Source organism: Rhinolophus sinicus, chromosome 17, assembly GCF_057876585.1.
Source record: "Rhinolophus sinicus isolate RSI-liver-muscle chromosome 17, RSI-T2T, whole genome shotgun sequence".
Taxonomy (NCBI): domain Eukaryota; kingdom Metazoa; phylum Chordata; class Mammalia; order Chiroptera; family Rhinolophidae; genus Rhinolophus; species Rhinolophus sinicus.
In genome coordinates this window covers 180,518,256-180,590,344 of record NC_142517.1, presented here as the reverse complement: position 1 = coordinate 180,590,344, position 72,089 = coordinate 180,518,256, and the positions used below count along the sequence as shown (strand labels likewise).

At 35.5% G+C, this 72,089-nt stretch overlaps 1 protein-coding gene and 1 pseudogene across 1 annotated transcript; both read left to right on the top strand.

Annotated features, from left to right (window-relative positions):
- Positions 1–2,080: 2,080 nt before the first annotated feature.
- LOC109457672 (nucleosome assembly protein 1-like 1 pseudogene) lies at positions 2,081–3,814 on the top strand (annotated as a pseudogene).
- Positions 3,815–18,851: 15,037 nt separating this feature from the next.
- On the top strand, positions 18,852–48,286 carry BOLL (boule RNA binding protein). The gene is made up of 10 exons (XM_019750735.3): positions 18,852–18,872; positions 22,813–22,956; positions 26,266–26,357; positions 28,251–28,305; positions 29,803–29,878; positions 33,234–33,361; positions 37,359–37,430; positions 42,607–42,654; positions 43,417–43,545; positions 47,132–48,286. Exons 1-10 carry the CDS (start codon positions 18,852–18,854, stop codon positions 47,246–47,248), a joined length of 882 nt encoding a protein of 293 aa, XP_019606294.2. The 3' UTR covers positions 47,249–48,286.
- The last annotated feature ends 23,803 nt before the right edge of the window (positions 48,287–72,089 follow it).

The window sequence follows — 72,089 nt, the reverse complement described above, 5'->3', positions numbered from 1 at the left end:
ACAATCTGACCCTTTCCATCTACCTTAACTTTTCCTGGCTTCAAAATATGGATTAAAAGGATTTTAGTTTGTTTGTTTTCTGAAAATGTCAAGGATGGTCTGTGATCTGTGATTAAAACTAAATTAAAGTAAAAAAATATATCTCTCTTACCTGTACACCCAGTGGATAAGAAAAATAGCGTTTATTTACTCATAATTATAAAAAAGTATTTTCTCTTATTTCTCATCTAATGCTCCTCACTCACCAAGCATTAATAACATTCACTAATACGATCACATGGAAATACTTCATTAACACTCTTTGACCTAAAACAGATCTTCATATTCAGGAAGATGTTTACTGATTCTCACTGTGGGAGGTTTATACATCCTCATCCCACTGACAGCAGGCTCAGCCATGTGACGTGGGTTGGCCAGTGAAAGATGAGTGAAAGAGCCCCTTCTGAACAGAAGCTTTAAGAGCCATCACATGCTTAACCATGATCTCATTTTCCTCTGCCATAAGATTAATTAGTCACCAGATAGAAGCTGGATCCTGAGTGAAAACAGCATGGAGCACAGCGCAAACCAATCTATAGTGGACATGTAACATGAGCAATAAAGCTACCTTTGTAGTGAGCGCCTCAGATTTGGGGGTCATTTTTTACTGTAGTATATATAACCTAGCCTCTCCAGACTGATACAGGTACATAAGTTTATGTACCCTATGCTTTTCACAACCATGCAATTGGTTCATGTGGCCAGATACTGTTTGATTTATATAGCAAATAAATATTCCTGGCATCTACTAAACTAGTGAAAACTAAAAAATTTTCTACATCCAATAAAATTGTATACAGTTATTTCCATTTCTATGACATTTTCCCCCATTTCTTTCTTTCCTGCAAGCTGGATAAGCCCCTGATTCTGCCTTTTTTATTAGCTTTAGAAATTATAGCATAAATATAATTATATGCATGCTTTTTTGGTACAATTTTTTTCTTATATTCTTTTACATGTCTTGCACATTTATCTCCTTCTCCACCCACATCAACCCTACGACTCCTTGCAAAATAATTCAAGTTAACAATCTAGTATGCAGCTTTTCAACTTTGGTTTTATATATATATGTGTGTATATATATATGTATATGTATATGTATATGTACATGTACATGTATATGTACATGTATATGTATATGTATATCTATATGGAGAGAGAGAGAGTTTTGTCATTGTTTGATTTACAAAAAAAAGTGGCAGGAGTAGAAATATTTTCATACATAATCTTCCTACTCTCACTCATCTACCATCTCATCTACAATATCTACTAAGGCATTCTTTTAAATAAATGCATAATATTCCATGCTATGGATATTACATAATTTATTCAGGTATTGCCCTATTTGGGAGATTCAATTTATTTCTGTAGTTTTTCACCACGACAAATACTGTCATAATAATCATTTATGTACACATGTCTTTATGAACAAGTTGTTTAATTTCTATCAAATGGATTCCCAGGAGTAGAATTTTGGGGTCTAAGGGTATATGCGTTTTTAATTTTAATAGATAATGCTAGATAGATTTCCTAAAGAATCACATTTCACATTCCACCTTAACAGTTATTGTAACTCTCATTAATTTCTGCCTATCTAATATGTATAAAATTATATTCCATTGTTGTTTTAATTTTCGCTATCCAGAGTGCTAAGCATTGTTTTAAATGTTTCTTGACCATTTGGATTTAGTCCTCAATAAACTGTCTATACATGTGTTTTTCCTAAGATTCCATTGGATTGAATGCCTTTTATTTCTCAGTTTGAAAAGAGTTCTGTGGTAAACACAAAAACGCCACACTCCTACTTCGATAAAGGGCTCACTATCCAGCTATTGAGGCATCGGTTCACTGGCAGCCTTTATCTGTTTGATTACTCAAGGTCTACTTCAGCTTTTGAACCAAGGTCATGTTCTTCTTGGGGCAGCCCCAATGAACGAGGGAGGCATTGATAGCTAAGGGCAAGCCCCACCCCTCCCCTCCCCTCCCCTTCTCATCTCTTCGCTGGGCACTCTCCAGCCGTTGGGCCTTAGTCATTTCCACAATGGCAGGATGCTTACAACAGGTAATCATTGCTCCAAAGCTTCCCATTGGGCTGGTTGAGACTTTGTCAGGTCTATGTCTGGGCTCCTCCTGCCAAATTCTACTTTCCAATGAATCGTTTGCACTTCTAACTCCTCATGCTTCTCAGAGAACCCAACTGGCACATTATATTAATAGATGTTATCCTCATGATACCATTTGCTTCGATATTTTCCCCATTTTTAGCGCCATCTGCTGGCAGCACCGCCTCCTGCTCCTCCCGCTGCTGCCTGGAGTCACTCACTGCCTGTGCAGCTTGGGCCGCCTGGCTCTGTCGGTGCTAGCACCCATATTTGGAGTTCTTACAACACGGCAAATATTGACAACAAAGAATAGTCTGAATTTAATCAAGATTTGGACGATGTTGAAGAACTAGAAGAAGAAACTGGTGAAGAAACAAAAATCAAAGCGTGTCAGCTGACTGTTCAGATTATGTAAAATCCTCAGATTCTTGCAGCCCTCCAAGAAAGACTTGATGGTCTGGTAGAAACACCAACAAGGTAATACACTGAAAGCTTGCCTAGGGTAGTTAAGAGACAAGTGAATGCTCTCAAAAACCTCCAAGTTAAACGTGCACAAATAGAAGCCAAGTTCAATGAGGAAGTTCACCATCTTGAAAGAAAGCCTTCGTTTAATAAGTAATTTGAGATCATTGATGCAATTTATGAACCTACAGAAGAAAAATGTCAATGGAAACCAGACGAGGAAAATGAAATTTCAGAGGAGCTGAAAGAAAAGGCCAAGATTGAAGATGAGAAAAAGGATGAAGCAAAAGAAGACCCCAAGGGAATTCCTGAATTTTGGTTGACTGTTTATATTTTTTTTATGTTTTTAAACTTTTATTTATTTTAAGTGTGTTTTTCCAGGATCCATTAGCTCCAAGTCAAGCAATTGCTTCAAACTAGTTGTGGAGGGTGCAGCTCACAGTGGCCCATGTGGGGATTGAACCAGCAACCTTGGTGTTAACAGCACCGTGCTCTGACCAACTGAGCTAACCGGCCACCCCTGGTTGACTGTTTTTAAGAATGTTCACTTGCTCAGTGATATGGTTCAGGAACATAACGAACCTATTCTGAAGCACTTAAAAGGTATTAAAGTGAAGTTCTCAGATGCTGGCCAGCCTATGAGTTTTGTCTCAGAATTTCACTTTGAAGCCAGAGAATATTTCACAAATGAAATGTTGAAAAAGACATACAGGATGAGGTCAGAACCAGACGATTCTGATCCCTTTTGTTTTGATGGACCCGAAATTATGGGTTGGACAGGGTGCCAGATAGATTGGACAAACGGGAAGAATGTTACTTTGAAAACCATTAAAAAGAAGCAGAAACACAAGGGAGGAGAGACAGTTTGAACTGTGACCAAAACAGTTTCCAGTGCCTCTTTCTTTAACTTTTTTGCCCCTCCTGAAGTTCCTGAGTGGAGAACTGCACGACACTGCGGAAGCTATCCTTGCTGCAGACTTTGAAATTGGTCACTTTTTACATGAGCGTGTAATCCCAAGATCTATGTTATACTTCGCTGGAGAAGCTATTGAAGACAATGATGATGATTATAATGAAGAAGGTGAAGAAACAGATGAGGACGGGGAAGAAGATGAGGAAAATGATCCAGACGATGACTCAAAGAAGGATCGAAACCCAGCAGAGTGCAAGCAGCACTGAAGGAGGATGTATGTGGCCTTGAGGATAACCTGCACTGTTAATACGAGTTTAAAGACAACTATTATTTACTTAAAGCCTTACTTACGTTTTGTATTTTCTTGGTAGACTCAGCAATTTTTTAAAAGGAAAGGAATTGATATTTTAAACACCAATTTGTTCTACCTAGCATTTCAGCTTTAGTTTTTCTGCCAGATATGTTAAATACAGAAATTCTCTCACACGTTTTCATTCATTGCTACATACTTTGGTTCTTCTGGAGTATTTTTATCATGTAACTATTAGATTACAGCTATAAAAATAAACAGAACTGTTAAATGGAACAGATTCTTTGTTTTGCTAACTTTTTTCCTGAAGAACCAAAGAGTATTTTTTCAGCTGGTAGTTAAATGGGTTTAAGTTTGCTTGCACTAGCTTTGCCTTTCATTACTTTGTTTTAGAAACGCAGTGCTTATACTAAGAAAATTAATCATTTTGAAAAACAAAAATACAACTTGTCAAGACAGATATATGATTAAGAATTTCCAGTAAGACCATACCCATTAACTTAGATTGTTAATGGATTTTTTTTATATTTTAGATGACATAGTTAACTATAAAGAACCCTACCTCAATAGTATGGTTATTGGTTACACAGTCAGGTGAATAAAACCTAGTATTTTCAAAAGCTTCATTGTTTTCACTGTACTTTTAAATTTAACCTCTATTGACTAAGCGTGTTGTTTTTTTTTGGTAGAGTCTACCTTCTGCATTCCTGGCAAGGATGAATTGAATTTTATCACTTGACAAGTCTATTTCAAGTTTGTGTTGTTGTTTGTTTGCTTGCTCGTTTTTGTTTTTGCAGCCTAAAATAAAAATGTCAAATATAATATTAGACATTATTGTCTAATGTAAGAACAAGATAATGTCTTAATTTTGTACTAATTCAGGTAGAAGCAGAGTGTTAGCTTAAATTAAGCATTGTACCCAGTTTACAATATTGAAAAAAAAGAGTATCAGCTTTGGAAAAGGTGTACTTCTCCTAATAAGAAAGTTAAAAAAGACAAAAAATACACATAATAGTATTTTCCCCAGAATTCTTGTTTATTGACTTTGTGTATGGTGTCTTTTGCTTATACATTACATTAATTTTCAGATACAGTAATCAAGTATCTTTTTCTTTTCAGTATTGGTTAAGAAGCACTTTCCAACCCCTAGACCGTATATGTAACCTTTTCTTGCAAGATTTTTATTGCTCTTTTTTTAACGTTTATTTGTTCTTTCTATAATTTACTTTTAAATTTTGTTTACATGTGTATATGTGTTTATATACACTATGTAAGTATATAGAGATGTTAAATAAATTTTTAAAAATAAGATGGTGGTCTACCTTTATTTTCTTCATTAATCTATTCTTTTCTCATCGAATTGAATTATCTTCTTGTCAGATATTAAATTCTCATATGTATTTCAATCTATTTCTGTTATAATTCCCATCCAATACCATATTAATTTGATTATAGTGACCTTGTGGTACTTTCTAATATCCATACTCCTTCCACGTTGTAGCTAGTGGGATTTACCTAAATTACAAATCTGATTCCCCACTATGAAGATTTGTTGGCTTCCCAGTGCCAGCTGAATACAGTGCAGGCTCTTTGGCACATGTGGCCATGGTTCCTATCTACACCCCTGGCTTCACTTCTCCTCCTTCATACTCTGGGGCTATTAGGCAACTGGAAGGCCAGTGAACACCACATGTTTTATGCTGTCACATTTTAATTAAATAAAATATCTTTTCAAAAGTTAAGATTCATTATTTTAACTGTACTTTTAGTCCTCTCTTCACTGGACTAACCATTATTCTTTCTTCAAAATTCAGTTCAGACATCATATTTTCCAGGAAGCCTTTCCAAACCCACAAGTTAAAAGTCACCTCCATTAATATATTTTGTGCCTACTAGACTATCTTGATACATCTCTTTAAGTGTGTCTGCCTTCTACTTTATAGACTGTAAAATTCAGGTATTACTCATTTTTGCACACTGAGAACTTAAGCCTATGATGATACAAAACAGGCATTAAATAAATTTTTCTTAAATTGTTGAACTAGAGCAGTGGTCCTCTGATGGTATGGAAAGAAAATATTAGGACTTATACTTATATTTATCTAAATTTAATAAGAAGTAAATCAAGCTTTGCCCATGTTTAATATGCGGATTCCACTGGCACTATCACTTGGACCTTATGTGGGTGAGAGGTACTTTCAGGAAAGATTGGGAGTTCCAGAACATAAAGAAGTTGACAGTGCTCATTGCCTGGTACATGAATCCAGTTAAATAAATTTTAAAATTAGATTGTGTAGTTTAAATTAAATTAACCCCAAATGGATGGATGACATAAAATATTCCTAGAAAACAACATGAATTGAAAATAATTCTAGTGAACATTTCAAAAAAAAGCAGGGCTGACCTTTCTCCTGTTCCTACACAAGGACATCTCCGGCCATATTATGAGATAAAAATAGTGACAACTGCGGATAAAACAGGGGTCACATACTAAACTTGATAAGCTCAGGGGAGGCCTGTATGGCAGGCCTTACAAACCCAGAGACCAAAGTAACCACACCAGGTGGTCTGAACATAAAAATCCCTACCTAAAGGGGATTGCTGAGTAGTCACATCCTAGGCCTGTAGCTTCCTTGACAAAGACCAGTCTTTAACTTTGAAATTGTCTATTGTCTTTGTGCATCTAAGATAACATACCTTTGAAACGTCAGAGTGGTCTTCTTTTCCTAACACTGCAGGCACCAGAGCACGAGACCACATTTTTATCTTTCTGCCCACATACCATCTCTATGTGCTGTAAATGTTAACGATTTTGTACCCACCAATTAAAAGAAGTATGTATCTCTCCGATTTTACTTTTTATCCAATCTCAGAGATTTCCCCACTTTTCTTTCTCCTTTCTAATCAACCACCAATGAATTTCACGTAACCCTTCTTAAGTCTCCTCCTTTGATCCTAATGTATGAAATAAGCTGCAAAACTGCTATTCTCCTGAGCATTTTCTCTATCTATTGAGATTTTGCTTCTCAGCAATTGTCATCAGTCTGGCTCAAATAAACTCTTACAAGATTTTTTATTAGGCTGGATGTTCTTTTGTTGATATATCTGACAAGAAGTCAGCCAAAAAAAATGACTTTTTGATATGTGGATGTGTACTCACTTCTGAAAAACAACATAAGGCCCTAACTAGACATAGTGTCCTATGATAGTAGCTAATTATAGTATGAAGTCATGACCAAGAGTAAGACATTTTAAAGCAATGTTTGCTTCATCTTTTTAAATGTTTTGTATATGTTGTATGATATGCATAAATACTAATAGAGAGAAACATATATAATCGATAAATAATAAATAAAAGCGATGGGCATCCTCAAAAACCATTAAGAGTGTGAAGACCCCTGCAGAAGAATGAGGTCCTCACAGTGTCCTCATATTTTATTAAGTCAAGAAAGTAGAGGAAGAATTCATCAAACATATTGAGGATAAAATAATTTCTTTATGATGAATTAAACTTAAGGTTGGAAAGAAGAATCATGGCAAAGGAAGCATAAAGAAGAATCTGGAGAGTAAACAGGAACAAGACAAAAACCTCATGAAGAAGAATTGGTCCACACCTCTAGGAATCAGTATCTCAGTCAAGGCATTCAAGCCATTGGAACAATTCAAATTTGTCAAGGTATTTCCCCAGGCATTCCCCTATACCGGACAGCCATTGCTCAGATCCATATCTCCAAGGGAAAGAGGACCAAGTTAAAGGGAAGCTTGCATTTTGAGTTCATAATCAAATAAGCTATACCCAAATCAAGTTAAATCCTGGGGGTCAAAGTAACTAGTACCATTAAAAAGCCTAAATTAAACTGAGGTTTTGGTGTAACTATATTTGTGTTATAAATAATTATCAACTTTTTACTATTCTTATGGGGAAATAGATCTCAGGAAAAAAAATCAATGAGTACCTACAGAATGTGGGTTTTGTGCTAGGACTTTCACATGCATTATCTCAATTAATCCTCACAATAGCCTTTAGTAGTAGATGCTATCCATTCTTATTTGAGGGATGGAGAACAGAGGTTATATAACTCCCTCCCGGGCACACAGCAGAGTCAGAATCTGAAGCCCCACTCTCAGCACCATTGGGTCACTATATGATAATACCACCTTTCAAAACTTGACATCACCCAAGCTTATCCACAGGTGATAGTCAATGAAGCTACTCCAGATGTTTAAATGATGTTTGGATTTTGGTTGCTTCTAAAATTTTTCAGTGCTTCAAGGAGACCCAGCCTTAAACATATCCAGATATATAATGTAAGGGCAAATACAAATTAAAAATAAGGGAATTATCCCTATTGAAAATAAGGGAAGAGACTTCTCCCCTATTCCTTTTCCTTTCAGAATCATTTTTCCCTTTTTCAAATGCATGCAAATCTTTACAATGGCAAATAAGCCTCTTGTCAGACACAACTCAGAAATGTTCCCTCAAGAACCATCTTTTTGAATGTATCTATCTGAAATGTAAACATCAAGGGAGATAGTTCCCCTATCTCCTAGTTTCAGTAAGAAGGTAAGAGCCTAACTTTGGTGGTTGTCTTGCTCCAATTTGCAAAACTACATGTTATAAAGATGAGAAGTTTGTTTTTCCTCTGGATAAAGCCAGTAAGATACCCTAATTACCAGGGAAAGTTGGGATGAACTATGTGTGATGTAATGGGTTGTATCTGCTTGGCTGTATAAGGGGATGAGATTCCTTTCTGCCTTTGCAATCTCTTAGTGAATGGCCTGTGATTCAATAATAAAACTGCTTTCTGCCTTTTTATCTTTGTGGAGAAGTTTTTCTGGGTTGGGAGATTTGAGAGCCAACAGAGGATGAACTCATGGAATTCTCAAGCCTGCGGTCATTAAATACAATGTACAATCTAGACTTTAAGTGTCACAATCTTAGGCTACTGACTCCATCCACGCTCCTGGTATTCATCCCACTGCAATCCCTGAGGTGCTCTAAGGAAAAACAATGTCAGGATTTATAAAGGGCAAAACCAGGAGAGCTGTTCTTATTAAGGTCCTCCAGGTAAGTGAAGGATGTAGCTAGTTCAGTTGAGATTGGTTAGGTACGTTATGCAAACAGAGAATGCTGGTTGATGAAATGGATTAGTTCTTTTCAAGGTGAAGAATGCAGATGGTCTGGTCACCATGATGAGAAAGAAGTAAATTCCATATATATTTTCATGTAGCAATCATTGATTCAGGATGTTTGTTTTTCAGCCTTGAGCTGAGTTTAGCAACAGGTCAGCAACTTAACAATAGTTCCAAAAACAGGGACATAAAACAGTATTGGCCCCACTTCCTCAATGGCCTCTAGTCTCCATTTTAAGTGACCCACTTAGCAATGCTTATCCCATTTTCTCCATTATTGGTACAAATCTCAGTCTGTTTCCTGAGAATCCAACTTGCAACACACTAAGACAAAAATGTTTCCAAACGTGAGTTACTGATGTCTGAGATGTGGTAGTAAAACATAATGAACATAAATGAGTGTTTCCTGATATTATCTTATAGTGCAGGAGCTATATTTAGGCATGGTTGCCACTGAACCATTCATCACCTTTTTATGAATTAGAAAAAAGCATTCCTATTGAATGGATGGAGCTCTGTGGCTACATGGTTATGTGAGTGGAGCAGCAAGGGCTGGATTTTAGCCTACTCTTTCCTTTGGCCAGATACCTTATGCATTGAGTAATCTACACAACAGTACATGGTGGCCTGTCCTAAGGTATAAAAGATCAGAGTGCGCCAAGGCAAGAACTGCCCATTACTCAAAAATAATGTAGTTGCTGGAGGAGAATGGACAAGTGACAATTCAACCAGTTTACACACAGATGTTTGAAATATCATGGATAGAAGGACGCTAGGGACATGAAGTAGTGACAAGATTCCTAAGGGTATAGGAAATATGAATTAAGAGGTGTCATGATAGTGGCTGTGAAAAATACCTCATGCATCTGAAGGAAGTCAGAATATGCCACTACAATAATATGCCTCTTTGATATACTACTTTTAGTTGAAGGCCATTAAGAAGCAGGGAATGCAGAGGAAGCTCCCCCTTTTCTTCCTAGAGGCAGGATATAAATTCTCTTTTTACTGAAGATAGACTCTTATCAGTCCAAAGATGGGCATGAGAGGAATCTGCCAAGAAACCTTATTAAACTTACCCTCATCTTCCTAGTTACTTCTTCACCATTTACTGTCTCTAGCCCAAACCCCTTTGTCATGTCAGTTTCTCATGAACTTATCGTTTCTTTGTCTAAAAGGTAAAAAACTTTCTGCTCTGGTCACTTCTTTGGGTCTTCATTCTCTGATAAAGGCTAAAATGTATAATAAAAGTGTAAGAAAATTTGCATGCTCTTTTCCTTTAACCTGTCTTTGTCAGTTTAATTTTCAGACCCAGCCAGAGATCCTAAAAGGAGCAAGGAAAACTTTTTCCTCCCCTACAGACCAAATTTAAGGATAAGAACGGAAAGAAGTTAAAAACCAGTAATGTTAGTGATCAGGTAAGAGCAGATAAGGATAAATTAAGGGTCGAACCAAGACAAATACTGTAGGATACGAGTGGATAATATGTTCTGAGTAATCATTCTTGCACTAAAGTCTTACTGTATAGGTCTTATTTTTGTATATAATAGTATTATTTGCTCTTAAGGAAGTATATGAGAATGTTCAAAGGATTCTGCAGGCGAGATGTTCCAAACATAAGGTGTTCCCCTAAAAAGCAACTGAAAACATATGTATAATTATCAAAACATACTTGCGAGAATTAATCAAGAAAAAGTAGTCTGGCGATGATTGATTTGTCTTTACTCACAGTCCAGAAGGAAGATTAAAATGGTGAGCGGTGGGGATTAAGTCAAGATTGGGGTAAGGACTGTCTGTTCATTTAGTCTTTTACATTACAAATATTTGAGTTTCTACCTTATGTTGCACAGTAGGTTCTATATTGTATATTCTTGTGTCTAAGTGATTCCTCAAAGTAAACAACATAATCAAATAAACCAATTAATTTTTACAAGGAATTTTCCAAATAAATCAGATATTGCTCCGGCCTAGACCACTTTTGTAACATCCTCTCTAAGTGTGAGCATTGTATTTCCTGTAGAGGAAAAGGAGATTTTAACTCTTTGCTTCCTTAAGGCAGATTTACAAAAAAAAATCCTGTCCCTCACCTCTCCTATTTCAAATATACAACCATCATAGAGAAAAAGAAAGCGCCTATTACTCTTCCAAAATACAACAATAGGTCAATAGACCTGGAAACAAGAGACAAATAAAATGGAAGCAGAGGCATCTTCTAAACATATCTTCTCATGTTATTTTACCTACCACGTTAAGTCACTCCCTGGTCTGGACTATCTCTGCACCTGGCAACTCTTCTACAGGTACACTTAGCACATTGAGTGTATAAACTTTTATTTACTTATATCCTTCTTTCACTAGACCAGAGGCTGCTAGAGAACAAGAGTCAGGTTTTAATCATTGCCATATCCCCTGCAGGAGAGTAAGGTTGGTCCACAGGAGGTATGTTAATTGTTACCTAGTTCTATAAGCTAGAGAACCCATCTACAGGGTTATCAAGAAAAGGGTTGTCTGAAATAGATATTAAGAGTTGAAATTTGTAGCGAGAAAACTAAAGAGGCAGGAATGGGAGAACTGCCAGTAAAGGAAGGCAAGCAAGAAGGCAGGCCGGCTTGGCTAAATCCCTAAAACAATAACTACACCCTGAACAGACCGTGTGAAGAAAACAGATGAGAGACATTGGAATGCTAGCACAAACCATAAGAAAACGGGATATTTAGGTTTGCAGTTTATGTGTTGTACTTTTATATGTCCAGTATCTGAAACTTGAGACTTTTGAATGCTCCTCACGGATCCCTCTCCATCATTTAGCCATGCCCAACCGTTTCAGTTCCTCTCTAGTTTTCCTGAACCCTTTTCCAGTATTTTATTTTTACTGCTGCCACTTTTGTTTAGGTTCCCATTACTTTTCACAATAGTAGTAACCTCCTAATTCGATTCTCTGTTTCCAGTCCCTTAAAAACTGTTCTCTGGTCTGAGAATATCTTCCTAAACTTTGGCTTTGATTATACAACTTCCCAATTCAATAATCTTCAATGGACTTCTTTTTTCAATTCCAACTCCTTATAACAATAGTATAAATAACATGGCAGAATGCATTCTGCATGGGCAAAAGAGTCAAATAGAACTGAGTTTTGAAAATTGCATCTACCACTTACTAGCAATGTGACAACATGAGTTACTTTTACCTCTCTAAGGCTTAGATTTCCACACAGAGAGAGAATGATAACTAAGAAGATTTTAAAAGAATGTGCCTAGGCCAGTGCTAGGTACCTGACAGGGGCTCAATACCTTTACTCCTACCTTCCCACCCAGACTCGCATTCCAGCCTTGATGGCGTCCTTCCCTGAACACAATGCTCCACCGCACTGTCCTCTGTGCTCCCACAGACCTTCGATCATAATTCATACATCACTTATCCTATTCTGCTTGTATCTTATTTATTATAAGCATGTTTAGATAGAATTATTATTATTATGAGTAGTCTTTTCTTCTCTTCTAGGTTGAAAACACCTCAAAGGAAGCGGTGTAATCTTGTTCATCCTCTTATTTCCCTTAGCATATAGCATTATGTATTGCACATAATAGAACTACATAATTGTATACTAAGTTGAATTGTATAGTTTTACATGATTTAGCTAAGTTTTAAAATCAAAAACTTCTTTTTGTTTAAGAATTAAGAGTCAGAAAACTGGTCAAGATGCTGCAGTAGGTAAATACTGTGCTTCCCTTCTCTCACAACAACATCAAAATTACAACTAAACTACAAAACAACCATTATTGAGAATCACCTAAAATCTTGCTGTACCAAAGCCCTACAACTAAGGACGCACAGAAGAAGGCACCTTGAGACTGGTAGAAAAGGCAGAGACGCAGACCCAGTTGATCCCACACCCATGTGTAACCATTAAAAATCAGGAGGGATATCTCAGCTGTAGAGATCCCCGACAACCCCCTCCATCAGGAGCGAGAGGTACCAGCCCCACCCCAGCTCAGGGTTCCAGTGCCAGGGAGAGAAGTCCCCATATTTTCTTGTTCTGAAAACCAGCACAGATTGTGACTGACTAACATGGAGGGCGGCTGGAATCCCAGCCGCTCCTCTTAAAGGGAGCTTGGAAAGACTTACCGATGCAATCACTGGCTCTGAGTTCCAGTGCTGAGGCTGGTGGGGAACTGAGTTGTCTGGTTTAGGACAGGGGCTGGAAAGGCAGCTTTCTCCTGGACGGAGAAGCTGGCAGAGGCCATTGTTTCTTTGCTGAGCCCCCTCCCCCTTCCCGGCATGCAAACACAGGTGGCCAACATATATGAGTCTCCATCAAGCTAGTTAATGCATTCTTAACTATACCCTGCTGATTCGAGACTCCGCCCTACTTTCAGGCACACCGAAGTCGCTCCCAGTGGCTTTTTTGTATAAACCACCTGCCTTGGCTCATGCTGTAAACTTTCCTCAGGTCTCTCAAAGGTTTGTGGAACCCAGACAAGCAGCATCTGGCTTGAGTGTGTCTTGTACCTCTGGCTGAGCAGCCCTAAGTCCGGCACTAGCAGCAGCTGACCGTGGTTCGCAGCTTAGCCTCTCGAGAAACTTCCAAGCACAGTACAGGAAGCAGCAACCTGCGGATTTCTTTGTGGCTCCTACTGGGTGGCCCTGGGTGGGGCACAGGCTGCAGCTGAACTTGACCTGTAGTGGATCCCCTCCAAGGTGGTCCTGGGGCCTGGCACCCCAGTGGCTAGCTTTGAAATGAGCTGGAGCATCACCCAGCCATCTTCAAAGATGACACACCTAAGGGGCAGATTGGGCAGGCACCAGAGCCCTGTTGAGGCAGATCCTGCTCTATAGAGTCAGCCCCTGCACCACAACTCTTCCACTGTAGTCACAGCCAGTGCTTACAACCAATGAGACTGAGAGCCAATTCCTCCTATTGATGTGCAAGTAGCAACAAAGGCTCTACTACAAGAGGAGGGCACACACAACTCATACAAGGGACACATCTGGAGTGCGTGACTCAGGTGACCAGGAAAACTGTGCCACTGAGCCCCACAGCACACCTACTACATAAGGCCACTCTACTAAGACAGGAGAACATAGAAGCCCTACCTAATACATAGAAACAAACACAGGGAGGCAGCCAAAATGGGGAGACAAAGAAACATGTCCCAAATCAAAGAACAGAGAAAAGCTCCAGAAAAATAACTAAACAAAATGGAGACAAGCAATCTACCACATGCAGAGTTCCAAACACTGTTTATAAGGATGCTCTGTAATCTCCTGGAGAATTTCAACAAAGAGATAGGAAACGAAAATGGAGATAGAAAACATGAAAAGAACCAGTCAGAAATAAAGATAACAGCAATGAAGTATACATTACAGGGAATCAACAGTAGATTGGATAAAGCAGAGGATTGAACCAGTGATGTAGAAGGTAGCAGAAAACACCCGATCAGAACAGCAAAAAGGAAAAAGAATCCCAAATATTGAGGAGTGTTTAAGGGACATCTGGGACAACATCAAGCATAACAACATTCACATCATAGGGGTACCAGAAGGAGAAGAGAGAGCAAGGAATTGAAAACCTATTGAAGAAATAATGACAGAAAAGTTCCCTAGCCTGGAGAAGGAAATAGGTATACAAGCCGAGGAAGCACAAAGTCCCAAACAAGATGAACCCAAAGAGGCCAACACCAGGATACATCATAATTAAAAAGGTTAAAGACAAAGAAAGAATCTTAAAAGCAGAAAGAGAAAAGCAGTCAGTTACGTACAAAGGAGCCCCCATAAGACTGTCAGCTGATTACTCAACAGAAACTTTGCAGACCATAAAGGATTGGCAGGAAATATTCAAAGTGATGAAAACCAAGGACTTACAACCAAGATTATTCTACCCAGCAATGCTACCCAGCAATGCTATCATTTAGAATCGAAGGACAGATAAAGAGCTTCCCAGACAAGAAAAAGCTAAAGGACTTCATCATCACCAAACCAGTATAATAAGCAATCCTAGAGAGACTTCTTTAAGATGGAAAAGAAATCAAAAATGTGAATAATAAAATGGCAATAACTACATACCTATCAACAATTACCTTCAATGTAAATGGATTAAATGTTCCAATCAAAAGATAGGGTGGCTTAGGGCCGGCCGGGTGGCTGAGGCCGTTAGAGCTCCGCGCTCCTAACTCCGAAGGCTGCCAGTTCGATTCCCACATGAGCCAGTGGGCTCTCAACCACAAGGTTGCCAGTTCGATTCCTCAAGTCCTGCAAGGGATGGTGGGCAGCGCCTCCTGCAACTAAGATTTAACAGGGCACCTTGAGCTGAGCTGCCACTGAGCTCCTGGATGGCTCAGTTGGTTGGAGTGCATCCTCTCAACCACAAGGTTGCTGGTTCGACTCCCGCAAGGGATGGTGGGCTGCACCCCCTGCAACTAGCAATGGCAACTGGACCTGGAGCTGAGCTGTGCCCTCCACAACTAAGACTGAAAGGACAACAACTTGAGTTGGAAAATAAAGTCCTGGAAGTACACACTGTTCCCCAATAAAGTCCTGTTCCCCTTCCCCAATAAAATCTTTTTTTTAAAAAAGATAGGGTGGCTGAATGGCTAAGAAAACAAGATCCTTAAATATGCTGCCTACAAGAGATTTACATTAGCTCGAAAGACAAACACAGACTGAAAGTATAGGGATAGAAGAAGATATTTCATGAAAACGGAAGCAAACAAACAAAAAGCTGGGGTAGCAATACTATACCAGACAAAACAGACTTTAAAACAAAGCCTACAATAAGAGATAAAGAAGGACCTGGTAATCGCACATCTGGGTATTTATCCAAACAAACCCAAAATGCTACCTCAAGGGGATGTACTCTTCCATATAGTCATTGCAGCATTATTTGCATAAGCCAAGATATGAAGGCAACCTGGTTGTCCCTGAATGGATAAATGGATAAAGAAGAGATGGTACATATATACAATGGATTATTACTCAGCCATAAAAAAGAACGAAATCTTGCCATCTGCGACAACATGGATGGACATAGAGGGTACTGTGCTGAATGTAGTAAGTCAGACAGCGAAAGACAAGTGTCATATGATTTCACTTATAAATGGAATCTAAAGAACAAAATAAACAAATAAACGAAACAGAAACAAACTCATAGATACAGAGAACATTTTGATGGTTGCCAGATGGGAGGAGGGTTGGAGGTGGGTTAAAAGGGTAAGGGATTAAGAAGTACAAATTGATTGTTATACAGTAGACATGGGTATGTAGTGTAGAGCATAAGAAATATAGTCAATAATATTGTAATAACTATGTATGGTGTCAGATGGGTACTAGATCTATTGGGGTGATAGATGGGAGGGGGATTGAGGGCAGGGTGAAAAAGGTGAAGGGGTTAAGAAATACAAGTTGGTAGTTGCAAAATAGTTATGGGGGTGGTGTAAAATATAGAGAATATAATCAATAATATGGTAATAACTATGTATAATGCCAGGTGGTACTAGTCAGGGATCACTTCCTAAATTATATAAATGTGTAACCACTATGCTATACACTTGAAACTAATATAAAATAATATTGAATGTCAACTCTAATTGAAAACTTTTAAAAGGGGGGAAAAGACGATAATATTGTGATAGCATAGTAAAGTGTCAGATGGTTGCTGTGCTTATGGTGATCACTTCTTTAGCATAGGGAATAAAATAAATAATGTGGTAGTAACTCTGTATGATGCTAGGTGGGTACTGTTTAATAACTATGATGTACATCTGAAACTAATACAATATTATATGTTAGCTATATTTCAGTAAAAATCTTTTTTAAAAAGAAAATAAAGCAAGAATTAAAGGAAAAGAAAGAAATCAGTAAGGAGGCAGAACCCTCCCCCCCCCAAAGAAAAAAAGAATTGAGAGTTAGACGTAGAAAAGAGACTCACCATCCTGTATATACACTATATCTCCCTAGCACTCAACATACAGACCTTGAAATAAAGTCAGTGTTTCCTAAATTGTGTTGATTAATTTGTACATCACAGGGTCACAGGCTGAACACCTTACTATGGTGAATACAGTCTTTAAAATAAGTGTTTATTAACAAGAAAAGACTTGGGGAAAAAGGGAAGAAAGTAATACCTATCAAATCTATCACGGAAAAATGCCCAAAGAAGATCAGTTCTAATGGTATTAAACAGCAAAATTATTCTGTTCTAGAATATGTTTTAATTTGAATAGGTTTGTATACTCTGTTTCCACAGACACTGAAACGTGAGAAACGTGAGCTTATATTGCGTGCAGAAATGTATAATGACTTTTAGGACGTTTTAGCTGAACTATATTCAACTAACAAAAATTGTTTCCCTTTTTATTTTTTGTAAATAATATGAAGAGTTAATCTTTGAACAAATTAAAATTAATATAGTCACGCTGCTTATTTTTAACCCTTGATCTTGAAAGTAAAATATCCCAAAGTCAAATTTTTACAACAGAGAGTACAAAAGTTACCACTGATGTAACTTTTAACAATTGTTGATGCTGGTTTTTCAAAATATATGGCAAAAATGATTAAGAACATAAACTGTTGTCAGAGAGATCCCCGGTTAAATGTGCTATTGCTTTTAGACGTTGACCAAATTACTTAACCTCCAAATCTCGATTTCCTCTCCTATACTATGAAGATAATAGTTTCTATCTGAAGAGTTGTTGAGAAAATGAAATGATTAAATGATACTGATTATAAAGCACTGTGAGTGGCACAATGTGAGGTCTTGATAAACGGTAGCTATAATAACCATTATATAAGTTTAGCTAGTAATTATTTACAACTTGGTTATGTTTTTTTATATATCACCACTATGCTATATATATCGCCAATACGTTATATGGCAATGCACATATAATTCTCAGCTACCTTTCAGAAATATTTCTTACAGAGCAGTCTTCTTTCAGAGGAGATCCCAAGGCTACTGGCAGCTAAAGCCACTCCAGCCAAGTCGCACAGTCCTCACCCTCTGGCGCGAGGGTGGCTTAGTTACCGACCGACTCCCGAAAGTTCGCTGCGGCCAAGCGGTACTCAGCTGGGTCGGGCCCGCGGGAGCCGCTCGGGGCATGGGCCTGGGGCAGGCGCCGGAGCCGGGACTGGACTGTGCCCCGGGTCCTGGCCAAGCGGCCCGCGCCGCCCCGCCCGCTCGTGGGGATGAGTGACGGCGACAACAGGTGCAGCGCGGCGTCCGCAGCTTCTCCCGAGTCTCCGACTTTGGCGCGTCAGGCCCAGGGGGGTCAGAGTTTGACTCTGAAAACTACACCCTCCTCGCTTGCACCAGCCTTCTGACGTCACCCCTCAACCGACTTCTTGCACCTTAGTAAAGCCTGAGGTCACCTCCACCTCTCGAAACCCACCAGTCCCAGAGGCCGACTTTTCTCCAAAGGGGAGACGAGGGAAAGGCGTGCGGTGCATAGAGCTTTGCATGACCGCTCGCTCTCTCCTCCCCAGCCGTCCGAAAGCAGGCGAGAGTGACCCCAGATCCGCACACCGAGCCCTCGATCCGCACACCCAGGCCCGCCCCGACTTGCGGCACGCTGTGCCCCTCAGACGGCCCACCTCCGCGACCAAGGGCCACCGCCGAAACCCGCCCGCTCGCGCCCCTCCCCAGCTTGAGGCGCCCGCCCGCCCCGCCGCCCCGCCGCCCCGCCGCCCCGCCACCCCCGGCGTCGTCTCCCGGCCTCCCCACGTTACCCCCCCGGTGGCAGGTTCAGGCCCCGGGTACTAGCCTGCGCCCCCTGCAGCTGCCACTGCCTCCCCGCCGCTAGGGGGAGTCTCCGTCGGGAAACGTAGTGTTGCTTCATTGGTGTGAAGGTGCTTTCAAACTTGAGGTATCTGTACCCTTCCCCCCCGTTCTGAAGAGCGTAGAAGATGGAGACCGATTCTGGGACGGTAAGTACAGCGTTCAGGGCCCCGGAGTAGCGGGGATAAGGAGCAGTGTGGACTCCCACCCTCGTGGGTTGGAAGGCTGAGATCTGGAGTCCAAAACACCCACTATTTTACTGGGAAGAAGGCCCACATTGAAGAGCAGCCCGCCCGCAGACCCCGTCGGATCGTGTCATGGGGTCGGAAAGGTGCGGCCACCTTGGACTGGGTATAGGTGGGTTGGGGGACCTCGGAAACGGCTGAGAGGTTTCGGGAGGCCGCGCGTGACTGGGCCCTCTGCACCACAGGGTCCGGGCGAGAGAAACAGCTTTCCCGCCGAAACTGGGCTCGGTTGCGTCTTTGACGCTCGCTCCTGCCGGACTCATCAGCCCAGCCACCCACCGCGAGGAGTTGTCAGCGATGACGCCTCTATTCCCCACCTATTAGTGGGGGGCTGGAAAGCCTGAGAGAACTGGGGGTGGGGGCACCAGCGGCCCAGGTCGGACCCTGACACTCTAGCACCGAGTCCACGCCCAGAGCGGATCAGGGCGGAACACGGGGAGGGGCAGGAGACCGAGCCGGCCAGAGGGCCCTCGGCAACGTGCTGTCCCACCCTGCGCTCTGCCAACAGCCAATCAGCGCGCGCCACGCGAGGGCTTCGGGGTTAGCTGCTCGCTAGGCCGACGTCGACGTCGGGTCGGTACCGTTAAGGATTCCCGCCACCACTGCTGGCGGGTTTGTGGGGCAAAATTTCTCGCTGGTTAGCCTTTTTTTCCCTCCCGCACTTTGGTGGGGAGGGGGTGGATCCCCGTGTCAGTGCCCAAGTTCACGATGACCCGAGAGAACCCGAAGATTTTGTCTCCGCGGCCATTTCCCCCAGCGCCTCAACTTGCTGGCCTCGGAGAGGAAGAAGCGTCGAGGCCGTGACTGCGACGGTTAGCTCGCTCTCTTACTATTGTCTTCGTTGGAAAAGTAGATCATAGCTTTCCAAGTTAATTCTCAAGGGGTGGAGGCAGTGCGAGCGCATTACTTTGGAGGAAATTTTTAATAAACTCTAGTACTGGAAGTTTACTGCGTAAGGACCCTTCTAACACAATAACAGCACCTACCTAGATGCTTTTCATACATTTGCAAAATTATTTTCAGCGGGATTTGAGGCTGTACTGTTTAACTCAATGAATGGCTGACCTTCTCTAAAGACCTTAGGTGTTGCCTCTACCTGAGCCTTGTTACTGATAACATTAAAATATTTTCTAGGCTATTAATTCATAGTGTGTTCTTCAGCCTTCAGACTTAATGGTTGGCATATCATGAGCAGGAAGAACTGATTAATTCGGTCAACAAATATTTGTTGTATACCAGCTACCGTGTCTCCCCGAAATTAGCTGGACAATCAGCTCTCATACATCTTTTGGAGCAAAAATTATATAAGACACAGTCTTACTTTACTATAAGACTGGGTCATATAATATAATATAATATAATACCAGGTCTTATATAATTATAATACCGAGTCATATTAATGTTTGCTCCAAAAGACGCCTTAGAGCTGGTTGTCTGGCTAGGTCTCATTTTCGGGGAAACACGTTATGTACCATCACTACTATAGATGCTGTAGTGAACAAAACAGGCAAAACCTCTTTCCTCATGAACGTTACATTATAGTGGAAAGAGACAGACAATAAATATAAATTATATAATATGTTGGAAAGTGATAAGTGGTAAGGAGAAAAAGCAGTTGGAACCCACAATAGAGCAGGAGGATGAAGTGAATTGGATGTAAAAAGTTGGTTTCTCATTTCTTGTTATCATTTAACTAGTGTCTCAAGATTGGAAATAAAGTACTGTCCACTTGTGTTCATGTCATCCCTCTCTCAATGGAAAAAAAAATGGGGTTGACTTTTATTTAAACAAATCTGAGGACAAATGAGTTCATACATTGAGCTCATTTTGTTTTTAAGAATTTCATGAAGGCTGCTTTTTTTTAAATTTTGCGAATAGGTCATTTCTACATTCTAAATAGGCAGAGAGATACGATTATATCTACTAGAGCTGTTCGATTATGTCTAGCAATACACATCTACAGTTGAAAAAAATAAGCATCCCAGAATCATCTATTCTGGGCACTATGTCCTACAAATAAGGTGATTGAAGTTACAAATAACCTCCTACTGCCCAGAGAAAATACTGTTAAGAATAGATTCCCAATTTCTTTCATTAGAAACAACAGCATAGCAATTATTAAAATGTGATGACTTTTCTGTGGTTTAACAGAGTTTTTTATAAACTTCCTTATGAGGGAGCATGTGTTTACTTCCCTCTTAACATTTCCGCTGCGACGTTCATCTATAGTCGAATGTTATTTCCATGCTGCTGACTGTAGCGTTTGACTTTACCCCACGAGCTCAGTGTTCCAGAAAGGAAGTTTAGGAAAGCAGATGTACATTCTTCTATATTTTTGTGTTTTTCAAGATTGAATAACAATAGGAAATTTTTATATTTTAAAGTAATCATTTACTTTAATAAAATGTAGCACTTTAACTGATTTACTTAAAAATATAAATACTGGACTTATTTTCTGTGGATTTTTGACACATTTTGGAGAACAAACTTGAAATCAGTTAACACAGTGAAAAGGTTAAGATGAGATGTAGAGTAGAGTCCGTAAGGTTCAGCCTATCACCCCTCGTCACCACTGGCCTAGTCATTTCTCTATACATCTTGCAGAGATTAATTTAGAGATTATAGTTTTATTGGCTAATGAAGTGAAAGAGGAGAACAAATGTGAAAAGAACAACTTCATTATCTATGTTGGAAATCCATTTTCATGTATTTGTTTCTCAGAGAATTGAAATTATGAACTTCAAGCTTTTTGAAATACTCATTTAGTATATTAGACTGTCTCATGTGTCTGTTTGGTAGTCCCAGAAGGAAATTAATTAGCAAGTTCTTGAATTGGTTTCTTTTCAAAATTCTATTCTCAAGCTTTGGAGGCTTATTTTTACAAAATCAGTCCAATCTTCACATCGACAAGTACATTTAAAAAATTGATGCAAGAGCTGAAAAACAGTGAATTTGAATGTCAGTGTTTATTAACTTGTCAATGTTTTTTAGCCAGAGACTGCCAGGATCACAGCTGTAGTTTCATAATGTTGGGTCTATTGAATTGTTGCAACTAGGAAGAACATATACCATGGGGCCTCTCAGTAAAAGAGTGTTAGAAAGAACTTATTATAGGATTTAGGCTTATGTTAAGCATTTTTAGAGGGAAAAGGAGAAGGGCTTTACTCTGAAAGGCATGTTGTCAGGATATGGGAATATGTTATGATTAGTATGTTAATTCTTATCTAGAAGGCAAGAAAAGTAGATCGAGGCTAATTGTGATTGATAAGGGAGTGAGCAATCACTCATTTAAGCCAGGAGAGAGGAATGTTTGGTTATTCTTGTGGTTTGGACAGTGCTTTTGTTTGTGTCAATGTTCAGACATGATTATTGGGTAGTCTTTTTATCTTGATCCATCACAATCACAAAGTAGCCTTGCCTGATGTTGGTGTTCTGTTAACCAGAGAACATCACAGCCTAGCTGTGAGTTTTAGACCAACTCCTACCACCACCAGGACCTAATTGGTTATGCCAGGCTGGCTCTTAGCTGTCCAAGGGCTGCTTTTCTCTTTCTCAAACTTCTTTTTGAGTTTAATATATCTCCTTAATATTTAAATAATATACTTAATAATTAACATAAGTATATTTAAGTAATATATTTAAAATTTCCCTGTAGTGAAGTCGATTCTACATTTCCTATCTATGTTGCCCTAAAAAGTCGTTAGCTTTAATTATAATCTTCATAATATTAGAATAAAATTAAAGTCTAAAATACTACAATTTATTAAATGACGCATCTTATTTAAAGGTACATGTTTTCAGCCTGCAACAAGTGCTAAAAGTTTAAAAGAATTTTGTTTTACAGCAAACATCAAATCAGACGCAAACAGATTCATTATCTTCATCCCCTAATCCTGTGTCACCTGTGCCTTTGAATAACCCAACAAGTGCCCCAAGATACGGAACAGTGATCCCTAATCGCATCTTTGTAGGAGGAATTGATTTTAAGGTACCTATTTATGCATGTACCATGGTGTAATTTTTGCTTTAGAAGTTATTTTATTTCTCAGAAATTGTTTCTTTGTGCAACTATAAAAATGATAACATATTTGCTATCTGTACAATAATTAATAGGTTTCAAATTGTCTTAATATAAAGAATCTTTTAAAAAACAATGGAGGGATGGCCGGATGGCTCAGCTGGTTAGAGCATTAGCTCTCAACAACAAGGTTGCCGGTTCAATTCCCACATGGGATGGTGGGCTGAGCCCCCTGCCACTAAAGATTGAAAACGGCAACTGGACTCGGATCTGAGCTGCACCCTCCACAACTAGAGTGAAGGACAATGACTTGGAGCTGATGGGCCCTGGAGACACACATTGTTCCCCAATATCCCCCAATAAAATTTATTTTTTAAAAAATGGAGGTTAGAGCATATGTAATTGTCAAATTTCACATACAAGGAAATTAAGGCTAATTGACATGTCTATAGACTCCTACCTACTTGGTGACAGAGTAAAGACTAGAATCTTACTTTTCTGCCTCTTCGCTCCATAGTCTTCATTTCACCATACTATACTAATTATACTTTCTTGCATAGTACTCCAATAGCCCAAATAATAAGTGATTATAATTTATAAAGGAAGACTCGGCACACACAGACACACACACACACACACACACACACACACACACACACACACACACAGTTAGTCCTGTGAAATCCTGTTGTTTTTTTAACTTTTTTTTTTTATTTAAGTGTTTGTCCAGGACCCATGGCTCCAAGTCAAATAGTTGTTTCAATCTAGTGTGGAGGGCGCAGCTCACAGTGGCCCATGTGGAGATTGAACCGGCAACCTTGTTGTTAAGAGTACTGCTCCCTAATCAACTGAGCTAACTGGCTGCCCCAATGAAACCCTGTTTCTTTATCCCAACTTTCATCTTAGGTTCCTGAGTAATGTACTAGATTTCCATCTTTTGTAAATTGCTTTCTATCACCTAATTTAGAATGTGATCACCAAAAAAGGCCTGTGTTCTTGACAGAATAAAGCATCTTGACAGTAATATATTTATATAATGTAATAAGCCATTTCAGAGCAGCATACTTTAAGAGATGTTTTGCAGCATCCTCATGTGGGAAGTAGTAGTAAATAACTACAGGAAAGGCATGCATGGATATTTTAAGTGGGGTATACCCTTACTTCCAAGTGGATATATGGAAGGATTGATTTCCAAGCTTCCATATTATATATTGGAAATTACAGGGAGAGTTGTCTTTCTTAATTAAAAAAAAAAATCCTATGCAATTAGGGTATGATATTTGACATAACTCACTGTTTCCCTGTAATCAATCTGTCACAACTTGAATAGAAATGTTTTCTTTCCTGCTCAAGAGAAATGTTATGAACCTTAAGCAAATATATGATTGTTTCATTAAAAATAAAGTAAGTAAAATGACTTCTAATGAAATGCTTATTTTTTAAGTTTTTCTGTTTCTATGGAAAATATTAATGGCTCACCATAAATATTCAAATTAAGTATTCTTGTTCAAATTTATATTACAATAGCTTAGTATATATTTTAAATGAATCAATAAATGTAAATATGTGTGGGTTGGTGATTCCAAGTTACTGAGACCTACAATTTCAGTATGAACTTTGGAGGCCATTGATACAATGCAGTCGTAGTTTTAGGGTAACTGCTAGAGTTCCCTCCCTTATACTTAGACCTTTCCCAAAATCTCTAATAGAAATCCTTATTCTAGTGTTGATTCCATTTTGTATTTATTGAAATAAGCATTTATTTATTGTTAGATTAACTCGGTATTTGTCATCATGCAGTTTAGCAGGCTGTAGGTTACTAACTGAAAAACGATAGTATATGTAAGTAGTGAGGTAGCAGTGAAACTCAAGAAGCATGGCTCTACTGTTAGGCATGTCTTTGTTTATGTATATGAAGAAACATTTTTCTAGGGATATTTAAAGTTCCTCTTGAGGGCAAACAGTTACAGCTGAAGCACAAAATGAAATCACAATGAATTTAGTGCGTCTACTCTGAGAATAGGTGGTATGAGTCTTCTATGAGACTATTTTAATTAAAATCAGATATGCCAAAACCATCTTTGTAAGCATCTTGTGCATTAGTCTATTTTGACTCAAGTTTTTATTTTGAATATTATCATAATGTCTGTATCTAGCTGAAATGTATATTGACTACAGACAAAGCACCTAAAAACTTTAAATCTTGTAGCTACTTCACTGTTATAAGAAACTGAGTTCAAGTACTTTTGGAAATATATCCCTTTCCTAGAACCTTACTCTTCCTGGATACTATGCTGATTAAAATAGTGACTGGTGTAGGCCAACATAACCAACCTACTTCCACTTCCATGACTGTGGTCCCCGTTAGTAATACAGGTTCCCGCTGCTTTCTGAAAGTAGAGCTTTCCTATGAAACCTTTCGTCTACCAAAATGTTGTAAGGCCAAGAAGCATTTATATATGGGAAATTTTTTTAACGTTCCCAGATCCAAAAATATAACCTACCAAATCCTTACCAAATATGTATAATTATGTCTAGTTTTATGCTAAGCAAAACACCCTTACAAGCTTTCTTAGACTTTTCTGATACATTAGGACACATCTTGCTAGGAAATGCACAGAATAAATTGAGATAAAGCACAGATGTTCACAGACACCGTTCAAAGCTATGGCAGCTTGATACTGATATATGAGTACATTTCCAGAGGAAGGAGCTTGGCAGTGTCACTCTTCTTTGCTCAGGTTGCACATTGCCTCTATAAAGGCTCTCTGCAAAACAAACGCTAAATGCTAATTTCACTTTTCACCTTTTTTCCTAAAAGTGAAAGTCCTCTTCGGATTTCTTTTGGTTAGCTCAAACAGGTACTAATGTAGGTCTTTTGTGAAAGCAAAGTAGTATAAGGCAAACTTACCAAAAGTGGGGGATACCTGTATGCCTTTACTGTCATTATAGCCATGGCTAATTAAAAATTTTTTTTCCTATTAATCGGCCAACTAGAGAACAAGAATTCCTTTAAATAGTGAGCTTTCTTTGTAGTTTTCAAACAGTTCACCTTAAAATTTTTATGGTTAAGCTATGTTTAACAACATTAGTTACTGTATAAAGCAAAGTATTTACATATATTGATTTTAATAACCTAGTAGTTTCATGCACTGTTTTTATGCTGAGAGGTATTCTTATATTCATATTATTTATAACCTTTTCTATCTCCAACAAAACGTTAAAGTTGTTTCATCTATTATTAATTAAAAATTGTTTTTTGTGTTTTTATGCCATTAGACAAATGAAAATGATTTAAGAAAATTTTTTTCCCAGTATGGGTCTGTAAAAGAAGTGAAGATTGTAAATGACAGAGCTGGAGTATCCAAAGGGTTAGTATCACTATAGATAGTATATAGAATTAACAATTGTGTTTTTATTGGGTTACTATGTTTTGTATGGTAACTTAACTGTAGTTCCATTTTTAAAAGGAGAATTTTGTGTTCTCTTCTTTCCTCCTTCTACCTTTTGATCTCCGTGTGTGTGTGTGTGTGTGTGTGTGTGTGTGTGTGTGTGTGTTGAAGGGAAGGAGACTCTAGTATTCTTTAATTTGTTGGGAAGTTTTTGTTGCATAGACTAAGGGACCATTCAGTATTAGATAGCAAGCACTTAATGTTGAGTAGATAATGTCCAGTAGCTAAGAGACCAGAAACTAAAGGAATCCAATACTTTTGGAATTGTATACGTACTGCTTTAGAATAAAGCGAGCTTCATTTTCAAAAAGCTGACATGAGGGAATGTCTTTAGGTTGTGCCTCATAGACCTAATTAAGGGACTAATTTGAGAAATATAACTCGAGAATGATTTTTAATTGCTGAATCAAGGAGGATGAAAATTGAGAAGCAGTAGGATTTGTTTAGTAATACTTAATGACCTTAGAGCTGTTTCAGTGGATTGATATATGCAAAAGCCAAATTTCAGAGAAGAAAAAGATAGTTTACATAGTGTACTCACTTAAGGAGTTTGACTGCAAGTTAAAGAAAATGGGTAAGATAGTGGAGATCGATGAAAGATTGTATTTGTTTTTTTGAAAGAGAGGCAAGACATACATGTTTATAGGCGTAAGAGAAGGGACCAATGAGGTAGATAGAAAATTATATTAGTAGGAAACAGCATCTGACAGATGGGTACTTTTGCAGAGATAGGATCCTGCAGAGAGGTTATTTTTAAACAAATGAGATATTTCCTCAGATTGATGAACAATATTAGGATAACGTAAGATTGTACCTCTTGTTTGATTAAATAGTATTTTTAGTATTTTGGTAATGTCCATTTTTTATCATTGAAAAACACATAAAAACAAATTGTATTTTATGCCTTTTCCACTGGGTGGTGTATGTGTTCTACCAAAAAAATTAGTGTAAAAATATTTCCTTACTCTTTGTTTAAAGCTAAGATTTTCTGTTGGGCAAATAGAAAAAGAGAAATTCTTTGTTAGAAAAAGAAACTTTACATATAATATAGTAATTATGAATTTAAGAAAGTAATCAAGATATTCAGCACTATTCAAAAGAGCTTTCTTAAGCTATCTAAGTAGAAAATATGTTTTGGGTGATAATGCTTTTTTCTTTCCTTTCTTTTTGTTTGCCTACCTACTTTGACGTTTTTGGACATGGCATATATCATGTATTTGTATCTTGAACATTATATGAATTATACTCTGAAAGTATGAAAAGTAGATGTAAAGTCTGGGTTGTGCATATTTTTAATTGAATTTGTTTGGGAAATATACTAATAATTGCATTATAAATTTATATGTGCTCGTGTGCTCGTAATAGTAAATAATACATTTGTGTACGCATTTACCAATAAAAAAAATTTATTGTGTTGAAAATTTTTAACTTTTTTAAAGTATTTTTTTCTTCTTCAATTCCTATTTAAGCCAAACTTCTATTATTTTAAAACGAGATTATTGCTCTGGACTGAAATTCATTGCATCCTAATTTGTAAGCTAAAACATGACTCTCTCATGCTTTTCTGTCTTAAATACAATTCAGGTCTGAAACTGTTTCAAGATCCCTGGGTTTGTTTGTTTTTCCTTTGGGTCCCTTGACTCTAAGAGGAGGTGACGGTGTTAAACTATTAATAATTCTCCTAAGTTTTGCATGCTGCTGTACCATAGAACAATGCTCACTTTTACAGTAGCCCATTTCTTAAAAAGTAGAATTTTTAAAATATTGATATTACTCTAATGTTCTAAGAAAATTATTAATGCATTTATTTAGGTATGGTTTCGTCACTTTTGAAACACAAGAAGATGCACAAAAAATTTTACAAGAGGTATGACCTTTTAATGTATTTAACTTTATTTTTGGAACTTCTTTCTTTGAAGCTAATCCTTTGAGGTACTTAGTTTAATAATAGGGTTCTAGTACAATGATCAATTGCTAAAAAAAAATTAGTTTCATCTGAAGATTGACATTGGTCTCCAAAACACTTAGATTAATAGAAAAAGATTAAAGAGAAATGTTTTATCTTCAGAAAACAAATTCCATATCATTACATGAGTATGATTGTGAAGTTGTAATATAATTTTTCCCTTTATTTGCTTAAACTAAGAACTTGGGGATGTATCTTTTCTGAAGTGTTAATAGCACTATGACTTCCTAAAAAACACTACAAATATACACTCCTAAAATGAAGTTTCTGAAATTATTTCCCTTCTACAAAAAACTTTAAATAAACTAAGAACATTCATAGAAAAATCTGTAGCCTGCAGTTCAGTGCCATAATTTTAAATTTGGCAAATGTAACATTTAATTTTAAAAAATAGGTTTTGAATTGTATGTTATTAAATCATGGACACTCAATTCTCCTTATTTGAAGTAGTAATAGTCTATAAAGTCTCCACAAACACTGACTTAGCAAATATTGAACTGCTGTTCCTAGAAGAAATATAGGGCTAGGTTCCCACAAGCTTTTGGTCACAATACTTTCATCAACCAGTCAATACATAACGTTGTTTTATGGTGTTTCTGTTTAAAGACACATTTAATATATAGAAAGAGTGCCAAAAAAATGTATGAGCACATATACACATTTTAAGAAAGGAAAAACTGTATTAAATTTGTAATAATACATAACAATAATAAAAGATGAATACAAGTCATGTGTATACATTTTTTTGGCCCCCCCTATTACTGATTCATTAACATTGAACTCATGGCCAACAATACTGTAACTCGTGTCTAAATTAAACCCATCTAACACGTTTTCTCCATCACTTGACGGTCTTCTTACACTTAAGAACACTAGCCAGCACTTCAGCACTACACTCAAAGGCTGTTTTAAATAGCAAAATCACCAACATAAAGCACAAAAGTGCAGAAAACATGGCACTATGTAGGACACAAAAAGGACACTTGTTTCCAGTAGGAAAGCTGAAACATGAAAGAGTGTCGCCTTGTTTGACAACTCAGCTGGGGACCATGTATATCAGGCAACTCAAATTTTTCACCTCTCTGCTCATGTCCACTAATAACCCCTGAATTGCCACGAGTATAGATTTTGGGGTTACAAATACATTTTAATGAGTAGGTGAATTCTTAAAGTTCCATGAATAGCATATTGACTGTATTCCAGATTAGGAATTAATGTCACAACATTGGAAACAAGATTTAGACCCAGATCTGTTTAAATCCAAAGACTTTGCCCTTTCCACTGTGCATTGCTGCTGTCAAAGAATGTTACAGTCTGAAGTTTTAAAATTAGTTCTCACTAGTTTTTCTTACTGGTTCTATAAACAGTGCCAAAATAATTTATTTTTTCTTATTTTAGGCTGAAAAACTTAATTATAAGGATAAGAAACTAAACATTGGTCCAGCAATAAGAAAACAACAAGTAGGGATCCCTCGTATGTATTGACAACTAATGTATTTTTCAATATTTTTACATGGTTCTTTTTTGAAATATTAGACTTTCTGTAGAACTTCATTAAAATATCAGGTTCCTTTCATTTAACAAAGTTATTTTAGTAAAATTGGTGGCCAAAATGAGTATTTATCATCACAAATTAATAAATATATTAGATATTGGGGGGTTAAGGGCAAATTTGCATAATTAATGATGCTTTATGTATTACATATATTTATATCTTTAAAGGAAAAGTCTGATAAAAAATAATTTAAAATTACAAAAGTAATTGGAAGATATTTAGAATTACTAATTAGAAAATTTTCTAATTAGAAAAATAATTTTAAATTAAAAGTACTACTGAAAGTTAAAATAAAGACCCAATATCAGTAAGTCTGGCTGCATGGTATGTTCTGTAACCCAACCACGTGTGTCATAATTATCAGAAGGAACAGTCCCTAAAGCTTTAAGAATTAGCCAAGTTATGTGGCTTCCTCAATTTTTTGTAGTGCTTTCAATTCTACTCTTTTATTCCTCACTCTTCCCACTTACTAAATTAGACATCTTTACAGTTTTTAACTATAATATTTATTAAAATTTCTAATAGAGTTTTCATCTAGAAGGAAAAACTCAGACTACTGTTATTAGTTGCAAGAATTAACGCTGTACAATGTAATAATCATTCCTTAGAAGCCCATTATCACCATCCATAGATACAGGTAGTAGTATTCATATTAAAACCCACAAGTTGCTAAAAATAAAACATAAATCAGCACCATGGTGAATGTTTGCAAATAGATGAACAGTTAAGAACTATTCAGTGTCACGGGTTTTCATTTATTTCATTTAATCTTTACAGCAACCTGTGAGGCAGGTTGCTATAAAGATTAGTTCTATTTTTATGAATAGAAAATTCAGTCTTAGAAAGGTAAAGTCATTGTTTTAGAAACATTTCTGCTGAAATACTCTTAAATGTAGAGGAAAGTTAATCTTGGCATGTTGTGGATCTTAACCCAATGCAACATACCAGAATTACAAATTTTCTTTAAAGTCTGATGTTCTATGCAAAAGTATCATATACTTGCATTCAGTTCCATCATATTGTTTGTTTTAATATAAAAATGTAACCTAAAAATAATTTTTTGAATAAAACTGATTCTGTAGGAAGATCATGTTTAGCCTGTGCCATTTCATATTTCTTGGCATACCATCCTGTGCCCAAATTTAAGAAGGGTAGGGTTAAATAACTTAACAAAATGGTAGCCTTAGCCTTCAAATCCAGGACTGTTTGACTTCAATGCTCTTTTTACTTTTCTACAAAGAAATAGTAAGTATTAAAAGTACGTTTATAAAATACAAGGGATTTTTATTTCAAAATTTTTCAAATCTATCACTTTTTTACATGCCCATTTCCAATATTCTAGTCCCAGCTACTAACTTTGCTTGGCTTGATTACTGGAAAAGCCTCCTAACTGGTCTGAGTCCAATCTTGCTACTTTCAAACCCATCATACACAAGGCAGCAGAGTGATCTTTCAGAAGTGCATATCTTGTCATGTTATTCTCTGCTTATTTTGAGCTGTTCTTCCCTTTTCTTCCATGCTTTAGCCGTCTGTCCTTCTCCTAGTTATAGAACATACCATACTCCTGATATACTGTTTCCTTTACCTAGAATGCTCTTTGCCATTCCATTCATTTTTAAAGCTCAGCCCAAACATCATTTCCTCACCAATGCTCCATATACTGGGGCTGCCAAAAATATGTATACAAGTGAACACTTTGGTCAACATTGCTCAAGCAGTAGTTTGCCGTAATCAGAAGTGTCTGGACGATGATGGTAACCACTTAGAGCACTGCTTGTAATTGCAGAAGTCAAACGTGACTTTTATTCATCTTTGTTATCTGTATATATTGAGTATTACAATTTTAATACAGTTTTCCTTTCTTAACATGTGTATACATTTTTGGCACCCTCTGTATACATAAATGTATGTAAATAATTAATTCTGTAAATTAGCTAATGATATCTTCCCCACCAGAACTTAAGTTCTATGAAGATAGAGATCATGACGTGTCCCATTTTTTTTCTTTTTGACTGTATCACCAGGGCCTAGTTCAATGCCTTGTAATAGTACTCACTCAAAATTTGTTTATTTATTTATTTAACAGATAAAACTATGGTTCCTTGATGATCTTTGAAGGGGGAGGGAAACCCATGAACTTCCTGAATTGTGTGCATAATTTTGTTTGAAGGTATATATTTCTGAGAAAAGGGTCCATGGCTTTCATCAGATTCTCAAAAGGATCAGATTAAGAACCACTAAAATAAGCAGTAACAATACTAGATGAAATGCAATGAAAATATAAAAACTGAAAAGTAGTAGTACTACTTAAAGGGATAGACCAGTACTGCTTACAGTGTGGTATGCAACCATCAGCTGTTCACTTGGATCTGTCAAAATGCAAATCAGACCCTATTCCAGACTTACTGAAACAAAATCTTTGGAGATGGGGCCCTAGAATTTGTATTCTAATAAACTGTCCAGGTGATTGTAATGTAAAATTTTGAGAAGCACTGGTACAGTGGAAGGAAGATTGCTAGGTCCAGTAATTCATATAATCTTGCTTGGACAAGTATTTAATCTAATTTGTCTTATGTAAATTTTTAAAGTCTTTTCCTCACAAAAATAATAATAATTTTTATTTTTGGGGGAAGGGATATATATAACTTGGCCTGGGAAAAGACATGAGGACCCAAAACTAACCACTTGAAGATTTGTACTGCACCAGCAACAGTTGTAGCAAAAGGAGACTAAAGAATAAAAGAGAGTCATAACATGAATGAATGCTTGCTTATAGTATAGTCTAAAGAATTTATAGGGTGGAACCAAAATGTCTTCAAGGAAATAGAATCTTTTCCAACTTCATTACCTCCGTCATCTTTGGCCTTTAACAAATAAAAGATCTTACTAAAGTCTTAGGAATTTTACTACAGTGTTTATAGTCTTCAGGTAAATATATATAATTTATACTAGTAAAAAAATGACTACTGATCTAAATTGTTAAGCTTTGTGTTTCATTTTACTTATATTAAAATCTGAATTGATGCATTTTCAGTTTTCCTTATTAAACTTGTTTCTTTTTTAATTCACCTTAAACTAATAAAAGCTCTAAGGTAGTAAGTTTGAAGATATATGTACCTTAACAGATGGAATTTAAAAAAAAAAAACTTATAACATTAGGTTTTTACTGTAGCTATATAGGTGTGTTAAGATAAACATTTTCCAGTGGTCAGAAATTACATTTTTAACAGTTAAAATTAACATTTCAATTATTATTGTTTAATCTTTGCTTTAGGTTCCAGTATAATGCCAGCAGCTGGAACAATGTATCTAACAACTTCAACTGGATATCCTTATACTTATCACAATGGTGTTGCCTATTTTCATACTCCAGAGGTAACTGCTGTCCCACCACCTTGGCCTGTAAGTCATTTTATATTAGAAAGGTTTCCATCTATTTCTATCAGTTTTTTAGTATTTATTTTATATCTGAAATATGTCAGCCACAGACAAGTACAAATAACGTAACAGCCATGAAGCTACCATTCAAATTTAGTAAATGTTAGCATTTTGCCATATTTAATTTGTTTTTTTCATGGGGAGAATAAAATAAGATAAATTCATATAAAATCTCCTTATCTCCATTCTCTTATCCTCTTTTCCTCCTCAGAGGTAACCAGAATATCTTTCCTGTCTATTTTATATGTTTTTACTACAAATTTAAGTATTCTTAAACAATGTATATTGTTGCTCTGGGCAGTTTTTAAACACTATATAAATAATCTGGTTTTTCTATTCAATATTAGGTTTTTGAAATTAAGCCATATTGATTCTAGTATATTTAGTTCACTTATTTTAAAATGTTGTAATATTCCCTTGTATGAGAATATATTCCCTAAATGAGGGCCATTATAAGTTTTTACTACAATCAAGACTAAACTTAATATCTAAATCTTATATGTATTATGTAAGTTTGTTCAGGACAGTGGTCTTCAGCATTTGTTGCTTATATAGCCTCTAAGTTTTTGAAAAATTATGATTACTCTTATTTTTAAGGTAATCTGAAATTTATCATAATTTTAAATAGTTTAGGCATATTATATACTGTAGATTTGCTTTAGATATGTTTTTATAAAACCTTATAGCTATAGATTTTGTTTAAGGATGGAAAATTTCCTATGTGTGGTGATGGATGTTAACTGGACTTACTGTGGTTATCTTTTTGAGTATATACATATACCGAATTGTTATGTTGTATACCTGAAGCTAATATAATGTTATATGCCAATTATATCTCAGTTAAAAAAAAAGAAAAAAAGAAGGGAAAATGGCTGTTTTATAAGTCAGTTAACAAAACTAGTCAACCAAATAAAACTAGTCAAATAAAACTTAGTTTCTAGTTTAAAATTCTGAATTTAAGGTCACATAGAGTTAATATGTATCCCTTTGACTATCATGTAATTTATTTTGTTCACTGAATGAAATAAGGTACCTTCTTTCCTTTAATATTTCTTATACAAGCTCTTTTTGCTTTGCTCTCTCCTATTTCTCAAGGGCATTGCCTTCTTGAATTGTCTATTTGTTTGATGCCCCATTGGTGTTTACATTCCAGAACAAAGCATAGCAAGAACCAGAAAGAGTGAGAAAGGGAGCCGTTAATAATGAAGGAAAAGGGTAATTGTGAAAGGGGAGTATGAAAGAAGAATCCATCATACACTGACACATTAAGAGATCAAATCAGGAAGTACATATGAAATTTAGGATCTGAAACTAATACTCTTAAACTAATTCATGCCCATGTACCACTGGAAAATTTTCGTGTCCCTTACTTTGATCTAGGCTGTAGCATACACGTACAAGTAGAATTTCACATTCATAGAGTATACACACCTTTGAATAGATGTTGCCAAATAGTTATACTTTAGCTAACAGCTTATGAGAGCTCCAATTTCTCCATGATCTGCCAACCTTTTAGTTTACTAAATATTTATTGTTTTGCCAATATTATTATGAAATGGTATCTTGTTTTACTTTTCATTTGCCTAGTTACTGGTAAGATTTTCATATACTTATTGGCTATTCCAGTATCTTCTTTGAGCTGCCTCTTCGTATCCTTTATTCATTTTTCTATAGGGGTTATTTGTCTTTTTCTTGAGTTCATTATATGAATTTTGTAAATGTCTTCTAGTTTGTGGCTTGTCCATTAACTTTATGATTTTTTTGTCATACACAAGTATTTTGTTTTAATGTTGACAAGTGTATTAATGTTCTCCTTTATATTTCAGCTTTTACTGTCTTTTTTCCTATCACAAGAATACAGATATTTTATTTTAAAAATACTGTAGTGTTTCTGTTTTCACATCTAGATCTTAAATCTGAAGTTTATGTATTGACTAATCTATTCTCTTACACTGTTCTGAAATAAATCGTCTATCAAATAAATGCCAAGTTTCCATGTGTGTGGGTCTCTTTCTGAGCTTGCTCCTCTGTTCCATTGGTGTATTTGCCTGACCTGCCCAATTCTGTTTTAATTCCTGTTGCTTAATAACAAGTCATAAAAATCTAATACGGCTGTCCTCTCACTTTGTTAAACTTCAGGAGGAGTCTCTAGTCTATCTTCTAAGTCATTGCTCTTATAAATAGAAATTTTATAATTCAGCTTGTTCAGTTCTGTGAAAGCCTTTGTTGGGTTTTTATTAGAATTGCATTACATATATAGATTAATTTGGAACATTTGAGTATATTAAATTTTCCTATCCATGAACATTTATATAATTCTTTTATTTCCATCCATCAAATATTTCTTCCCCACAAAAAAGTTTGTCACATACTTTATTGGATTTATTCTGAGGTACTCTGTAGTTTTTTTTGCTTTTTATGACTGGTATATATTTTTTAAATCACATTTCCTAATAGGTTGCAACTGGTGTGTAGTAATGCTTTTTGATTTTTAAACGTTGATATTTAAACTGTCAAGCTCTCTTGTCATTTATAATTTATAATCATTTATAATTTAGTATACCTCTATTTCTTTCTGCTCTTTTGTTTCTCTTTTTTTTTCCCATTGAGTTATTGCACTAGCAATATCTCTGCTACAGTATCTATGCAGTAACACAGTGATTTTGTTCTTGAAAGAGGAAACAAGTTCGGTGATTCACCATTAATATTATATTTATACACAAACACACACACAGACACACACACAGACACACACACACACACACACACACACACATACATTTATACATACACACTGTAGTTTTGGGAAATACTCTTAACGTTAACCAGGGTTTCTCACCCTCAGGACTGTTGACGTTTTGGGCCAGATGATTCTTGTTGTGGGAGGCTGTCCTGTACATTGTAGTGTGTTTAGCAGTGTCCTAGCCTCCCCACATTAATGAAAACCAAAAATATTGCCAAATATTCCATAGGAGAGGGCAAAGTCATACCTGGTTGAGAATTAATGCCCTAAATCAATTTTTGTGTGCTAAGAGTTTTTATCATGAAAGGGTATTGAATATTAACAAATGCGTTTTCTGTATCTGCTGAGATTATCATTTTTTTCTTCTTTTAATCTATAAATAAATTATATTATGTTCTAATGTTAATCTGTGGTACAATTTTATTAGTACCACATATGACAGTCTGCAAATTGTGCAAAACTATGCTTTTTTTTAGTTTTGGGGTAGGGGTGAAGATTAAAGCAATGTAAATTAGATCTCATGTTAGAAAATGAATTTTAATTGTTGTTTTGCCTATCTTGTAATATGACTTGCCTGATTTATTAATGAGCTGGTTTTAAATAATCTATTTATAGGGTTAACTCTATTACTTTGAATAATCAAGTGTTAGATATATACTTTATTCAAACAGATAAGTTTATTGGATTATTAACACATTTAAATTTAAATGTCAAATTAATAAAATAGAATTTGACAAATGCTTCAATAAATAATCTACTTGCTTTAATTAAATGTTGAATAAGGGAATAGGATGTTGATTTTTTTTTCAGTGGCAAAATGAGATATGATTATTCCTTCAGTTCTAAGTGCTATGTAAACATTATTTACTGCTAGTCTCCATATGAAAATAGGTAGTGTCACCTTAAGTCCAGCTGCCATTTTCCTCTAAATATTCTCTTACAACTATAATTTCAAAATCTTTGAACTGAAAGAAACTTTTCTGGTGGTGTTTTTAGCATTACTGTGGAAATGAAACCACGTGGAAGGAAGAATACTGTGATGACTTTAATAGACTTAAGTGGAGTTGGTAGTAACATCAATAATAGGTGGAAAATGACATTTCCAGTCATAAACCATAAATCGACTGAGTTTAGGTAACAATTCAAGATAAATTTTATTATAAGCTATTTTAAAGACTTTTCCTTAAAATAACTTTTCCATTTTCTTTCCTCTTACAGTCACGTTCTATATCTAGTTCCCCTGTGATGGTAGCTCAGCCTGTTTATCAGCAACCTGCATATCACTACCAGGTAAACATTGTATTAACGGTAAAAATCCTCTGATAATTTCAGTCCTTTTTTTGGGGTAACTTTCATTTTATTCTTTCTCATGCAAATACTCTAATAATTAAAAAAGAGATAGTTAAGCCTTGATAGCAGTGGAGTTCTTTGTTTTGTTTTGTTTTTATGGGAGAACTAAATGTCATACAGGAAGAGGGACTGTTTGCTTCCTTTTATGAAATGTAATGAGGTCAGTTATGCTCCCCTGGCTAAGATTTGATCTAAAAAGTCTTTAGAAATAATTACTAAAGTGAGATACAAATATTGGACCACAGGCTGATTTTTTTATATTACTGTCAATATTATGTGAGTTCCTTGTTATTTAATATACAGTTGACCCTTAAACACTGTAGAAGTTAGGATCACTGACCTCCATCATGCATTTGAAAATCCAAGTATTACTTTTGAGCTTTAGGGATTGGTTCCAGGACCACCACCTCCCACCATGAATACCAAAATCCTCAAGTCCCTTATGTAAACTGTTGTAAAACAATACATATAGTCAGCCCTCCGCATCCTTGGATTCCAACCGCAGATCGAAAATACTGTTTTCAACCCACGGTAGGTTGAATCCATGGATGCAAAACCCGGGGATAAGGAGAGCCAACTGTAGATTTATTGAAAAAGATCCATGTATAAATGGACCCACACAGTTTGAACCCGTGTTGTTCAAAGGTCAACTGTAATGTATATTATTAGGTTGGTGCAAAAGTAATTGCGGTTTAAAAGGTTAAAAATAATTGCAAAAACCGCAATTACTTTTAAACCAACTCAATAAAATAACGATTATATTGTGATTTATATCATGACAATCTCTGTTAGTTAACCAGCATTATTCTTTTCATTAATTCCTGTGGGAGACTGGAATAAGTGAACTATAATGCCAGACCATTTTGGTGTTTTGTGAATAAAGTGTAGTTGAAACACAGCCATATTTGTTTACATATTGTCTATGGATGCTTTTATGCTACAGTGGCACAGTTGACTACTTGCCCCAGAGATACTGTGGCCTGCAAAATTTTAAATATTTACCCTCTGGCCCTTTACAGAAAAAATTTGCCAACCTCTGGTCTTTGGCATTTACATATGAAAATCACATTCTTCCATACCTCTGAAATAGTAGAAGAGAATTTATTTATTTATTTACTTATTTATATTTAAGTTTTAAAATAGACCTACGTGAATTGTTAAGGTTATTGGAATTCTTTTTATTATTAGACTCGGTTTGGTAGAAGTCACTTATTTTTGAAACTCTATTACCATTTGAAATATAAAACTGATTAAAAATGAAAGTGACTTATTAAAAATGAAAGTAACGGGCTGCCCGGTGGCTCAGGCAGTTAAAGCTCCATGCTCCTAACTCTGAAGGCTGCAGGTTCGATTCCCACATGGGCCAGTGGGCTCTCAACCACAATGTTGCCAGTTCAATTCCTCGAGTCCCACAAGGGATGGTGGGCAGCGCCCCCTACAACTAAGATTGAACACAGCACCTTGAGCTGAGCTGCCCCTGAGCTCCCGGATGGCTCAGTTGGTTGGAGCGTGTCCTCTCAACCACAAGGTTGCCAGTTCGACTCCCACAAGGGATGGTGGGCTGCGCCCCCTGCAACTAGTAACAGCCAACTGGACCTGGAGCTGAGCTGCACCCTCCACAACTAGGACTGAAAGGACAACTTGAAGCTGAATGGCACCCTCCACAACTAGGATTGAAAGGACAACAACTTGATTGGGGGAGAAAAAAAAAAGTCCTGGAAGTACACACACTGTTGCCCAATAAAGTCCTGTTCCCCTCCCCCAATAAAAAAAATCTTTAAAAAAAAAATGAAAGTAACTTAATGGCATTTATTTGAAATATATATGTAGCATGACTTTTCCTAAACTGCCTCAGAATTTCAGCAGAGGCCCCAAAGACAGAACATTAGGTACCAGACTATTTAATACGAGAAGCCAAAATTTGTAAAACCAGTTTTGGGGCCCTTAAGTCATTGCCCACCTTGAGCACATATAAGGGGAGGATGAGATTGATACAGGAGATTGGTAAGGAGGCTCTCTTTAACAAGAGAGTTATTAAGAGTGCTATGGCCATTTCCCTTTCTCCTCAACCAAGTGAAGAGGACTTCTGAAAATGATTAGGAGAGCTTAGCATTTGTCCCTGGAAATTTGTGAGATGGTACTACTTAAACCTGACATCTCCTAAAAAAGTCCAAAGAAGCTGGAGTGGTCTATGGAGGCAGAACCAGGAGAGAAGGCTACATGGGAATGTGTTGAACTTCTACTCACAGCAAGCAAAGGTTTCCATTTCCCAAGAGCAAGATGTGAACCTCACAGAAGAGACTCTGTCCAAAAAACGTGAAGGTGACTCCAGTAGATAAAGTATCTGTGTGAAGTAAACTTCTAGAATCAAGGGCTAGAATTGCAGTCAGAAGTTCTCAGCAGGGAGATCACCAAAGAATCCAGTGAAGTACCTAACTAGAGAGTCAGCATTTAGAATCTACCAACCCCAAAAAGTTATCTGTCCTAATTTTTATCCAAGTGCAAGAAGGAACAGCTCTACACAATGCTTTCCAAGTGGCAGGATGAAAAAGAGCTAAGTTGTTTTCTGCTTGTACCCTGTTGAGTCCAGCCCCTCCTTCATTAATTGATTACATGTACCATATTTTGCCATGTATAATAATGCTCCTGTGTATAATGCACACCCAAACTTTCGGCCCAAACTTTCAGGGGGAAAAATCTGTCATTTTAATTTTTTAAATCAAATTTCTATTTGCTTACATGTAGGTACTTGTTTTTTGAATTATAAAGGAATTTTAGCATTTATTTTTTAACATATTATGTTACAAGAAATTTTATGTAACAAATAATTACAAACACAAGAATAGATACAAGGTATAAGAAATCTTATGACCAGAGGGTAAGGGGGGTGCGGGGTGGGAGATGAGGATAAGGGGGATCAAATATATGGTGATGGAAAGAGAACTGACTCTGGGTGGTGAACACACAATGCGATTTATAGATGATGTAATACAGAGTTGTACACCTGAAATCTATGTAATTTTACTAACAATTGTCACCCCAATAAATTTAAAAAATAAATTTAAAAAAGAAAAGAGAAATTTTATGTACCAGTAAAAATTTATGATATTTACTCATCATAGAAGGCCAAGAACTCTTCGTCATTGCAAGTTTATCAAGTTCAACAAAACCAATTATCCTATTCCAGGGCATTATTTTGCATACAGATATCATTATTGATTTCTAAACTTTTAACTATAACTATTATTTATAAGCATAAATAAAAGAATTAAAAACATTTATATAGATATGGAATTAGTACCACCCATGTATAACGCGCATCCTTATTTTTCCCTCACAAATTTGGGCAAAAAAGGACACATTATACACGGCAAAATACGATAGCTGTAGCTCACTTGACATAACAGATGTATTCTGGAAATTTTCTAATACAGTTTAATTTTATACTTTGTTTCTGGTTTTCCACTTGACACAAATTATAAAATTGGAAATATATTACCTAGATGTACTCAGAAAAGATTTTGGTACCAATGTATATCATAATATTTTGCAATATAAGAAATAATTTCACTTCACATATTTCTTTTCAGTTACATTTTCATCATCACTCAGCCCTTAAAATTCCTACTTTGATAAGAATCTTCCCTTGCTCTTTCTTTTTACAAATTCTAAGATTAATAGTTTTATCAATTTTTGTTAGTCAAATCAGGTAATGCATAGTTTAATCATTATTTATCTCCTTTGCATTTCTCACTTCGTAAGTAGATAGTGATTTCATTTATCTAAGAAATGTACATATAAGTCATTTTATTTCAGATTTTTTAATTAAAATATTTTCTTAAGAGATTATATATTATTCTGCCTTTTTGAATATAGCATACAGAACATAAACTTCACATTCCCTTGGTCATCATTATAATATAGTGCTGTTACCCTAGCAGTTGGGTCAGCACAAAACTAACAGTGATGTGGTTTAGATAGTAGCTCCATAGGGTCTTCTTATTCTTTTTCTCTATTTTTTTTCTTTAGTAATAAAAAAAACCCACTTTATTAAAAATGGAAAATAACTAAAGACTAAAACATCAAGAAATAATACAACTAATTTAAAGAAAAGTCTGTTATATTGTCATCTTACAATAAGTATTATAAATGTGACTTTTGTTAAATAACAGCTTTATTTAGATATAATTCACATACCATACAATTCACCTGTTTAGAGTGTACAAGAGTGTGTTTTTTTTTACTAAATTCAGTGTTGTGCAACCATATTGCAATTTTAGAACATTTTAATCACCCCACAAAAAAACAAAAAACTTACCCCATTAACAGTCACGCCTCTTTCCTCCTACCCCCAGCTCTGCGCCATCAGTAATCAACTTTATATCTTTATAGATTTGCCTATTCTAGGCATTTCACTTAAGTGGAATCTACAATATGTGGTCTTTTGTGACTGGATTCTTTCACTTAATGTTTTCACGGTTTATCCATGTGGTCACATGTATCAGTATTTCACTCCTTTTTATAGATGATGAATATTTTATTATATGGATACACTACATTTTGTTTATTCATTCATCAGATGATGGACATTTGGATTGTTTCTCCTTTTTGGCTGTTAAAAATAATGCTGTTGTGAACATTTGTATAAAAGTTGTTGTTCGAACATGTTTTCATTTCTCTTAGGTCTTCTACTTCAGAGTGGAATTGCTGAGTCATTTCCTTTTGAGGAAATGTCATGCTGTTCACCAAAAAGGCTACATACACCGTTTTACAATCCCACCAGCAGTTTATGAGACTTCCAGTATCTCCATATCCTTACCAACACTTATCATTGTTTTTAACTTTGATGAAGTCCAATTTATCTCTTTTCTTTTGTTGTTTTGTTGTATTTTTAAACACAACATAATTTTTAAAATTGCCTAATTCAGAGTCACAAAGATTTACATCTTTGTTTTCTTCTAAGTTTTATAGTTTTAGCTCTTAATTTTAGTCTTTGATCCATTTTGAGGTAATTTTTGTATATAGTTTTGGGTGCAGGGATCCAACTTCATTCTTTAGATACCCAGTTTTAACCTTTGTTTATAATTTGGGTGATGTCTGTTTTCTTTCATTTTAGGCCCCTACACAGTGTCTATCAGGACAGTGGCAGTGGGGTGTTCCTCAGGTAAACATTAACTTTTTCCATTGTGCTTTTGTGAAGACTCCATGAGAACTAGATTTGAGACATTTCTATTTATTAACTATGATACCTTTTGCAGTTCATTTAATCACTATATTGCTCAGCTCTCTCATTTATAAAATGGAAGTAATGATACTCCTATACCTTTGTAAGTTTCCTCACGATTTTTGTGAAGATCAAATAGACTATGTAAGTGAAAGCATTTTCTAAATGAGTGTTACATAAATATTACTTATTTTTCTATTAGTGCTAATATAAATTTTAACATTTTTCTAGGCTTCAGGTTTTGTTTGTTGGACTTATACTCCCAAATAAGTAGTCCATCTCCCAATTTTGTTAACAAATAGTATATACCATCAAAAAGATTGTGTAATCTTTTTTGACATTTCCTACTTCCATGGGCAGTCACAAAGCTGAGAATAGATGTTTATGCCAATTTAAATACCGTAGGTTATAACCTTTAATAGTGATCTTAATATAATTATTATTTGAATTTATATATGAAGTTCTAAAGCACTAAGAACTTCTAGTACTTAGTAGTGATAAGGTTCTTTTATAATAACTACACAACTGTAATTTATAACAACCCAGTGTTCCTAATTTCTTGCTAAGATACTTATATACTATCCTTAAAAAGAACTTCAGGAAATTATGAAATAAATATTTCTCTCATCTGTTGGGTAAGTCATTTGGTTTAATTGAAATAACTAATCATATTTGAATTATAAATATGGCTTTGTATTTTAGTCTTCTGCCTCTTCTGCTCCATTCCTATACCTGCAACCGTCTGAGGTTATTTATCAACCAGTGGAAATTGCACAAGATGGTGGATGTGTTCCTCCTCCGCTGTCTCTGATGGAAGCTTCAGTTCCAGAGGTACATATTAGTCTCAGAGTAATTTATCTATTATTATCTCACATTTATTTTTCTTTTCTAAAAATATTATGCTCATTGAAGCTGAATATCTTATGTTTTCTTAGATTTATTCGCATTTCTTCCCTTTTTTCTAAGAAGGCTTCATCTTAGACATCTTCACTAACTAGTTCTGAATCATTTCTGAAATCAACTGTTCACCTTACTAGGCTAATCCCTGACTTGATCTTCTTGAAAAGAATAAGATACCAAATGCTACTCCTCCTTCTGATTTGCCTGTCGATCTATATTGTTGCTAACATTCCGTCAATTAAAAGCATATACAAATTAAGCCAAGAAAAAATATTTTAAAAATTATTCCTTCAAAAAGGTAAATAAAATTTATTTCATAACTGCAAATGTTAAATATCATCTTCAGTGTCTTTAAATTATATTCCTGAACAATTACTAATAACTTTACCATTTATATGCCATGAACTGTACATGGTGTATTTTAAATCATTGTTGTGAAAGATTAGGAAATTAGCACCCACCTCCCAATTTGAATGTATTATTTTTTATATAGATAACATTCATAACATTATAATTTTGTTCTGGAACAATAATTTCCATAGTTGGATCTTAATATTTACTATCATTACCGTTACTAGGATTTCCCCATTCTTCGTTTCATCCTCTATTTATCACTTACTTGATTGACTGAATCTGCAAGTTCTCTTTGTTAAAGAAGGCTTATGGATGCTATATTCTTTCACTTCTTACAAACTTACTTGTTCAACATGTTTGTTGTCTATAAATCTGAAAGAAGACAAGACTAGCTGTGAAATTACTGCATCATACTTATATTAGTTTGCAAAGGATAATGGAACAAAGTACCACAACCTGGATGGCTTACACAATAGAAATGTATTGTCTCCCTGTTCTGGAGGCTAGAAGTCCAAGATCAAGGTGTTGGCAGGATTGGTTCTATGTGAGGGCCATGAGGAAATGATCTGTTCCAGGACTCTCTTATTGGCTTGTAGATGGCCATCTTCTCCTTGTGTCTTTACATTATCTTTCCTGTCTCTGTGTCCAAATTTTCCATTTTTCATAAGGATACCAGTCATACTGGATTAAGTTCCATTCTAGTGACCATACTTTAACTTAGTTACCTCTGTAAGACCCTACCTCCAAATAAAGTCTGGGGTGTTAGTACTGATGTGCTGGGGTGTTAGTACTTCAACCTATAAGTTTTGAGGGAACACAATTCAACCCATAACAATACTTTTTTCTCTTAGAACTTTCTAGTCTACTTTTTCCTGGTGGTGAGTGTAGCCATAAAGAAGTTTGAAGTCTGCCTGATTTTCCCTTTTGTATTTAATTTGCTTCTTTCCCTGTGTGACTAAAAAGTCTATCTTAACTTGAAATCACTTCACCAGGATAAGTCTTGGAATTTATCAGTCTTTATAATATTTTTCCTGAGAAATAGTCTGCCCTTTTATTTTTCAGATTAGTGTTTAAATAAGGGGGGGGGGGGTTGTTCTCTTTTTTTCCCTGTTAGAGCTTTGAACAAAAAAATTTATTCCACTTCAGTTTCTTCTTCAGGAACACCAATTATGCATATGTTAGATCTCTTTTTGTCTTTCATATCTATCATCTCTCAGGTATTTTTTTTTATCATGGTACTTTTTATGTTTTATATGTTTTTTCAAGACAACTATGACTATATATCTCATGTTTATCCGTTTTCTTATAACTAATAAGTCTTTCTTCTCTATTTTGTTTTTAATCTTTTTTTATCCCAAGTTCTGCCACTTTGCTTATATCACTGTAAATGTCTTCTGTTGGCTTAAAATCTCATTTTTGAGCTCCTTTTTAGACATTATATTACTATAATTTCTTTAAGGTTCAAACGAATTATGTTTATCTGAACTTTTCTACTTTTTATAGGGTGGTTTCTCATCTTTGAAGAGGCAGTATGGATGCTTAGGTTGCTTGCTTTCCCTTCCCATCTTTATAATACTAGTCATTAAATGAGGCCAGCTATTTGTCAAAAATATAGAGTGAGAGGAGCAGGCTGTTATCGCAAGCATCCTTCCACTGTGTTGTGATATCTCCTGCTTGAGATATATATTCTTTCCTCAGTCTTTAGCATTCTGAGGATCATTTCCTGTATTTGATTGTCGTAATTGCTACTTCTCTTTCTATCTTCACCCTGTTCACCTCCAGCACTGTTCCTCAGCTATAATAGATAACAAAAATAGATAACAAAAGTAGATAACAAAAATCATGAAAACATGATTCCTCCTTCAATTTCACATCCCCTGCTATTAAGTAATATAAAATTGGATCTCTGTGGAGATATTCCCTGCATCTGCCTTGATCTGACACACCCCTACACTTGAGACTCTTTGAATAGGTCTCTCAGAACATTGACCTTTAGGCAAATCTTTATCTTTCCTGATACCTGAGGAGGCTTCGGAGTCCTCCCTTACATTGGTCCAAATTTCACATTTGCCAGGCATTCTAAATTGTTTATGGCTTGGAGATCTTGGGCATTTTCTTGTTTAATTGATGACAGCATTTTAAAAATCTATCTTTTGTTCTTTTTATTGTTTTGTGTTTTTCAAGGAGGGGCAGTGAAGTAAGAATTCTTTCACATTAGATTTTTAGCTACAATCTACTTTTGGCATTAAACCATATTTTTAATTCCTCACATCAGATAACTTATCATCATGGTATAGTCATTGTTTGGTGGAATCTAATAAGACTTCTCTGGAAATATTACTTATATTAGCTTATGATTTATACTGTTAATGTCTATGGTATTTCCATACAAAATGATATGTGCATGCTTTTATTTTAATATTGTTTCTGGTAGTAGATATAGTCTAAAATATAAGTTAATATGAGTGGGATGGTAAGTAGAAACCACTTTAGATACAACCATTTAGCTTTCTATGAACAGTATGCATATACTAGAAGTCCTACAAGTACCTCAAATTTTATATATTACAAGCATAACTTTTTCTCTCCATCCCCCTCACACAACATTACATAAACATAAAATTTTGCTTTTCTTGTATTCCATATCTCAACGAATGGTTCCACCTCTGTTGGACAAACCATAAATCTACTTTTATGTGCTCTGTTCCCTACCCTTTGCTCTAAGGTCTCATCTTTTAGCTGTTTTCTGGTATATATTCTTCCTTCCAGCCATACCAGACAACCTGTGTAGATCTTCCAAATGAGAATTGTTCTTAGCTGCCTCTATGCCTTTGTGCATACTGTTCCCACCTTCTTCAAATACAAGCATCAACTCCACTAGAAAAGTTTTCCTGACCACCTCCACAACTTTCTTAAGCTAAAGCAAGTAGTTGTTTTCTCCCATGCATTCCTACACATGTGTCATAGGACTTTCAGTATTTTTAACTGTTTGTCTGTCCCTGATCAGTCTCTAAGTTAAAGGTAAGGGATGTGTTTTTTATCTGTGTTTCTCCATTGTGTAGCAAAATGCCTAGTACAATGTAATGTTGGATAAATATTTTGAATTAATAAATGAAAGACAATTACATTTCTTTTCTGTCTTTCTTTCCTTTTTTGGTACTAGCCTTATTCTGATCATGGAGTTCAAGCAACATATCACCAAGTTTATGCTTCAAGTGCCATTGCTATGCCTGCACCTGTGATGCAGCCTGAACCAATTAAAGTAAGAAGTTTGTTTTGATTTTTTTTACTGTTTTTATTTAGTCATTTTCAACTTTTCCAAATTTCTCTTTTAAAAGGAACAACTTGGGATATTTATGTCACATTTGTGATTAGAAGTACAGAATTTGTTAACTCTTTCATATGAAGGAAATAGAACCCTAAATTAACTATAATGGCTATTAATTAGTTTTGAACAAGGAATAAACCATACATGGTCAAATGTCGTATTTACCATGGTAAAATATATGTAACTTAAATTTTTCCATTTTTAAGTGTACAACTAAGTGGTATTATTATATCCACCATACTGTATTACCATCACAACTATCTGTTTCCAAACTTTTTCATCACTCCAAATCTACCCATTAAGCAATAACCATTTCCCCTCCCCACAGTCCCTGGTAACCTCTAATCTACTTTCTGTTTCTATGAATTTGCCTAGATATTTCATATACTCAGATTTTTATTATCTATGTTAATAGCATGTAAAATTTATGGGGAGATGAAAACAATTAAACTCTTCAAATTTGGGAATTGTGCTCTTGTAGCTTAAATCAGATCCAGGCTAAAGAATGGTAATCTAGTTGGAGCCATATATAAATTCAATAGATTTTGACTATCTACTGTGTAGCAAGGAATTCTGCTCATTCTCATGTGATCTAGTTTCTTAGTGACACTCTTGCATCATCACTTTAGAGAAATGGGACAGTATCTCTAGTAAAGAACCACAGATTGATTAACTATTGTGATGGCAATATGAATCTTCCTTGCAGTGTACTTTGGTAAGTAAGGCAGGCATACTCTTTACAATAAAATGATAGAGATTAGCTGTTTCACACTCACATTTATGCTTCCGATGTACCTCAATACCAAAACAGTATACTTTAAGGAGTCTCCCCACTCTCTTGTGCATCCGCACCATTCAGTGTATTCATTCACTGCTATTACCACTGGTACTGAAAACATAAAATAAAACCACAGTTTCGACCTAGTGTCAAAGCCCAGAGTGTTACTAAACTTGTATCAAAATGTTAAACAGACTTCCTTTGATGTTGATATTTTCTCCAAATGTACTTCTCTAAAAATAGCTAAAAGAGCTATTTCATATTAGATAAGTACTATTTATTTTCAGTTACATATTATACCGGGGGTGCCAAAAAAATGTATACACATGACTTATAGTCACCTTTTGTTATTGGTATATATTATTACAATTTTAATACAGTTTTTTCCTTTCTTAAAATGTGTATACATTTTTTGGTACCCTCTGTATATATAGATATATGTGTATATGTATATATATAAACACAAATGATAGAAGTTGTATTGCTTGAATAATTCCAATAGAAGATGAAGTGGTACTAGGATAGGAGAAATTTCCAAAGAACGTTAATGTTAAACATTCTTAATTTAAAGTTTAATTCTTGTTTAAAAGTACACACTTTTCTGCATTTTCTTAGATCTGTGAGTAGGAAATGGCAGAAATTATACAGAGAAACTGGTAACTTACTCTTTAACTTGGTCATATAAAAATTACACATATGTCGTATATAAATCATAACAGGCATGAACAGATATCTTTCTTTGTACATATAAGAATAAAACTGGAATAAGAAAACTGCTTCTTGCATGTCTAGAGAAACGCTGCTAAGAAGAACTTTACCCCACAGATCTTGGCTCTACTATGCCACACAGGCCAAAGGGAAACAAAACCTCTGACTTGTTTCATTTTAGAATTTAATCTGTCCTGTTAAAGGTTATAATAATTCTGGTTCTCACATGAGATACATCTAGGGAATATTTTTGTTCTGCCAAAGTTAAGATTTAACAATTAGGAAAGAGTTGAAAAGCTATGAAATGATTAACTAGCTTACTCCAAAGCCTGTGTTTCACATAACTATGATATCAGAGAATCTGAGACATCATGAATTGTGAGACACACCACTATTTTATGTATCACTAACGATATAAAAAAACATTGCCATCAATTTTAAATGTATTCTGATTCAGAGGTTTTCAAATTTGAAAAGTTGTATATCTCAGAATCAATGATACTTGGCATGTTTCATTTTAATTTAGAGATGCAGGATCATAGGAAGCTTGAGTTAGGCGGGATAGGAAAAAAACCCACAATTCCCCTTTTGTTAAATATGAGGAAAACAAAAGAAAATTTAATAAACTTTCAAGTCAAACCTGGAACACAGGGCTATTGTATTGAGTTTCCTATTTTTATTTTTTAAGATTGAGGGTTGTATGTATTTTATACTCAGTATTTTTCTTTAGGTGATTTGGGTTCCTCAACAGAAAACAGTGCCCCATTCAGGAACAGAAAGTCCAATACCTCTTCCATAGTTTTCTGTAGAAATGCTTTACTATACAAGCTTTACCATGTGGAAAATTATCTACTTATAGTGCATTTGTATTATAACAGAAATCTTAATACGCAAATGTTATATCATTAGGAGACCTATATTTTCCTAAAACATATTAAAGTAGAATAATATTAAAATATTGATATCTGAGATATTAGCCTGAATTCTTCCTGTGCAAATTTTATCTAGTACCAAAAACCTTGGTGACTTAAAATAGAAAGGTAGAAATATTTTTGGAAGCATTTGAGCATTTTGTTTTTATAAGTGTAACTCATTTTTAAAACTCTAATGATTATAATTTTAAGGATGTTAATTGGATAGATCCCAAAGTAGCAATTTCAGATGTAAAAACTATCTTGAAGCAACAAATCTAATCAATAAAATAGAGACCTTATTTAGAGCTTAGAGCACAAGTCTAACTGCTGTAAAAGACTGCCAGAAACTACTCATCGACTATAAGCCACAGGCTACTCTGTCAAATCAAATACATTCTAGGGAAACTACTAAGTTAATATAATATTAATTAGGGTTATTATTCCCTAATTCAACAGAGTTACATCCTATACAGAACTAAGTTTTAAAGTCATAAAGCAAATTACATAATGTCAAAATTATTCCATTGAACTAACCTATAGGAGGAAACAAAAAGAGAATCTTTGTGTATCTGGACATTTGAACCATTATGCTTTTAAGACCAATATCAAACCCTAGGTAAGAAGGGTATAAATGGAGAAGTATAAAGTGTTTCTGTTACCTTACAGTGTTTTTCCATTTTTGCATTAACATAAATATCTAATAAATTTGTCCCTATGAGGATTCATTGACATACTGGAAACTGTGAAAATTATCATTGGAAGTTCACCTTTAAATTAAGTGTTTACTTAATTTAACTCCAGTGTATACTTAGCTATTCAATATCAAATGAAAACATTTGATATTAAGGATAATATTTAACCACTTGCAAGGCTATGAGGAATTTTTTTCTAATTAAAGCACTAATTGGATTTGAATGACAAAAACAGCTATGGACTGTTACACCTTACCCTTTGGAAAGACAGTATGATTCAAAAGTAAATTGGAAAGGGATTTGACCTACTACCACTTATTTCTAGCTCAGAGACCTATAACATGCACTCACCTAAAAATTAGCAACTATTGCTGCCTTACAGAAAAATTCCACTATCTTCTTCCTAACCATTTCCTTATTTCAGTTTCATTAACACTACTGATAAAGCAAGTTAGAAACTGAAATTCCCTCATATTCAGCAAGACCTCAGGGTAGAGGAGGACAAAGGTAAAGCACTATATTCTAGAATGCAATAACAGGAAAAGCCTGTGCTTTGCAGCTCCAGACATACAGGAGGATATAAATTTTCATGCACTGTACATAGTCAAATCACAGTTAGCCTCAGATTCTAGAGAATAAATTGAACTCAATAAAGAACTAGGTAGCAAGAGCAAAAAAGCTCACCCAGTTAGGCACTAGAAAATGTGTAGGTTCTGTGTGTACCAAGCCTCCTACTTGTTACGAATACAAAAGAGGGGACAAAGGATAGTAAGGGAATCAAAGACTCATAAAACCAATCTTTTAGAATTGTCATGGATAGATTTCCATTCAAGGACGCGTAAACAGAAAAGTACATATTGTATGGATCCTGTGAAAGATTTTTTGCATATGGCACTACATTGAAGGCAAGGATAAATAGAATATGTAAGTATAAGAAATAGAATATGTAAGTATAAGAAATAGAATATATATGTTTAATTTCCTCTTAAATATATATGTGTATATATGAGGAAATTAAATAAATTTTTAAAAATATATCCCATGTTCCCAATAATTACAAACTGAAAAACAAAAAGATGAAATGGTTGCTGGCCAATTTAAGAAAACACTGTATGAAACTATTGATATGTATGATGAAAAAATTTTAATTTGTCTTTTCCATAAAAGGCCACAATAGTCACTACAGAAAATCAGAACCTTGACACAGAGTTTTTTAAAAATCCTCCCAGAGGAAGCGGCTGGCTAGCTCAGCTGGTTAGAGCGCGGCACTCTTAACAAGGTTGTTAGTTCGATCCCCACATGGGCCACCGTGAGCTGCGCCCTCCACAACTGGATTGAAACAACTACCTGCCTTGGAACTGATGGGTCCTGAAAAAACACACTTAAAATAAATAAAAGTTTTTAAAAAAAATACAGCCAGAATTAAAAAGAAGATAACATGAAATATGAAATGATAAAAGATAAAATGCTCTAATAGGACAGAGAGACAAGTCCAACCAAAAAATAGTAATTATCAAAAAAAGAATAAGAAGAAAATTAAAAAAGAGCAAATTGAACAAAAAGAATCAGTATAAATTTTAATAGTAAAACAAAAACACCCTTCATTTGTTTGAATTTACAAATCAAAAAAGATTCATCCTTCTCAAGCAAAATTAATAAGGGGCAATCCATGCATAAATATCCTGGCAAACATTCTTTTTCCTCCCCCGCCTCCAACATCCTGGTCCTTTTAACTCTTTTTAAACCAGTTGTTTTTAAATAATTTGGGATTTACAAAAAGTTGCAAAAATAGTACAGAGTGCATGTATCCCTTCACCCACCATCTCCTAATTTTAACAATTTATATAATCATAGAACAATCAGGTAAAACAAAAATACAGCATTGGTGCAATACTATTAACTAAACTACAGACCCGACTTAAACAATATCAGTTTTTTCACTAATGTTCTTTTTCTGTTCCATGATCTAGTCCAAGATCCCACATTGCATGAATTTGTCTTGTCTCTTTATTCTCTTCTAATCTGTGAAATTTACAGTCTTTCCTTGTCTTTCATAACCTTGACACTTTTAAAGAGTACTGGTCAATTATTTTGTAAACTATCAATTTGAGTTTCTCTGATATTTTCTCTTGGTTAGATTAGAAGTTATACATTTAGGGCCAGGATATCTCAGAAGTGATATGCCCTGCTCAGTTTATCACATCAGGGGATACGAGATGTCAATATATCTTATTACTGATAATGTTAGATCACTTTAAGCATAAAAAGAAATTTGCCTGAGATAGCATAGCTAGTAAGTAGCAGATCTAGGACTCTAGCATGCTGTCTACCACAGAGAAAAAGTTAGCTTGCCTTCTGAAATCCCTACAGTAAAGCTCATTGACAAACCCATATGCACAAAGAACTTCCCATTAGAATTTTAAATATGGACATGCAGTCACATTAGAAGAAATCCTCCAGAATGAGAGATGAAAGCAGATAAAAAGAAATTGAGAAGAAATACACACAGAAGAAAATATCAAGAAAGTATAATTACAATCCTCTCTGAAGTATGAGAAAATTAATGAGACGTGGTCCATGCATAGGCATCCTGGCAAACACTTCATATTTTCTGAAACATCTTGGTCCTTTAATTTTTTTTAACTTTGCATTTTGAAATAATTTCAGGTTTACAGAAATGTTGTAAAAATAATAAGAGTTTCTGTATATTTTTCACCATACTGTACTTTGAGTTGGAGGGCACTGGTATAGGAAATGAACATTAATATCATCCTGTTAAAGAAACTATACACTTTACTCAAATTTCACTTGTTTTTCCATTAATGTGATAGCTGAAATAAATTACATGTGAAACGGTTAGACATTACGGGCAAACACTTTCAAAAAATAGCACAAAAATAGACAAAAGTAAATAATAAAGAAAAAGATAAAATTAGAAGATTAACTCAAGAAGTCAAATATTAAGTCCAGAAAAAGAAATAGAGAAAATGGTTTGGAGGAAATTGCCAAAAACTAATACAAGAAATTTTGCTTGAAAGTTAAGAGTTTCTAGATTAAAAAGGGCTCATTAACTACTTGGTACAATTACTGCAAAAGACTCACACTAAGGCAAATTATTGTGAAATTTCAGAATGGCAGGGATAAAAAAAAAAGTCCAAGCTTCCAAAGAGAGAAAACAGATCACATACAAAGGATCAGCAACACTGGAAGCTAGTTAAAAATTTTTAACAAAAATTTCAATCTAGGAGTGTATAATAGACAACTATAAATGAAAAAGACATTTTCATATCGTAGAGTCTCAAAAAAGTTATTTCTCATGCATCCTTTCTCGGGATGCTATTGAGCATGTATTTTGCAAAAACAAGAGAATAACTTAAGACATGGGATTAAAAAAAGAAGAAGAATTATCCAACACAGGGCAGAAGCAAAGGGAATTCCCAGGATGACAACAAAAGGAAGTCTCAGGGTGGCGACTGTTTAGCTGATAGAGAAAGCAACCATTGCACAATTTTAGCAACATTCAGGATGGTTCTTTGCAGGAGAGAAGTGGGAAATAATTTTTATATGTGTAGAAAATTGTATTAGATATTTTACAGAGCTGTAAGGAGAAGGGTACCAAGAGACTAAGCCACAGGTCCTAAGAAAACTAATGGGGGGGAAATGAAGCAATTAGTGAAAAGTGAAAAATTGTTCAAAAAATAAACTGTAATTATAATACACCACTTGGCTCATTAGTGAACTATGTTTACTTAACCATAGTAATGAAAATAATTAACATAAATTTAAGCAAAACTTTTTATATAAAGAGGATGGGTAAGAAAATAAGAGATAGGGGCGGCTGGATGGCTCAGTTGGTTAGAGCTCGAGCTTTGAACAACAGGTTGTTGGTTCAATTCCCACATGGGATGGTGGGCTGCATCCCCTGCAACTGAAGATTGAAAAATGGCGACTGTGCTGTGCCTTCCACAACTAGATTGAAGGACAATGATTTGGAGCTGATGGGACCTGGAGAAACACACTATTCCCCAATATTCCCCAACAAAATTTATTTTTTAAAAAAAAGAAAAACAAAATAAGAGATATTAGAGAGTTAAAATCCTCATCTACCATGTAAGAAGTCATTACATTATGAATGAAATTGTTCAGTTAATAAAGATAGATATATGGAAGTAGAGCAGTGATGTTGAAACATGGAGGCTTGAGGGGTCCCACGTGATCTTTCCCCTTGAAGTTACAACAAGTTGAATAACTATAATTCAACAAAGGTTTCCCTACACAATACACAAACATGGTTGAAATATCCACAAATAGAAATATTTGAAAGTAGGTGAATCTGGGTAAACAGGGCAAGAGGGAAGGGAGAAGTGCAGAGACAGGGGGCACAGATGCAGCCCGGAGCTCATTGTGGTCCTGGAAGAGGAGAGGATTGAGACTGCAGGTGCACTCTCTGAACCCAGTGATCAGGGCAGAGACCTCGGGACAAAGACCAAATACAGAAGTGAGTCAGCTGTGGTCTAACAGCCCTCACTGCCAGACAGAAAACAAGACCACAGAGCCTGGCCGCCTCCCCCCACCCTCCCAGAGCTTGCCTCCCCTGCACCCTCCCAGTGCTAGCAACAGGCCCCAGAAAAAAATAGCAGTGTCAGGTTAAAGAGCAGAATATCTAAGTCCTGAGCACTGGAGAGACAGTTCCTGAATGGCTATCTTCAGTAACAAGTACGCTTAACTCTAGTAACAAGGAAATAGATATAATGGCAAAGCAGCTGTGATCTGGCAGAGGACAAAAACACAAACACACCAGCTACTTTTCCCAGCCCACCCCAGCACCCACCTTTGCAGCTGATTGCAGCAGGGGGGTACCCATGGCTGCTGAGGCACAAAGCTCTGCATCTGGATACAGAGGTAGCATTGGGATTTCAGGGGCTCAGAACCCCATTGCCCACTACATCCTCTGATAGGGGCAGTGCCCTGAGATCAAGGCCAACTGGTCACAGAAGAGATGCCCACTTCCCCACGAAATCTTCCACCACAAGAATGCTGAACAGGGCAAGAAAAAATAAAATGCTCCAGTGCTAACTATTGGAAAACAAAAGAAAGACCACTTCACATCAACCTGTTGCAGAATTCATTCCCATAGATACCTAGGAAGAGAAATAACTCATTGATTACAGTGAATAACCAAGGTAAAAAGCAGCTCAGAAAGAAAATGAAAAGTCTCAAGAAAATAAACATAAAGACATGGAAATATATGACATAAATCACAGAGAATTCAAGATTATAGTTATGAAAAAATTCAACAAGATGCAAGAAAATTCAGATAGGCAGTTTAATGAACTCAGAAATAAAATCAATGAACAAAATGAATACATTACCAAAGAGATTGAAATTTTTAAAAAGAACCAAATAAAAATTCTGGAACTGAAGAACTCAATAAAAGAGATAAAGAATTAAATAGCCAGCTTAGGAAATAGAACTGACTACATGGAGGAAAGAATTAGTGATATCAAAGATAAAATCTGGAAATGATGCAGATGGAAGAAGAGAGAGACTTGAGAGTTAAAAGAAATGAAAGAACTCTATGAAAACTATCTGACTCCATCAGAAAGACCAATATAAGAATAATGAGTATAACATTAGGAGAAGAGAGAGAGGCACAGAGAGTCTATTCAAACAAATAGTGGACAAGAACTTCCCAAACCTATAGAAAGAACTGGATCCTCGAATCCAAGAAGCAAACAGAACACCTAATTACCTCAATTTTAAAAGGCTTTCTCCAAGGCATGTTATATTGAAACTGTTAAAATTAATGACAAAGAAAGAATTCTCAAAGCAGCCAGGGAAAAGAAGACAGTAACGTGGAAAGGAAAGCCCATTAGATCATCATCAGATTTTTTTTTAGCAGAAACTCTAAAAGCAAGGAGGGAATGGAATCAAATATTCAAATTATTGAACGAGAGAAATTACCACCCAAGAACAATATATCCAGCCAAGTTATCCTTTAGATTGAAGGAAGAATATAGACCTTTCCAGATATACAGAAGCTGAGGGAATTTTCCACCCCAAGACCTACATTACAAGAAATACTGAAGGAGGTTATTCTACCTGAAACAAAAAGACAAAAGGATACAAAACTGTGAGACAAGCAGGAAATGGCAACCCCTACACCGAATAGGGCACTGTTCAATTAAACATCACATAAAGGGTAAAGGAAATAAAAATATAAAAAAGAAGAAGACAATTTGCTATTGCAACTCAAAAATGAACTCAGCTTAAATAGAGATAATTTATGACAACAAAAATATAAAAGGGGAAGAGGAAGTAAAGGTCTAAATTTGCAAAGGGGGATGGAGATAAGATGCATGTACAAGAAAAAGAGCTCCTGTGTATATGAAACTTTCATTTCAATAAACTTAATGGTAACCACTCAAAAAAAATCCAGAACTGAGACACATAACTTAAAAAAAAAAAAAAAAAAAAAAGGAAACAGAGGGGAAAATGATAGAATACCACAAAACTAAAACAACACAGAGAAACACAAAGGCAAAGAAACAATGGAGACATTGAGCTACCTAAAAACAAAAGATAAAATGGTTATAGGATATCCTCCTCTATCAAAAATCACTCTAAATGTAAATGGACTCCACTTGCCAATAAAAAGGCACAGAGTAGCAGACTGGATAAAAAACAAAAACCAACCATATGCTGCCTTCAAGAGATACATCTCAGCTGCAAGGATAAATATAGACTCAAAGTGAAAGAGTGGAAAACAATACTCCAGACAAATGGCATCCAGAGAAGAGCAGTGTAGCCATCCTTATATATGGATGAAGTAGACTTTAAGATAAAAAAGGTAGCAAGAGACAAAGACGGACATTTCATAATGATAAAAGGGACAATAGAATAAGAAGGTACAACACTCACCAATATATATGCTCCCAATCAGAGAGTACCAAAATACATAAAGCAACAGCTGAGAGAAACTAATTAAAACATAATAATAGTAGGGGACCTAAATACACCATTAACAGCTATGGATAGGTCATCCAAACAGAAAATCAATGAGGAAATAGCCTTAAATGACACATTAGACCTAATGGATACAATTGACATTTACAGAGTCTTTCATCCTAGAATACCAGACTATACATTCTTTTCTAGTACACAAAGAACATTCTCAAGGATAGACCATATGTTGGGATACAAAAATAGCCTCAGAAAATTTAAGAGGATTGAAATTATACCAAGCATATTCTCTGACCACAATGCTTTGAAATTGGAGATCAACTGCAAAAAGAAAGCAGGAAAGACCACAAATACGTGGAGATTAAACAACATGCTACTAAAGAACAACTGGATCAAAGAAGAAACAAAAGAGATCAAAAGACACTTAGAGACAAATGCGAATAAAATACAATGTATCAAAATTATTGGGATACTGGGAAAGCAGTATTAAGAGGGGAAATTATATCATCACGGACCTAAGAAACAAGAAAAATCCCAAATAACCTAATATTACATCTTAAAGAACTAGAAAAAGAAGCACAAATGAAGCCCAAAGTCAACAGTAGGTAATAAAATTAGAACAGAATTAAAGGAAATAGAGAACAAAAAGACAATAGAAAAAAATGAATGCAATAAAGAGCTGGTTCTTTGAAAAGATTAATAAAATTGACAAATCGCTGGCTAAATTCACGAAAGAAAAAAAAGAAAAGACACAAATTAAAGTCAGAAATGAAAAAGGGGAGTTATGACAGTTACCACAGAAATATAAAGGATTATACAAGAATACTATGAAAGACTATATGCCACCAAATTCAATAACCTAGAAGAAATGGACAACTTCTTAGAAATATATAACCTTCCTAGACTGAATCACAAAGAACTAGAAAATTGAAAAGACCGGTCAATAATAAGGAAATTGAAACAATCATCCAAAACCTCCCAAAATGCAGAAGTCCAGCATCAGATGGCTTCACTAGTGAATTCTACCAAGTATTCAAATGTGATTTAATACCTGTCCTCCTCAAACTCTTCCAAAAATTGAAGAGGCAAGCTCATTTTATGAGGCCAACATTACCCTGATGCCAAAACCTGGTAAGAATGCACAAGAAAACTACAGACCAATAGATCTGAGGAAAACAGACTCAAAAATCCTAAACAAAATGCTAGCAAATCAAATACAGCAATACATTAAAAAGATTATACATCACAATCAAATGAGGTTCATTCCAGGGGCACAAGGATGGTTCAACATATGCAAATCAATCAGTGTGATACACCACATAAACAAAATAAAGGATAAAATCATATGATCATATCAATAGATGCATTTGACAAAATACAACATCCATTTATGATTAAAACACTTAATGTAATGGATATAGAAAACCTCAACATAATTAAGACCACATATGACAGACCGTGAGCTATGATAATATCATATTTAATGGTAAAAAGCTGAAAGCTTTGCCTCTAAGATCAGGAACAAGACAGCTATGCCCCCTGTTAACCACTGTTATTCAATATAGAATTGGAAGTTCTAGCCAGAGCAATCAGGCAAGAAAAAGGAATAAAAGGCATCCAAATTGGGAATGAAGAAGTTAAACTATCACTTTTTGCAGATGACATGTTTCTTTATATAGAAAACCCTAAAGACTCCACCAAAAAACTATTAGACTCCACCAATAAACAAATACAGTTAAGTTGCAGGATACAAAAATCAGTGTACAAAAACCCATTGTGTTTCTCTATACTAACAATGAAATTTCAGAAAAAGAAAAGAAAACAATTCCTTTTGCAATTGGAACAAAAAGAATAAAATACCCAGGAATAAACTTAACAAAGGGTGTGAAGAATCTATACACTGAAAATTATAAGACATTATTAAAATAAATTGAAGAAGACACAGCAAAGAAATGGAAATGTATTCTGTGATCATGGATTGGAAGAATCAACATAGTTAAAATGGCCATATTACCCAAAGCAATATACAGATTCAATGCAATCCCTATCAAAATCCCAACAGCCTTTTTAAAAAATAGAACAAAAAAATCATCAGATTTGTATGGAATCACAATACACCCCGAACAGCCAAAGAAATACTAAGAAAAAAGAACAAGCCTAGAGGTGTCATACTCTTTGACTTCAATTTATATTACAGAAAGACAATAATTAAAACAGCATGATACTGGCAGAAAAACAGACATTCAGACCAATGGAACAGAATTGAGAACTCAGAAATACACCCACATATATATGGGCAGATACTTTTCAACAAAGGAGACAAAAACAATGGAAAAAAAAGCCTCTTCAATAAATGGTGCTGGGAAAATTGGAAAGCCGCATGCAAAAGAATGAAACTAGACTGCTCTTTGTCACCATGTACCAAAATTAACTCAAAACATATCAAAGACCTAAACATAAGATCTGAAACAATAAACTGCATAGAAGAAAGCATGGGTGCTAAATTTATAGACGTTGGGTTCAAAGAGGATTTTATGAATTTGACTTCAAAGGCAAGGGAAATAAAAACTAAAATAAATGAATGGGACTGTATCAAACTAAAAAGCTTCTGCACAGCAAAAAATTCATCAGCAAAACAAAGAGGCAACCAACTGAATGGGAAAAGATATTTGCAAACAATATCTCCAATAAGGAGCTAATATCCAAAATATGAGATCAGACAATTAAGTTCACGAACTCATCCTAGAAAAAGTGCTACATACCTCGCTGCTGAGTATCACTATGGTCACCTTCAAAGTACTCCCCTTGGGAAGCTATGCACTGACGCCAACACCTAGTCCACCCTTCAAAGCAATATTGGAACTCTTTTTCTGGAATGACCATCAGAGCTGTTGTCATATTGCCCTTGATGTCCTGAATGTCATCAAAATGTCTTCCTTTCAATATTTCCTTTATCTTCAGATAAAGAAGTCATTGGGGGCCAGATCAGGTGATTAGGGAGGGTGTTCCAGTACAGTTATTTGTTTACTGGCTAAAAACTCCCACAGACAGTGCTGTGTGAGCTGGTGCATTGTCATGATGCAAGAGCCATGAATTGTTGGCGAAAAGTTCAGGTCATTTTCGTCTTTTTCATGCAGTCTTTTCAGCACTTCCAAATAGTAAAGTTGGTTAACTGTTTGTCCAGTTGGCACAAATTCATAATGAATAATCCCTCTGATATAAAGAAAAAAAGGTTAGCAACATTGTTGCAACAAGTTTGGGAACTTACTTGTCATTCAGACCTCATATATACTCTTACAACTCAACAACAAAAAAACCCCAAAACAATCCAATTAAAAAATGGTTGGAGGACCACAACAGACACTTCTCCCAAGAAGACATACAAACAGCCACAGATATATGAGAAACTGCTCAACTTCACTAGCTATTAGGGAAATGCAAATCAAAATCACAATGAGATACCACCTCACACCTGTTAGAATGGCTATTATCAGCAAGACAAGTAATAACAAGTTGGAGACCAAGGTGTAGAGAAAAAAGAATCCTCATACACTTCTGGTGGGACTGTAAATTGGTACAGCCACTATGGAAAACAGTATTAATTTTTAAAAATAAAAATTAAGAATAGAATTACCATATGACCCAGTGGTCCCTCTTTTGGGTATCTACCCAAGAAATCTGAAAACATTTATCCATACAGATATATGTACTCCAATGTTCACTGGAGCATTATTTACAATGGCCAAGGCATGGAAACAACCAAAGTGTCCTTCGATAGAAGGCAGGATAAAGAAAATGTGGTATATGTACACAATGCTATACTATTCTGCCATAAGAAAAGATGAAATACTGCCATGTGCAACAACATGGATGGATCTTGAAATTACTATGCTAAGTGAAATAAGTCGGACAGAAAAAGTCAAGAACCAAATGACTAACCATATGTGGTATATAAAGCTGAAGGCAACAAAGGAACAAGACAAACAAAAACTCATAGACACAATAGTTTAGTGGTTACCAGAGGATAAGTGCTGAAGGGGGATGGTAGAAGAGGGTAGAGGAATTAAATATATGGTGATGGAAGGAGAACTGACTCTGGGTAGTGAACACGTAATGCAATGTACAGATGATGTATTATAGAATCGTACACTTGAAACCTATGTAGTTTTGTTGACCATTGTCACCCTAATAAATTTCAATTTAAAAAAAAAGTGTTTGGGGTCTTTATTTAAAAGTTTTGTGACCAGATGTTTTGTGATGCTTTTGTGACCAGAAATACGTCATAGGAACTTAATTCTTAAGTTCTCAGTAAAATTGGTTTTGTTATCCATCATTTCACTTAAAGTCATAGTTTCCAAGAATCAATCAGTATGTGACAACTTACTGTACCCAGTTAATCCTGTTCTTTGTAATCTCAAAAGCATTACTATTAATACCTTCCTAGTTTCTCTCAAGGTTTCTATGAAACTCGTAATTTCTGATTTTTACATTTATTTAATCAAGGTGAATCCAATATATTTAAAGCCAGTGATATTTCTGCAATATAGAGTGTATATCCTCTTCGAATTTAAGACATTTTATTAAGGTTTTCTTTCATAGAATTTCAGAAGTTCTCAGCCTAAAAATGTCTTTTTAGCCTGAATAGATAGATTAAAACCAGGGCTCAATAAACTTTCTGTAAAAGGCCCTATAGTAAATATTTTAAGCTTTGCAGGCCTCACAGTCTCTGTTTCAACTATTCAACATTACTATTGTAATGGAAAATAACCATAGATAAAACATAAACAATGAATGTGACTGTGTTCCAGTAAAACTTTATTTATAAAAACAGGTGAGGGGCCAGATTTGGCCTATAGGCCATACTTTCACTAACCTTGGGTTAACCCATTGTCAGGTTCATGTGTTCTCTTAAAGTATAATGTGAAATACAGTACAAACATTTTAGTTAAACTTATATATTTTAATAGATTTTTAACCTAACATGGATTATTTGACCCTTAGCCTCTGGACTGCTTTAATATTTATATTTGCCATAAGTTCTTACCAGCCAAAATACTTAGAAGAAAGTGGGGGAGAGTGTGGATAAAGATAATTTGAGATATTTATTACTTACTGGATAAGGATAGGTATTAGTTGATATAGTATTCTGAGTACATTTTATACTTCTTTTATGGAGGGAATCTATGTCATTATGTGTCACATTTTATTTCTATATCCAGTTATGTGTTTCTTATCTTATTTTTTGCACTTTTTCTTTTCATTCTGATTCTGTCATTCCCTCTAAATGAACATTTTTATCTCTTTTTACCCCTTTCTTTTCCCTTCAATCACAGACTTCTTGGAGAGCACCTTACTTTTCATGACATAAGATTCAATTCAACAAATCTTAACCCCTTATAAAATTGTTTTCTAAACTTTTTTGGATAACATCATCCCCCACTTTGAGAAAACATGATAACAAGCAGTAGGATTTTGTATTCCATACTTCACCAATATTTAAAATTTCTCTGTTTTGTTAAGGTATGAGGGAAGAGTATAGGGGTACCTTTTTCATTCCTTATGAAATTATTATTTCAGTATTGAGATTTATTCAAACTATTCAACTAAGATTTACCACCAAGATTTGATGACTTCTTATGTCAAATCCCAAGGGTCTTGTCCTACTTTTTTTTCCTCTTACATTCTCTTTAATCCAATACTGTCAACTAGCCTGTGCTCAAATTTTATTAATTCTCAGATGTGGCTCTCTTGCATTCAGTTTGATCTTTCATTGTCTCTTTCAACAATATATTTCTTCCTTATCAATCATGGCACAATTCTCTTTACCCTCTAAATTGTCTTCTAAGGGAGTTTTACAATTTTCTTCTGCATTTTAGTAAGTGTTTAATAGTGAATCTCACCCTAGTGCTTTGATTGTCTTTATAAGTTAACCCTAAAATAACAACTTTTGAATGGATGGTCACTACCTCCTTAAACTGAAAATCATAAGTACACAATTTCTTACATTTTATTTTCAGAATTCTCACCTCTTATATGTTGGTTTGTCCATCTTCCTTCTCCTCTAAAATCAAAACAATACCAGTGATTTTTCTGACCTATTGATGCTACATGGTTTGTTTATACTGTTTTGTGTCATCTTTTCAGCTTATTAACATGCTAAGAATAATATATTCATTCCTTTACACTGCCAAATCCCTTTTCTAAGATCTCTTATTGCCTAGCCAGATTACTATATGTTTCTTCAAGATTTCTCTATCTTCAGTTTCCATCCTTTAGTCATGCATAAAATCTGAATTTATTTTATTATCTGAAGTTAGTTATTTTTCCTCTTATTACTCTCATCAACTCTTACCCACATCCTTTCCATTACCTATTATATTCTTCCTTAATTTTCCCATAATTAACAATGTAAATATATTCTTCCTTCAGTTTTCCCAGATTTATCAACCTAAGTTATTAATATACTGCAACTTATTTGTATTTCTTTTTTTCTTTGAGCTATAATGACACTGGCACCACTCCTGTTCTCTCTTGGCATATTGAGCCTCCCACCAAGTAATTCCACATATGAAGAACAGTTTGACTTCACTTCTCTATTCTTCTCCTGAGAGGACCAGAGCATATTACCAATAAGCTATGAATAGTTGACTAGGCATGAATAGCTATATATTACCACAATAGATTTCATTCTTTTACCAAATATTTGTTAAGCACCTACCATGTGCTAGCAAGTATTCTAGACACTGAGAATACAGCAGTGAACAATATTAAGTAGAATTGGACAGTATTGAATAGGCCAGTCTATAGAGTTTAGCAAACCAGACAAGTTTAAAACTGTAGAGCCATGCTGCCCCCAGTATGGTAATAACTACTATCCACATGAGGCTAGCTAATTTTAGTTTTGGATTAATTAAAATAAATGAAATTTAAAATTCAGTTCCTCAGGGCCGGCCCAGTGGCTCAGTCCATTGGAGCTCAGCGCTCCTAACGCCGAAGGCTGCTGGTTCAATTCCCACGTGGGCCAGTGGGCTCTCAACCACAAGGTTCCCAGTTCAATTCCTCGAGTCCCACAAGGGATGGTGGGCTCTGCTCCCTGCAACTAAGATTGAACACGGCACCTTGAGCTAAGCTACCGCTGAGTTCCCGGATGGCTCACTTGGTTGAAGCTTGGGCTCTCAGCCACAAGGTTGCTGGTTCGACTCCTCGACTCCCACAAGGGATGGTGGGCTGTGCCCCCTGCAACTTACAATGGCAACTGGACCTGGAGCTGAACTGCACCCTCCACAACTACGATTGAAAAAACAACAACTTGACTTGGAAAAAATCCTGGAAGTACACACTGTTCCCCAATAAAGTCCTGTTCCCTTCCCCAATAAAAAAAAAATCTTTAAAAAAAATAATAAATAAAAATAAAATTCAGTTCCTCAGTTGCAGATAGCCATATTTCAAGCGTTAAATAGTCCATGTGGGTACCATGGCTAGTGGATACCATATTTGACAGTGTAAATATAGAACCTTTCCATCAACATAAACAATTCTATCAGACAGTAATGCTCTAGAGATATTGGAACAAATGTGGAAAATTTTGAGCCTACCCAAAATTTAAAATACGTCATAGGATAGCTTGGTTCCCTAAATTAAGAGCTGGCCTATACCCTAAATACCAAAGAGGTAGTAGCAAGTAGGTTGTTTCTTTGACCCAAATTAATCTTAACACACACCAAAATCTCAGGATGACACATATATATGGAATTATTCTGTATTATATGGCATAGGTACATGTATACTTGTCCTGTCAATGCCAGCTTGAAGGGTACTTTTGGGTTTTGGACAACTTTCTTGTCTTCAGCCAAACTCTACTCCACTTTTAAAAACATGTTTTTAAAACTCACCTGATGATGTTTTCAAAAATAAAAGGAATGTTATAACTCAAGTTGTTTCTGTGTTGACCTGTTCCTCATTTTATATATTAACTATCTGTACTGTGGCACTAGACTAGAGATTGTCTAAACTAGATTGTAAGAGGCTTCCAGTCAACATAGCAGAGTAGGTAAACACTTGTGCTCACTTCCTTCAGAATAACCATCATTGTGAACCACCTGAAGTCTAGCTGAACAGAAATCTTATACCTAAGAATATATAGAAAAAGCCATATCGAGAATGGTAGGAGGGATGGAGACATGGAATGGGCTGGTCCCACACCCACAAGTGGCAGTTAAAAATTGGGAGGGCTGTCGCTCGTGGAATTCCTTCTTAAGAGCAAGTGATCCCAGCCCCACACTAGGTTCCCCAGTTTAGGGTTCCAGTGCCAGGAAGAGAAGTCCCAATAACTTTTGGCTCTGAAAAACAGCAGAGATCGTGGCTGAGTAAGATGGAAGCCTGCAAGAGTCCCATGCGTTCCTCTTAAAGGGCCCACATATGGCCTTATTTGCTGATGGACTGACTCACTCTGTGCTCCAGCACTGGGGCATCAGCTCAAAAAGCACTGGAGACATACAGGGGGGTACTGAATTGTCTGGCTGCAGCACGAAGGCTGGAGGGGCAGCTTTCTCTCAGACAGAAGTGCTGGAAGAATCATTGTTCCTTTGTTGAGCCTTCAACCCACCCAGCCTACATGCACAAGCAGGCACCATATCTGAGTCTCTATCAACCTATCCAACACCATTCCCCCACCCCACCCAATTTGCAGTCCTACCCAAGCCACTTCCAGTGGCTTTTCCATACAAGTGGCCAGTCTTGGCTCAAGCTACAGACTTTCTACAATTTCTCAAAGGTTCACAAACCCCAAATAAGCAGCATCTGGCCTCAACATGCCCCATACCTCTTGCTAAGCAGCCCCAAGCCCACCACTAGCAGCAATCATTCTCAATTCACAGCTTAGCCTCTCCATGCACTTCCAACCACAGCACAAGCACAAGTGGCAACAATCTTCAGATCACTTTGTAGCTCAGACCAAGTGGCCCCAGGCAGGCCACAGGTGGCAGCTTGACCTTGGCCTGCAGGAGAGTCTCTCCCAAGAGGCCCCAGAACCAACACACCTGGTAGCCAGCTTTAGACCACACCAGAGCACCACCCAACCACGTCCACAAATGACACACCCAAAAGGCAGACTTGGCAGGCACCAGAACCCCACTAATGCAAATCCTTCTCCATAGGGTCAGCCATTCACAACAACTTTTCCACTGTAGTTATGGCCAGTCCTCACAACCAGTCAGCCTGAGGGTCAATCCCTCCCATTGATGTGCCAACAGCAAACAAGGCTCAACTACAACAGGAGGACACACACAACCCACACAAGGGACACACCTGGAACACCTGCCTCAAGTGACCAGGGAGACTGCAACCCTGGGCCCATGGGATGCCTAATATATAAGGCCACTATATCAAGAGAAGGAAATATAGTAGCTCTACCTAATACATACAAATACAGGGTGGCAGCCAAAATGAGGAGACAATCACATCCCAAATAAAGAACAGAACAAAACTCCAGAAAAACAATTAAACAAAAATAGAGACAAGCAATCTACCAGATGGAGAGTTCAAAATACTGGTTATAAGGATGTTCAATGATCTTAATGAGAACTTCAACAGACATAAGGAAACATAAAAATGGTGATAGAAAACATAAAAACCAATCAGAAATAAATATAGTAACTGAAATGAAGAACACATTAAAGAGAATCAACAGATTAGATGGAGCAGAGGATAGAATCAGCGATCTAGAAAATAAGGTAGCAGAAAACACCCAATGAGAACAGCCAAAAGGGAAGAGAATCCAAAAAATGAGAATAGTTGAAGTGGCCTCTGGGACAACATCAAGCATATCAACATTCTCGTCATAGGGGTACCAGTAGGAGAAAAGTGAGAGCAAGGAATTGAAAACCTGTTTGAAGAAATAATGACTGAAAACTTCCCTAACCTGGCAAAGGAAATAAACATACAAGCCCAGGAAGCAGAGTCCCAAACAAGATGAACCCAAAGAGGCCCACACCAAGACACATCATAATTAAAATGTCAAAGATTAAAAACAGAGAATCTTAAAATTAGGTAGAGAAAAGCAGTTTGTTACCTGCAAGGGAGCTCCCATAAGACTATCAGCTGATTTCTCAACAGAAACTTTGCAGTCCAGAAAGGACTGGCATGAAATATTCAAAATGATGGAAAATAAAGACCTGCAACCAAGATAACTCTACCCAGCAAAGCTATCATTTAGAATCAAAGGACAAATAAAGAGCTTCCCAGACAAGAAGCTAACAGAGTCCATCAACACCAAACCAGTATTACAAGAAATGTTAGAGGAACTTCTTTAAGAAGAAGAAAAAAAGATAAAAATGATTAATAAAATGGCAATGACTACGTATGTATCTATCAACATTTACTTTCAATGTAAATGAATTAAATGCTCCACTCAAAAGTTAGGATGGCTGAATGGATAAGAAAATAACACCCTTACATATGCTGCCTACGAGAGACTCAAATCAGATTGAAAGACACACACAGACTGAAAGTAAAGGGATGGAAATAGATATTTCATGAAAATGGGGGGGGGGGGGAAGCTGGGGTAGCAATACTTATACCAGACAAAATAGATTTTAAAACAAAGGCTAAAACAAGAGACAAGAAGGACCCAATAATCCCACTTTTGCGTATTTATCTGAAGAAACCCAAAACACTAATTCAGGAACATATGCATCCATATGTTCATTGCAGCATTACTTATAATAGCCAAGATATGGAAGCAATATAAGTATCCATCAATAGATGAGTGGATAAAAAAGTGGTACACATATACAATGGAATATTATTCAGCCATGAAAAAGAATGAAATCTTGCCATCTGCAACAACATGGATGGACCTAGAGGGTATTATGCTGAGTGAAATAGAGAAAGACAAATACCATATGATTTCACTTATATATGGAATCTACAAAACATCATAAATGAGCACTCAGATACAGAGAACATTTTGAGGATATCCAAATGGAAGGGGGGTGAAAAAGAGGAAGGGATTAAGAAGTACAAATTGGTAGTTACACAATATATAGTTATGGGGATGTAAAGTACAGCATAGGAAACATAGTCATTAGTATTATAATAACTATATATGGTACCAGATGGGTACTAGATTTATCAGAGTGATCACTTTGTAAATTACATAAATGCCTAATCACTATGTTATACACCTGAAACTAATATTGTATGTCAACTGTAATTGAAAAAAACTGATTTTAAAAAATAATAAAATTGGTAATAAGCTCTCAGAGAGAGGGGGAGCAAGCCTTTCCTGAGTTCTCGAACCCTCCTAAATTCTAGCCTTTCACTTCATAACACATTAATATAATTAGTATTACATGTTCTGCAACTATTTACTAAATGTTCATTGATGTCCTACACTCATCTACTGTACCTTATTATTTTTTTCCCATTCAGTCTTTTTGATCTATATTTTCTTTCTCTTTACTTAACAGACAGTGTGGAGCATTCATTATTAAGACAATTGGGCAGCTCTAGTCCAGCTCAACTGATTTCTTGTCCAATGATCCTTGTGTGGCCGAGATCCAGCTTCGACAAACCGGCTAGAAGCTGCCCATTGTGAACCTTAGGGTTAGTTAATACCTTGCCATACTTATTTATTCCACTATAAACTGTCTAAATTTTATGAAATTTGCTTCTTCAGCTGTTCTACAAAATTCTTTAGGTAGATATGGCATGTTGTTTTTTTAAATGTGTTAATCTAACTGTAGTAACATTTTCTACATATTTTATCCATTCCATAAATAACCACGATGAGAATAGTAAGGTGTCTTTCATTTTCTCTGTTTTGTGTTATTTCTTTTCTTCTCAACCTTTTGGAAGTTATGTTTCATATTCTTTGCCATCTGTTTTAATATTTAGGATAAGAGTCATTTCTAATTCTAATGGAAGTTTTAATACTTTCATGCCTTTTAGCATATATTTAATCTTAATTATTCAGTTCTAATTTGCTATTTTGTCACTTAATATGCTTTTGTCTATTTATCTGTTACTGCTACTCTATTTAATTTTGCTTCTGCCATAGTTTTCGAAATTTGAATAGTATCTATACTTCTTTTTTATAACATTTTCCAAATATTGGAAACACCAGCATGATCAATATGATCAGTATTCTTGCCTTTTCATGTGATTATTATAACTGCATTAAAATTTTTCTCTAATATTTGAGATAATGCTGCAGCCTTCCTATAACATAAGCCATTTGGCACCAAATCTTGTGTAATATGGATCACCTAATAGAATTGTTTTGATAAAAGAAGAGCTCATCTCTGACATGATCCCATAACATTGACTGATATGTCACTGTATTTTAGTGTCCTTTGAATGCTTTAATCTTTTGACCTTTTCTTATATGTTACCAATATATGCAATTATATATATATATATATATATGTATATATGTTACCTTTTCTTATATGTTACCAATATATGCAATTATATCTATATATATAAAACATACATATATATGTTATTCGTTTTTAAAAGGACAAATTGTTTTCATAAAATGCAAAACTATTTCTTACACCAAAGGAAAATTTTTAATTCTAATTCTAAAACCAAGTCTTAATATAAAATTGGAAAATAAGTAGGGAAGAAAAGCCATTTTTCAAAAGTTACAGACGCAATCCTCGGTGTTATTACTAAAATTTCTGTAGTAGTATAAAAAATCCTTCTTACATTCATTTGCAGTTCTTTCACTGACTTCCTAATTTTAGAACAGAAGGAAAAAAGCCATAACCATAAATATTGGCATTACCCTAATAAATCTCTCTTCCCTCTCTTATTCCATCCCCAAATGTCTTCCATGCTCACTAACAGCAGCAACAACAACAATAGAAATAATAGGACATAGACCCAAAGTTTTCCTGGAGAGTCAAATAGGGTATTTCTTTTTAAACCATAATTAATATGTTTATCAGTCAAATTGTTTCATGAGACCAGTAAGCCATATGAACATACTAGCATACAAGGATCCTATGTACATTAGTTACTCTTAGTTTTTAAAAATGTAAATAGAATAATAACTTCCACAGTGAAATTTCAGAAGTTTTTGTTTTCTAAGTAAAAAATATTAACCACTGATGTTATACATCTTCTTTTAATAGTACTATCCTGAGAACAAAAAAAGTTAATGTTTTGATTTTCAAAATGTTAAACATGATGCTAAACAAATCCTGGACTGTTAATAAAAATTAATGATGTATTATTTGATAAGGAACTCTGATAATAATTGATACTGAAATGTGTTTCTTCCACAGAACTATATAGATTATATGCATACACATACATAACATATATACATATATAATTATATGCATACACATATACACATTACATATATATACATATATTATTTATATATATACACTTTCTTAGAATTTAGTTTTACTTTGAAAAGCTAATCAAAACTGTGGATTACTGTCAACCTGAATATATGGAGAATATCATCAACCTTCCGGCATAGCTTGATAGCCAAGCATGTTACTTCTAAAAACAGATAGATTAGAAGGACGAAAATTCTCCTTATATATACTAAGTAAAAACTGTTTTGGTTTCTTTTGTTGTTGTTGTAAATCTTCTAGATAAATTTGAAAAGCAAGTTTATACTTACTTAGTACCAATTTTAAAAGGCCAGTCTGAAGACCTCTGAAATTCACTTGTGTTAGAGTGAAATGGATAATACAAATATTAGTATATGTACCAAAATCACAAGGTAATAATTTTGTAACCTGTTTTCCCAAAATCTCTAATACAGTCAGAGATAGAAAGACGGTAGCATGTTAAAAAGATAAAGGATCTTGGAAAATTAAGACTTTAACTTCCTCTGTCAGCTGATTTCAGAAAGATGGCTTAGAAAAAGTGTTGTGACTTATTTTATAACATTGCTTTATAATTTCTGCCAATAATGGCAGTACAGTATTTTCAAACAAATTACATATAACTCCTGCATATGAGAGTGTGTTTGCTGGATTTATGCTATATTTCACTATAAAAGAATAAATTGGGGTCACATACACAAAAATTCTTGGTGTCTTTCTCAGAGGTAGTGCTTGGATAGTATTAAAATACAGAATCGAAGGACTAGAAAAGACTTTAGGAAGGCATCCTATCCAACTTTGATATCATGCTTCAACATGCCCTATTGTTACAACAGTAAATTGCTGGCCCCTAGTCCTAAACTTGGACAAAAATGTATTCTGAAATCTCTATAGACTTAAAAGAGGAAAAGGGCAAAATTTTACCCAAAGGATGGATATAATATTCATAATTGGTACTGTTTCTTTCAACTCTGTTCAGCGTTTTCATTCCTGTGCATAAATTCCTAAAAGTATGTTATCAGCTTCTGTCCTTCCATGTTGAGTACCACTTTCTGATTAGCAGCTAGTTATTGCTGTTTGTCAGACCTGCTATATGTGTTTCTGTTTCTTTGCTTTTATGTATTGCATACATTTGCTAATATTTTTTGCATTTTCCTGGTTCCTCAGAAATCAAGTGCAATTCAAGATCACTTGTTTTATTTTTACACTGTCAATATTTTATTTCTCCTTTCCATGTGACATAATCCTTTAGTTTTCTGTATACTAGTTTCATGGCTATCTTGATGTTACCTACTTTCTGACCTGTCAGGATCTGCAAATATAAAATAACAGGCATAGATTTCAAACTAGTAAACTAACAAATTAAAGATTTCCTGCTTTATCATT

Coding starts and splice junctions, on each gene's coding strand:
- BOLL (XM_019750735.3), top strand. CDS start 18,852: ATGGAGACCGATTCTGGGACG. Junction 28,306..29,802: donor CACAAAAAATTTTACAAGAG/GTATGACCTTTT, acceptor TTCTTATTTTAG/GCTGAAAAACTTAATTATAA. Junction 37,431..42,606: donor AACCTGCATATCACTACCAG/GTAAACATTGTA, acceptor CTTTCATTTTAG/GCCCCTACACAGTGTCTATC.